General features: G+C 34.9%; 3 protein-coding genes across 4 annotated transcripts; all 3 read left to right on the forward strand.

Annotated features, from left to right (window-relative positions):
• The first annotated feature begins 26,201 nt into the window (after positions 1-26,201).
• On the forward strand, positions 26,202-29,118 carry LOC106297591. The gene is made up of 6 exons (XM_013733800.1): positions 26,202-26,652; positions 26,744-26,949; positions 27,045-27,189; positions 27,445-27,832; positions 27,903-28,488; positions 28,960-29,118. Exons 1-6 carry the CDS (start codon positions 26,202-26,204, stop codon positions 29,116-29,118), a joined length of 1,935 nt encoding a protein of 644 aa, XP_013589254.1.
• An 8,080-nt stretch (positions 29,119-37,198) lies between these two features.
• Positions 37,199-38,902, forward strand: LOC106298602 (NAC domain-containing protein 92-like). Its single transcript, XM_013734737.1, has 3 exons — positions 37,199-37,743; positions 37,987-38,264; positions 38,354-38,902. Exons 1-3 carry the CDS (start codon positions 37,545-37,547, stop codon positions 38,741-38,743), a joined length of 867 nt encoding a protein of 288 aa, XP_013590191.1. The 5' UTR covers positions 37,199-37,544; the 3' UTR covers positions 38,744-38,902.
• Positions 38,903-51,051: 12,149 nt separating this feature from the next.
• Positions 51,052-53,955, forward strand: LOC106299020 (peroxidase 62). Of its 2 annotated transcripts, none has more exons than XM_013735151.1 (3): positions 51,052-51,550; positions 51,989-52,151; positions 53,353-53,801. In XM_013735151.1, exons 1-3 carry the CDS (start codon positions 51,161-51,163, stop codon positions 53,553-53,555), a joined length of 756 nt encoding a protein of 251 aa, XP_013590605.1. In that variant the 5' UTR covers positions 51,052-51,160; the 3' UTR covers positions 53,556-53,801. The 2 variants fall into 2 exon arrangements, with proteins under 2 accessions (XP_013590605.1, XP_013590604.1); XM_013735150.1 differs by having other exon boundaries at positions 51,061-51,550; positions 53,372-53,955.
• The last annotated feature ends 2,367 nt before the right edge of the window (positions 53,956-56,322 follow it).

Consider the following 56,322-nt stretch of genomic DNA (forward strand, 5'->3'; position numbering starts at 1 on the left):
TATGTGACCCTTAGCTAGAAGCTCCTCGACCTGGCGACGCAACTCATCATGTTCTTGAGGGCTCATCCGATAATGAGGTCGATTTGGAAGCGTAGCATTGGGCATGAGATCAATGTGGTGTTGAATATCGCGCAAAGGAGGGAGACCGGTGGGAAGATCACTCGGAAAGACATCGGCAAAGCTGTCTAGCAAAGAGTCAAATGCCTTAGGGACCACGCTACTCGGGTCCGATATCACAGGAGAAGCGACCAGTGCCCATACCACGTCAGTCTCGCGTAAGTGTTTTTCGAATTCCGCCTTGGGAAGAGTGAGAAGAGTGCGAGCTGGTGTTGCAGATGTCGGTGATGAAGTACTTGTTGCCGGTAACTCGTCCACTGCCGACGGTTCCAGAGATGGAAGCAACGTAATTGTGCGACCCTTAAATTCAAAACTATAGCTATTAGTTTTGCCACGGTGAGTCGCGTCCTTGTCATATTGCCAAGGTCGACCAAGAAGAATATGACATGCGTCCATCGGGACAACGTCACAACAAACAGAGTCAAGATAACCGCCAATGGAAAAGGAGATCATCACTTGACGTGATACAGTTATTTACGTTCCCTTGTTGAGCCATGCAAGTTTATACGGTGACGGGTGAACCATGGTCTTGAGGACTAGCTTCTTGACCGCAACTGTAGAGATTACATTTGTGAAACTCCCTGAATCAATGATGAGTTTGCATATTTTACCGTTAATAGTGCAAGTGGAGCGAAACAGAGTTGTTCGTAACCATGATTCTTGAGTAGAGCGCGGAAGCAAGCAGTTTTGTCGTACTATCAAGGCATGTGCTCCTGTGTCCCCTGCAATATACTCGATCTCGTCCTCCGCCAGAGTGTCCGAGTCATATTGATCATACTTAGGTTCTTCATCAAGGTTGGTGTCTTGGTTCAGCAACCCTCATTTGTGTTGATTTGGACACGCCGTTTGCCTATGTCATGTCTCACCGCAAGTAAAACAACGAAGAGCACCTGTTCGTGCAGGACGAGTTTGAACAATCCCGTCTGTTGGTGTATTAGTACCAGTACGAGCTACTGCCGGCCGAGATGGAGATGCATCCGAAGTAGTCGTTGTGTTGGAGTCGACGGCTTGAGTCGTCGATCGATTCCTCGAGTTTCCTGTGTTCCAAGTTGAACGGTATTGAATTTCCATCGCCAATGCACGTTGGTGAGCTTCAGAGACTGTGAGAGGATTGAACTGCTGTAAGGCGATTTGAATTTGATAGCGAAGACCCCCTATAAAACGTGAGACGAGTTGTTCCTCTGTTTCAACAAGTGCTATTCGGGACACCATGTGGAAGAAGTCTATTGCATACTCGTCCACTGTCCGACCACCCTGACGCAGAGCTTGGAGTTTGTTGTAGAGAGTGCGCTCGTAGTTGTAAGGGAGAAAAGCCCTTCGCATATGCTTTTTGAGACGCTCCCAAGTATCAATGCGAGGTTTTCCCGCTCGTCGTCGCGATTCTTTAATCTGTTGCCACCATGCCATTGCTCTGTTTTTGAAACGGGAAGCGATTAAAGGAACACACTGGTCTTCTGGAATGCGTTTGAACTCTAGAATTTCCTCGATCGCACTAAGCCAATCCAAAAATTCTTCTGTGCTAAGATTGCCGTTAAATTCTGGAATCTCAATCCGAAACCCTCTTTCCCATTGTCTTTCTTCAGGCTGAACTTCGCGTCTGTTGATTTGGTGATCAGCTGGAGCGGCGATACGATCGTGGTTACGTTGTTCCTGTTGGTTGCCATCGGCAAAAAGATTTTCTGCCAAATCTTCATCTGAATCGTCGGCACGAGGATGACGATGAGCAATGTTGGCCTGTGGGTTGTTTTGTTGACGTTGAAGCACTGTCGTCAGAGCAGTTTCAACGGCCTGTATGAGAGTATCGTGAAGCGAAGCCGTGAAGGTTTCAAGAGTATTGCGAAGCTCCTCTTGTAATTCTTCGGGTGTTTGCTTACGTGGGGGCATGATAATGACAAGGTAAAGAGTAACCGGAGATAGGTGGATAGCAAAGATCGTAAGAAGTCTTGATTAAGAAATCAAAACTGTAGGTCTCTGATGCCAACTGGTGTAACCTGAGGTTACTTATAACGCAAGTAGCCTATTGATTCTGAGAATACCTAGGAAACGTGCCTTCTTGAGATCGTTGAGAGTCAAGCTCTATCCGAGAACAAGGTTTAGAGTTTATAAAAGCTCTGTTTATTAATCAAATAAGTCGTGCCCTTACAACACCTAAGGCATCGATATATATAGTAAATAATAAGTAAAACCCTAAAGAATAAGGATCATAAGTTTTCCTTATCTTCTATGACAAGAAAAGGAGATAAAGCTCGAAACAAATAAGTAAACTTTAAGAAAAGGAAAATAGAGTAAACACCAAAGCCAAGAAGAAGTAGGATGACGCTGCATCAGTCGGCGAGCGTTGGTTTGTGCCTCTGTTCTCTCCGTCCCGGTCGTCGCCGTGGTTATTGAGTTGACGTCTGGAGTATGGTGGGGAGTGATAGGTATGTTCTCTCTGATCCGACGGGCGTTGCAATATTTCCCGAGCTGCTGTTTGTTGAGAGTGATGTACGGCATGGGCTATCTTATTCATTGGTCCCTTGGGGAGCAAGCCAGCTTTAGAGACTCTATTTCCGAAAGGTCTACCATGCCGGTCGACTCTTTGTTGGAAAGATCGCTCGTGAAGAGCAGAATTTCTCTCAGGGTCCCGTGGGGTGGTTCGAGGATTCACTACCGCGTCCGTTCGTTTAGTAGAACTGAAACGGAGGCTATCGTGAGGTTTTGCCCAGTCATATGGTTTCTCGGGGCATTGGGATTGTAGGTGTGACAGTCTGAAGCAGTATGAGCAATGATTTCCCAATCTCTCATATTCAAGAGTGATCGTGCTTTCTTCGCCCGAATCAAAGTCCAGAGTGGGTTCCATAGGAAGTGGTTTTAACCCATCCACAATGAGTCTGATACGAGCTGAAGAGCGAGTAACCACATACGTCTCGAGCTCACCTTGCTCAAGGCCGATGTTGCGGACCACCTTCTCATGCCAGTAATGAAGTGGTAATCCCCTGATAGTTATCCAGAAGGGTATCTGTGATGGAAAACTCGGGGAGATGAGAGGTTCCCATCTCTGGACTATGATCATCCAGCGACCAAACTGATAAGGCCTGTTGCGGAGCACTTCCTGGACCTCTTCCTCCTTGTCAAGGCGGAACTGAAAGCAGTCTCTTCCGAGTTCAGAACCCGCAGCTGGGTCTACATTCCATTTCTTTGCGAGATAAGGTAGAACGGAACTCATCTTCTGTTCCCTAGAGTTTGTAAGCCGTCCCACCAGCGTGAAGCAGTTATCCTTAATGAGTTCCCACGGATCGAAGTTAGGAGCGCGAATCCTAATTCGAGGAGGGGCTGTGGGGTTTCTTGCAATGGATTTTCCCTTTTCTTCAGCTGAGAAGCGCCTAGCCATTGTTGTGGAGAGAGTTATGTCACTATTCTGGTCTTAATTAGAGGGATAGTGAAGATTTGTGGCCGTTCAAAACTAAGAAACTGAAATACGAAGAAGATGCAGGTGAGAAGATTGCGGGATTGAGCACCAACGAGAGGGGGCCAGAGGAGTAGCAGTCGACTCTGCTCCCTTTTCAAGGCTCACAAAGGGCGGTTTGCACGCTTGTAGACATGGGGAGAATCACGGAGGGAGTCTTTGATGGGAGATGAGCAGAGACGGCGGCCCTCACGGCCATTACCGGCGGCGAAGAACGGTTACAACCCTCAGAAGCGGTATGGCGGTTTTGAAACTTTCCTCAAAAGGGTGGAAAACCGGGTTGGTGAAATGTCAGAAGAGGGAAAGATTTGAAACCATAACCGAAAGAGAAAATAAAGGGTAGATGTAAATCGTGGGTGCCAAAACCAGAAATCACAGAGTCCGTCTGGGGAAAAGCGCCTGAGAGCGTCTTAATGATTCGAAACTTTATTATTCGATGATCATACTTAAAAATTATAAATAAAACTAAGTCCAGGAGTTTCACTTAAAAATTATAAATTAATAGTTTATTTAAGTTATTCAAGGTTCTGAAATCTGAACATATAAAACTGCAATATATATACGATGCTATTGGAAGACGACCCGATGGAACGAAACAAAAACATTAATGAGTTGCACCAAAAGAAAAAAAACATTAATGAGCAATTCAATTTAGAAGAAAAATCTATAAATAAGAAACACCTTGAAATATGTTATATTTACTTCAAATGAGCAAAGACAATACGACTTACAAAGCCGACAAAAAAAAAAACGACTTAAAAACTTGAAAGACCTTTTCATCTTTTCTCCGATTGCTTTCTCTCTGTTTATATTCTCATTACTTTGCTTTTTTTTTCTTTCCCACAATTCTTGGAAATTCACAAAAGAGATCGCAGCTAAGTGTTTATATACCTTCTCGTTGGTTCGAATTATTTCACACACAGTCTTCTGCATGAAGTTGTGAATGGATTGTCTCATCTTAGGCTTTAAATGTGGGAAAATTGCCATTGTGTTGTTTAGCCAAGGATGACTTGCCGGCAGCTTTGAGTTTAAACTCTTAGCATTCAATATTATATAGTTGTAGCTACTTTGTATAATCAACGTGAAAATTATTTTGCTACTTTGTATAATCAACATGAAAGTATTTTCTTGTGTATATGTGTTTTAGTGGGATGTTACAAAGCTAGCCCGGCAAGTCATTTGTGGTTATGCAACTGCCACTTTCTCTCATTCTAGGCCTACGTTGATACATAGAAAATGTTCATAGAACACTCTGTGATGATGAGTATGGTGGATGAGTGATTATGATGATGTAAATTACAGGTGTGTGCCTATTTTTCAAAAAAAGATTTCTTCACAAATCTAAATTACATGTCAATTTGAAATTCTAGAATTTCCTGAAAATATTGATAATGTAGTGGTTAAATGCATTTAGTTTGTTGGTCAAGGTAGAGAGTTCACTCAATATCTTTTTTGTTCATCTACTTATCTCTTGTATATTTATTATCCTCATCACAAAACTAATTCTAATGAAAAAGGTCTTGGAACTTCGTAACTATACATCTCCGGTAGAGATCACTAAATGCATTTAGCACGACTCTAGTTTAATATACATTTATATACTATACAAATATATATGCATATAATTATTTGAATTTTGAGGCCACGGTTCTCTCTTTCTCTCTTCTTTCTCTTCTACCTTTCAGAAAGAGAAGCGAGTGGCCTTCTTTTCTCCGGCGTCTCTCCAACGCTATGACTCCCGATCATCGGACACCTGGCTCTAGCAAGAGGTGGTTTCCGTAGCACTGTCTTGGTCGGCTCATCTTCACATGGTGATGATTCGTTAGGGTGTTCACAGTTTTTCTTTTGGACCTTTCTTTACTTTTTTTGTTGTTGTAAATTTACTCTTTTATGCTTTGTTAATAATATCAGGCACATATTGAAAGAGTTTGATGATTTTAAATTTACATGTTTCGATTTAAACTTTTGTATTTCTTTATTGAAAGCTAATAATATATAGTATAGTACAAACTCAAAAAATAAATTTCCACTCAACATGTAGAAGAGTACTTCTTATGTCGGTTCATATTTAGAATACTTATTTATTTTGAAGTACTTATATTCACATTAATATGGTGCACCGGCCATCTCGTCTGGTTCTTCATTGGCAAGAGTTTAACATTGTACTATATACACAATTTATTTACTACGTATAGAAAAATAAAAATAAAAATCACAACCCTATTTTCTTTTTGATAAAATGCATTCACACAACCGTATTTTTTTTTTCTCGAATTACCCAGTTCTATATATATTGCTAGTTTAAATATAGCTTCCAAAAAGCTGATGCGATATTTCTACCCACTTATCTTTCTTTTTTTTCTTTTCTTTTCCACAATGTGTTTACCTTACTTTGAATGTATATCAAACATTTAACGACAATAATATGCGCTAAAGTTTGATACGTGAATCCGCACAGATTTTTTTTTAATAGTGTAGACATGAAACTTTTCACGACATAGTGGTTCCACAAACATGCTTACGATTTCTAATATATAACATTATGATAGATTGACGGGTTTTTATTGTCTGTAATTTGGTAATTGCTACAACCAATCAAAATAACCATTTTTGATGTATTTATTTATAAATAAAACACCAATTATTATGTTTACGTATATTAATAAAGCTATCTTTTTTAACAAAACAAATATATCTTTCCAAAATAAAATGTTTAATTTTTCCAAATAAATTTTAATTCTATGATTAATTTTGAGAAAAATATTAAACTGAATTTTTTTGTTGTATTCTTATAATTCAAATATATATGTGTGAATTGTATTAACCATCAAGTGAGAGGAAAAACCAGAAAGGATTACCCGTAGGTCCAAATACTTGCTTGAGTTGATTTCATATGTCCTTTGATTGATACTCCCAAGATATAGCCTACAAATTTATCTTTATGCAGAAATGATGTCAGTAGAGGGGTATGTCAGGCGCTATCAGTTGAATTGTGCGACTATATGGTAATGGTGACTAAGATAGAGTGTAATACATTGAATCATCTGAGGTTATATTGACTCATTACCACCTATCATATCTGCAGAAGTGAAAGTAGGGATTTTAAATTAAGTGAGTCTCTGCTGTTTTCAAAAACCTCTTTCATTAGGACTTCTCTTGTTTTGTTTGAGGACAAGCAAAATGGTAAGTCTGAGGGAATTGATAAACCATGAATTTTACCAGCTTTTAGCCATGTTATATAAGTATTTTAGAGTCTGTTTACTATGTTTTGAAGTTTTTTTAAAGTATTTATTGGTCCATGAGTGTCTTGGAGCAATGTGGTGATTTTGGAGCATTTTGAAGATAAAGTTAGAAGAAACTCGTAGATCGAACCAGCCGAGAGTCGACATCAGAGTCAAACGTCGATCGACAAACATCACATGTCATCGATCCACAGTGTGGCGCAAGAAGCATGCCACATGTCATGACCATCTTATAGTCCAAATTCCAAAACAATTACAGAACTACCCCTGACCAACTTTAACCTAATATTAATGTGCTCTGCAATTGTCTTGGGCAACACAAGCTTTTCCATACGTTCATATTTTAGTAGTCTGGAGAGAAGATCCGAGACTCCTTTAGAGCTTTGGATTGGAACTCCAGTTTTTCTACTCTATTCTATTCTATGCTTTTTATTCAGATTCACAGTGTAAGTTGGAATACTTTCTCATAAGAATTTGAGTTCTATGGCTGACAACCTAAGTATTATATATCACTATAATCATGATTACCCGAAACCCTAGATTTAACGCTTTCTCATAATTGTTTACAACCTCAAACCAATCAACTGAACAAGTACCTTGTTCACCTTGCTATTTACTGCTTTCACATATTTACCTAGCTTAATCACGACTGATTAGGATCTATTGTGCGTCCTTGCTCCTTGTGGATTTGATCTCTAAGTACTATGAATGAACCTCTTATTTGAGAGAGAAAAAGTTACTCCTTGAGGGTAATTTGAGTAATATCAATGGTAAAAACGCATTAGTCGTAAAACGGTCTGAAACGGCCTAAGACATGACAAAATCCTACTTCTGATTTAAAATGAGAACAAACCCAGATGCAATGACGGTTTACTCGACTTGGGTAAAGAAAATTGGAAGAAGAGGATAAGTATGAAGTTTCCAAGATAAACACATGGACTTGGAGAACATAAGGAAAGATCTCTGCAAAGGATAAACTCAAATTAGGGGCCGGAAACGAAAGACTGTCGACCTTGGGTGCATATATATATAGAGGATCAAGGCGAGGAGCACAAAAGAAATAATATATATTTTAGCAACTTATCACTTAGAAAGATGTTTAGCAATTTATGTTATCGAGCTGCGACTCAACTAGGTTTAAGGCTTAGGTGGTTAGAACTAGAGAACTTTCTCACAGCTCTTATGGCCGTGGCTTTTACAACCTGTTATACCAATGGCTGAGCTCTTACGCCGATTTGAAATAAGAATATATTTCTATTTACTCGCGAATTTGTATTTGGTTATTTCGTGTTTGTTACTCATAATTTGATCACTTATCGTAGGCTAAACAGAAATCCTGGTCCTCAAGGAAAGTAAGGAATTTTTTTACTTTCCAACGTTTACTAAAATCAATGGTGAGAATTTCGGTTCCCACATGAACCCAACCTGATATGTAAAAAATCCGAACGGATTCTAGACCCTTGTGAACGGATTCTAGACCCCTGTACCAAAATATCCAAAAACCTAAAATTCCCGACCCAAACCCAAACGGTTACCCTAACTCCCATGCCTAATAGCGCATGACATGGTTCATGGTTTAGGCACCAACTTGGCTATGAAAGAGTTCATGGCAGTCAAGATATACATGTCGAAAGCATATGATCGAGTTGAGTGGTGTTTCATTAGAATTTGGATAAACTGAATAATGGCGTGCGGCACCACTTTTTCATACTCTGTGATAGCTCTCATGGATCCATCAAACATGAAAGAGGTATCAAGCAAAGAGACCCAGACTCGCCTTTTCTATTCATAATGTGTGCAGAAGCTCTGGTCAATTAGCTTAACCAGTATGAAGCTAATGGTTTTCTCCACGGCATACAGATTTTGGACAGAGGCCCGTCAGTGCACCATTTTTTGTTTGCTGACAACAGTCTTCTGATGTGTAAGACGAACATCTCAGAGGCATCAAATTGATGAAATGTCTGAAGAAATACAGTGATGTTTTAGGTTAGGTGATAAACATGCAGAAATCATCAATTATCTTTGGCGCAAAGGTTCCACCGGATATAGAACATCTAAACATTGAAAAAGAAGGTAGTGAAGATTCTTATCTTCAGCTTCTAGAATGCTTTAGTGGTTTAAAGAGGAAGCTACTTATTTTTCAACTAGAGAAATTGGAAGGGCCATTGAAAGGATGGTTTTCCGAAGCATAATCATAGTGTGGGAAGGAGATACTTTAGAAATCAATATGTCTTTCCCTCCCGGTATTTGCGATGTCTTGTATTAAGCTCCCTGAAGACCTACACGACAAACTCACGAGTTTTATGGCAGATTTTTGGTATAGTAGTGGTGAGAACAGGAAGAAGATCTCATGGATCGCTTAGAAAAAACTATTCAAATGTAAAGACAATGGTGGTTTAGGCTTCCACGACACTGCAAAGTTCAATCAATCCCTCCTCGGAAAGCAGGTCTGGCGAATTCGGAGTAAACTCAACTCTCTGATTGTACAAATTTTCAGAACATGTACTTTGGGAATGGCCCATTCATTGATTGTGGTACCGGAAAGCGTCTTTCCTCAGCTTGGGAAATCATCATACCTGGATATGACCTCTTTGGCAGGGTATGGTGGTGGCAGTGGATATTGATATCACTCAAATTATCCTAAGGAGTGATTTATACTCTCTCAAATAAGAGGTCGAGTTGTAGTACTTAGGGATCGAATTCACAGGGAGCTAGGGCACACAAAAGATCTAATAGTTATATGATAAAGCTAGGCCAATAGTTTATTAAAGCAGTAGATATAGTAAATTTGCAGGGGCGAACAAGGTAGTTGTTCTTATGGGACTGAGAGTTTGTTTGATGGAATGATGGTTGCTAGATCTAGGGTTTCTATTCTGGAAATCAGGATTATAATCCTACAGATGCCTAAGAAGTTGTATGCATGATATTATAGAGCTCAACACTTATAAACAAATCATTAGGCTCTCGCTTTCTAGGTTTGTCTATTGACCTTATATTAGTGTCGATCGATGATTCTATAGGAATATCGATCGATACACTTGTTGAAACGTCGACCGATTATTCGATTAGATAATCGATCGATGCTTTTGGTCAAGCGTTAACGCGCGGATTGAATTGTGCTCACTAAGCTTCCTAGATAAGCTCTCACCATACTCTAGCAATTTTAGCTCAGTTAGGATGGATTCAGGGTGAGATGCAAGCTATCGCTTATGTCTACAACTCCTAGGGCAAGTTCTAGGTAGCTAATCTAGAAACAAGCATTAATGACAATCCTAAATATGAATATCACAACTTAGCAATCTATAGTTGGGGATAATCCCTCATAACCTATTTGAACCCTAAACCTAACAGGTGGATCTATTCAAGCATGAAGTTTGTCACAGAAATCATAGATCATGAATAGAATAGATAAAAGCAATGATAAAACCAAAGGAGTTCCAGGAGGAATCTAAAGGAGTTCATCCTTTCTCTCCTAACCTATAAATATGAATAAAATAAAGCTTAGCAGTCAACAATAGCTTAGAAATAACATAAATAGGGTTTTAGGTCGTCCAAGGGTATTCTGGTAATTTGTGGTTTCTTCTTGGCCTCAGTCAGTCATAAAATATGCTCAGCCCATATTCTGGCATCTCCGTCAATCGATAGCAAGTCGATCGACAGTCCTTAATCTTCTCGACAGATTCCTCTCGCGAGGCAGACTGACCACTCTTCAGTAAAATATGCATAACTTCTGCTACATGATGCTGATTGACTTACATGATGCTGATTGACCTCAACCCGGTGGCATTGGAAAGATAACTCAAATCTATATCGTTTTTAAAAATATGGCCTCAATCAAACGGTGGTAAGGTCTCCATCCATAGCTAAACATCTGACGCGTCTGTGCAGCTATGCACTCAAAAGGCTCCAAAAGACACCAAAGTCACCATATTCCTCCAAATCGTCCTTGAACCTGTAAATACTCTAAATAGTCTCTATATCCTAGTAAATATATACTAAAACACTTATTAACCATGGCTAAAAGTGGGTAAAATCCATGGCCTCTCAACTCCCCCAGACTTAACCTTAAACACACAGTGCAGTCTTATGAAAGAGGTTTGAAAACAGCAGGGAGTCACATAATTTATAATCACTACTCTCACTTCTGCAAATATGATAGGTGGAAGTGAATCATTACTAACCGTGGATGCTTTCAATATACTACACACTAGCTTAGTCACCATACCATACAATCACACAACACTACTGATAGCGCCTGACGTACCCCTCTGCTGACCTCATTTCTGCATAAATATAGATGCGTAGGCTACGTCTTGGGAGTATCGATCAAGGGACATGGAATCTTACTCAAGCAAGTTTCTGAACACACATGTTGTCTTCTCTGATCTCTTTCTTCCCTCTTTCTCTCTTCTCTGAATCTCTATAGTTTCAATTTCAATGAATGTTGATGCTGATACAGTCCATCTTGTTCATCTCATTGACTTGTTTACTTTTGTAGCTTTTTTTTGACAAATTGTAGCGAATACCGGGGTCAGAGGGGACACTCCTACCCCTCGTTTCCACAATGTGTAATCATTCCCTTCAGACTTAGAATAATGGGTTCACAAAAGACACTCCTACCCCTCTACCTCTTCCAGGAAATCATTTCAATCTTTTGTATCATAAGATGCCGAAGAGAGAGAGAGAGAGAGAGAGAGAGAGAGAGAGAGAGGGGAACCAGAAGCACACAGACTTTTACCTTCCAGACTTGCAGGAGGACTCCGATCCAATGTATACCAAGCCCCAAAACAAGCAAGTAGAGTAGATTAAGGTTGGAAGTCAGCTTTAGTTTCTCCAGACATTCTCAGCAGGTGTGGATGTTAGCATTACGTGATACACTGCGGTGTTTCTATCTAATACATTCTACAATTAGTAAATCTAGAGAGTGATTAGAGTAGCAATCAAATTGTATTTGATAATAATCCCATTCTTGACTCGATAAAAACTTTTTTTTTTAACATTTGATAAGACTCACAATAAATTAGATATCAGTAAACATCCCCCCAGACTTAAATTACACTGTCCCTAGTCTATATCCAGTCGGAGTTATGGTGAGAACTAATCATAAGTACACAATTTAGCAAGTTAGAACGCTATACCTGACCGGGTTAAGTGTCGATCGATGGAAAGGAGTTACCATCGGTCGCTGCAGGTGATGTACTGTCGATCGATATCGACATGCTCTCATCGGTCGATTTTATAATCGTCTACTCGGATCTCTTTTTTTAAAAAAAAATACCTAACTAAGACACAATATTAGTAGAACCTCCCCTAGACCTAAACAACACCGTGACCAGTGTTATACAGTCTAAGATTGGTGGAAAAATAAATCATAAGGACAATATTAACAAGGTTTTGCGAGGATACATGCCATTGATGTGAGTATCGATCAACACAGTTAAGTGGCGATCAATACTCTTGAAGCTCTGTCGATCGACACAGTTAAGTGGCGATCGATCGATGCTAGTGATGCTCTGTCGATTGATGCTGCGCAGCCATCGTCGATCCTCGTGCAAACTCGCCTTCCTCGGATCTTTTTTTTACCTAACATAAATAAAACACTAAAAGTCAGTAATAGATAACTAATAAAACCAATCCAATTTTTTTTTCGATGAACTGTGACTGCTACAGTAGCCCTGCTAGAGTATTGCAGCTACAGTAACTCCTATTTTTGGCTGCAGGATCGGTCAATGTTCTTGCTACAGTTTCGCTCGATTTTCTTGCTACAGTGTCGCTCGATGTTCTTGCTACAGTACCGTCGTTACTGTTCACCTTTTTTTTTGACCTGCATAAAAATAAAAACAAAAACCAGTAACAATCTAAAAATAAACTGAACGAAATTACCTAATAGTGGATTGCCTCCCACTTAACGCTTTGTTATACTCATTTAGCTTGAATCTGGAGATCTGATTTAGTCTGAATGAGAATGAGAACATGCTCCAAAACAAGTCTCAATGTCTGCTCTTTGAAGCTTTATCATTCTTGTGTGAAAGCCTCCACCATAGACACTTCTCCTTTGTCTATCATTTCAGCAATAAGGAGTGCTCGAACCCTTGCAAATGACATTGAGAAGCATTTGAGAAGCATCTGCTCAGCCCATATTCTGGCATCTTCGTCGATCGATGGCAAGGGTGCACCGTGATCGACAGTCCTTCATCTCCTCGACAGCTTCCTCTCGCGAGGTAGACTGACCACTCTTCAGTAAAACGGGCATAACGTTTTCTACATGATGTTTATTAAACTCAAACCCATGGCATTGGAAAGCTAATTCAAAGCTCTATCTCGGGTCAAAAAATGGGATCAATCTAACGGTGGAAAAGTCTCCATCCATAGCTAACTATCTGACGCGTCTGTGCAGCTCTGCACTCAAAAAGCTCCAAAAGACACTAAAATCACCACATTCTTCCAAATCATCCATGATCCTGTAAATACTATAAATAGACTCTATATCCTAGTAAATATATACTAAAACACTTATAAACCATCGCTAAAAGTGGGTAAAATCCATGGCCTATCAGATACTGATGCTGATACAAGCGAGTGGATGGATTACTGGATCATTGATGTTGTACCAAGAACAACCAAATATCGTGTTGATTGAGTCGTGGACCTGACAGAATCTTTGAGTGGAGGATCTGATAGATATCAACACTAACAAATGGAATCTTGAGGAATGTCACATTGCAGATGCAGATATACCCTTGGTATTGAACACTCGCATCTGCATAAAAATGAATTTATATAGGATTCACGAAGGACGGGTGTTATTGCTCTAAATCTTGTCTTAGGTTTCCTGATGAGGAACCGAACAAACCCCCCCAAGAAATAGTTTCTGTTTTGCAAGCTCCGGTCTGCACCAGATATGTTTGAACTCCAAAAAGAAGTCTCAGCTTGAGGAGGTTAAGCTAACTCAGGTGACTATGGCTGATGAGAACCCCAGATGATTACGCCCTCCCAACATCATCCGAAAATTAAACATAAGATCATCTTTGGTAAGTTAAAACTCCAACTTTGAAGCTTCATGGTTACTACAAAACAATTGTGGTTATCCTCTGTTCCACAGCCAACATTCCTACTCCCTTGTTGGCTCCAAAGTGGAGAGTGAGCTAATGAGCTTTGGTTGGGTATTGAATCACTACGAAATATGAGGATCATGAGAGTTATTTTTGAATAATGCTCAGAGGAATCAAGGGCAGCGTTACTATAATACACTGTAGATGTTGGCTAGCTTTAATTGCTGGAGCCTTGAACACGTCTCTACCTTATGGAACCAAGTGGCATCCCTGACCGCAAACAGGGTCACATGATATGCCAGGTGCCAATCGCACATTACTCTGAAAGTCTTAGCTTGTCTTTCTATTCTGATTGCAAAGCAAGCTCGACTTACAGCGTAATGAGACAAAGTCAACAAAGCTCATACAATGATTGTCGGGAACCAAATAATTTTTTTTTCTGTTATGGTACCTATTCGTATCCTAGTTCTTAGTTCTTATAATCCTTCGGTTTCGATTGTTACTTTCTTATACTTTTGTAAGAAATTTACACTACAAGGGTATGTAACGCAACGTGAAAGAAAATTCTAGAGAGTCTAAGAAAGAGCGAAGAACCCTCTTTCTCTCTCTTCTCTCCCTTTTATAGTCGGTTACATAAAGCTTCAACAACAAAAAGCTTGATTCTTATAGTTATTACAGATCATAACAAAACCTTGAACCTGCAAAAGCCTTAACAACAAAAAGCACACAGGTTCCTTAAACCTACACTTTATAAAGTGAACTACTACAAGGCTTGATTCTATTTAGGGTACGTAGACAACCCACCTTGGGTACAGCTATTAATAAAAAATAAAACATTTCAAAAGATTCGAGCTCTTTAGCTCACTTCTCGAGCTCTATAGCTTCGAGCTTGTAGCTCTCTTTATGAAGATCCATAGCTCCGAGCTTTGTAACTCCCTCTATTTACAAGCTCGTTAGCCCTTAATAGCTTTTTTCATCGATGCCTTGGCCAGTCAGCAACCAATCAAGCATCTCTCATAGTTGCCTTGGTGAAACGACACCCTCATCATGAGCAGCATCTTTTAAAGTTCAAAAGAAGCAACTCTTTTAGACAAAGACGTAAAAAGATGGGAAAAAAGGTTTTTATTGATTTAGGAATGGACCTTATGAAAAGCTACCTACGTACCCTTTTCGAGGATCAAGCCGAAGGTAGTTCTGTTTACAAGGTTTCAAAAAGAGATCGAACTGCCTTTGCAAGTTCGTCTAGTAATCGAGTGCAAACCATATAAAACTAAGCATGTCGAGAATAATGTGTAAGGTTTCTAAGTGCAAATAGTTCTAAGAACCTAAAATCCTCCTTTTATTCTCTGCCCCAGATGTGCTTATATATGCCTACAGAGTCCACCGTCTTTCCTTTTCCACCCTTGGCACGAGATTATCATTCTGCGGAGATCTTTCCTTATTTTCTGCAAGTCTATGTTTATCTTGGAAACATCACATTTATCCTCTTTTTCCATTTTTATTTTTCAAGTCAAGTAAACCTTCAATGCACCTGGGCCTGTTCTCGTTTTAAACCATAATTGGGCCTCTGTCGTGTTTCAGGCTGTTTTAAATCGTTTACGACTTATGCGTTTTAACGTTTTTCTCGGAAAAATCGTCGAATTGTCGGATGTATGTTTCTTTATGTCGTTGGTCTTATGAACTAATAAAATTAATTCATTTAGTAGAGGATACGATGGTGTTAGGTTAACCAGTATCGTCTTGATGTTTAATTTGAACTTTTACGAGAAAACATCGTCTTTCTTGTTTTCTTCGTAAAATCTCAACAGAGACGATGATTGCGAGGAAGCAAAAGATATTTCGATCTCGATTCATAGGATAACATAATGAGAGCCTCATTGGGCAATGAGGGAGCATGTTTGGAGACATGGAGGAGAGAGAAAGGCTGTGTGGTGCCATGGAGGAGAGAGAGGATCTGTGTGGCAGAATGGAAGAGAGAGAGAGGCTGTGTGGCGAGATGGATGAGGGAGAGGAGCTGTGTGGCGACATGGAGGACAGAGAAAGGCTGTGTGGCGCATGGAGGAGAGAGAGGATCTGTGTGACGACATGGAAAAGAGAGGCTTTGTGGCGAGATAGAGGAGAGAGAAAGGCTGTGTGGCGAGATTGAGGAGAGAGAAAGGCTGTGTGGCGAGATGGAGGAGAGAGAGGAGATGTGTGGCGACACAGAGGAGAGAGAATGGATGTGTGGCGACATGGAAAAGATAGAAGAGCTGTGTGGTGAGATGGAGGAGAGAGAGAGAGGCTGTTGGGTGACAGTGAGTTCATGAGGGGTGGTGAAGCCCTTCTTTTGTTCTCGTTCCCTCTATTGATGGCTTCGTGCACTTTCGCAACTATTTAGTTTGTTTTACGTATGTTTTTCCGCAAAAATTTCCCGAAAGTTTTTTTTTTGCGGAAGGTTATCTCACAAACTTTCCTATGAGGTTCTTCCGTGGAAACTTTCGGATCTTTCGCTCAGTGGAAGATTGTTTCGTAAAATTTGTCATTTATCGCAAAAACCTTTCGTAAGAACGTTTTCCCATCACTTCATGTTTGGATATAAATTCTTTTATTCGATGGCTTGGATGAAATATACGAAGTTTATTCTTTTATCCTTATACAAATAGGTTTGGCTTATGCCGTATAGTTTCTTCGACATTTCAGGCTCATATTTGCTTAAGGCACAATTTGTCGGAGGATTTTAGCCATTGATTTTTCCATGAATGATTTTGACCCCAACACATACCAAAATTTTGACCCTGAAAATTGGTTACACCGATAGAATCCACTTGCTCTTCATGTTCAAATGAGAAACTTTTATCCTTTTTGTCTGGTAGCAATCATTTCTGCCCCACTAGTAAGGCTTGAACCGATTCTAATGCCTTTTTTTTATTTCATCCAATTGGCTACCGTCAATAGATTTCGGTCGGTTTCCTTCTTCAACATCCCGTCTTTTGAAACCTTTTTCTGAGGTCATATTTCCGATCAGCCTTTTAGCATCGTCACGACTTCTAGTATTGAAATTTTCTTCACTAGCGTTGTCAAGAGTAATCTGGTAATCTAAGTCAAGACCCCTGAAGAAAGTGTTGATCAGCTGAGGTTCTGTAAAACCATGTGGTCATTCAAGTTGGTACTTCCTAAACCTTCCCCAAGTATCCTCGAAAGGTTTGCGGTTACCTTAAGAGAATGTTGAGATTTTGTTCCTCATCTCCCAATATCTTGCCTCGTCGTAGAAATTGTTGATGAACGCTTTTCGAATGTCTTTCCAGCAAGTCAAGGATCCAGGCTGCAACTGCCTTAGCCCCAGATCTTTGCTTCTCCATCAAGTGAGAATGGGAAGAGCCTGCAGTGTCAGTAGTCTCCGGACGTGAAATCCTCCAACATCTCGATGTGATCCATTAAATGTTCTGTAGGAAGACCATGGAATAGTTTCTGACCACCATGAATGAGGTATTTGGGATTCAGCCCAGTATTGATCCCCTGGGTTTCTGGTAGTTTGATAGAAGACTTGTTGGTATAGGACTGATAAGGCCTGAAGTAGACTTGAAGTGGCCTTTGAAGTTCCTTGTGAACGTTAATAGTAACAGTGATCTCATCAGGGATTCCCGCCCCCTGTTCTTCTATCATATGCCCCACAGCATCATGTGATTGATCCTCTGGGTCTCGTAAGACACCTTCCTTATCGTCTTCAAGAATTATCATAGACGTTCCTACTTTTTTCCGAATGGTGTCGATCGATAATAGCATGACATTTGTTGTCCAAAATTTGAATTCTTCCTCAAAGAGTACATGTTTGACAGGAAAAGAGAAAGAATCTATAAGTAAACAGAAACCAAATACTTCGAGACTTATTCTAAACAAAATCTAATGGCAATAACAAAGAGTCCCCAGATTTGATATCGCTCAAATTAACCTTAAGCTACTCTTCCAAATAAGAGGTTCAGTTGTAGCACTTAAGGATTTAATCCACAGAGACTCTAAGATTACACAATAGATTTGTTGTTTTCAAAGTAAAACTAGAAAGTAAATAGCAAAATGCAGTTAACGGAGAAATATGCAGTAGTGTTTGTAATCTATAAATATGAGAGTAAAGCTAAACTTAGGTGAACTCACAGGTACAACAGGAATGCAAAATAAATAGATTATCAGGGATTTATTATAGAACCGTTCTTGAACTCAAAACTGGATCAATAATCAATAAAATCTAAATGCGAATATTATCTAATGTCTAAACATAGGATTCCAACTCTCGTATCCGAATCTGAGGAGCATGTCGATCGTCACCTTTGAGTTTCGATTGATACTACCTTTAAACAAGCTTTAACGTACATGTTTGATATGTTCACTAACCACATATACCAACTCTCATATGCGCCTAGTCGAGTAGCTCATCTAAGTTTTAATTCAGGTAATAAACCATGTTCTCGCTTGCGTCAATCATCCTAAGATCTAGGTTGAAGGTGATCACTCCTAAACTAAGCAATAAGATCAACTAGATGACCCTAACAATATTATTTATTTTGCAGACCATTAAGTAACCTTTTGAAGAACCATAAATCTAACAATATAATTACTCAAACATAATCATAAAGAACATAATAATAGTCTGAATAAATTGCAAAGATAAAATAGAAAGAGTAGAGAAACAAATGAAGTTCAAAATCTTCTCTCTCAAGGGTTGTTAAAAAACCCTAATATATATTCTAATACTAGGTGATTGTCTAGTGCACATGCACATATATAAATCTTATTAAAGTTAATATATTATAATTAATTGATTTTTAATTTTTTTTTTAAATCAATTTATATTAATAGATTATATTATTTTAATTAAACTTATAATTTTGGATATGTTATATCTAGTCGGTTTGGTTGATTTTTGGGTCAACAATCGATTTTTTTAATACTTGGGTATATTGGATTGCATCTATTTCTCCAAATTCAACTATTATATTTTATTCTAAATATAGTTAATTTCGATCAAATTATTATTTGTATTGAAATTGGTTATTTTCTTAGATATGTAGGTACCTTTTAGTAAGATTATGTATAATCTAAATATATATAAATATGTTTGCCTCTCTCCTAAGCTATCCACGTGGAAAATCACTCTTTGACAGGCCGACACGTGTCCGTCTTATGGGTATTATTTCTTTTCACTCTCTGACAGGCCGACACGTGTCCATCTTATGGGTTTTATTTATTTGGCTGGACTTGAGTTTAACTTTGAGCTTATACTATGAACAATTGACAGAGATTTTTACTATTTAATATTATTGAATGTGTTAATTATTTCTTAATACATAGTAGATAAAAAAAACACACATTACGATATGGACGTTATATTATCATCAAAGCAATCTTTACCCTATGTACCTCATCCTGTGATAATTTATAAAGTAGCAACGAATCTATGAATTCAGCAAATTTGCAATTACCTACGTCAGAATTTTAAGTATATAAACAGTCAACAGTAGTGTGTTGAATATTATATTCATATGATTTAAAAGCCTTTACAAATTTTTATATTTAAACATACACCAAAAACTTTATGAAACTAAATATCCATTCAGGTTGTCAACCACTTCAAATACCACCAACGCCAAAAAAATTTAATTAAGTGCACAAAAACTATAATATATTTAAAACTACAATAAATACATTAGTTAATAAAAAATCCTTTTTAAAAAATATTATGGATGCATACATAAATATTAAGAGAAATGTATAAAAGAAAATAAAAGTAACAATAACTTGAAGAACAACTTGTATAAGACTGAGAATATTTATGATTTGTGGTCTAAGATATATTCAACTTATTGTCCTAATCAAGGTGGAATAAACATTGAATAATATTTTCAAAATAATTATATATACATAGAAATATTTTTAGTGGTAGGGTATATTTATAATTTCCAATATTTGGTCAAATAAAGAAAAAGAAAACCTGCATGTATATAACCATGAAAAGAAAACTACTTTAAATAACTTAATCAAAACAACAACCACATACAACTAAACCCGGTGAATGTCCCAACCTTAAAAGAAAGATGGTATAAGAGTTTTTTTGCAAAAAACGATGGTATAAGAGCAAAAATCCCAAGACATGACATATAGTTTTGTACTAACAGTTTACCAACCAATTTAATTTACATAGTTCATTCAACAGTAATCAAAGCAAGGAAATATCTCTAATCAAAGCAAATATTGGTAGCTTCATAGTCTATTTAGTATTCAAATACATTAACATGTACAATATTTAACTAATACGTATATTTTTATATGATACAAATTTATATTAAACATTCATTCTAACTGTTTTAATTGTTTTTAAATTTCTATCCCACCCGTAGGGCGGGCCGACCCTAGTATAATATATATTGGGATTTTTTCAAATATGACTAAAAAAAGGTAAATACAAAACTAACCCATGATTTTTGTTTGGAACTTTCAGTTTCCCTATTCATCCCAGAAGTTCGGATTATTCACAAAATACCATTACTTTTTTCCGAAAATGAGTGTTTTACTCTATCATCCTTATCTTCATCATGTATTTACAATATTGCCATTGCCATCAATACACCAACCCACCATGAACAACCAATTTGAAGCTCTTAAAGCACCAAAGTTTCGATTTTTACTTTTCATATCTCATTACTTATGCACACAAACTACATTTCTTTCACTTTTTTCTTTATATTCATCAAAAGAAAACCAAGATTTTGGTTCTAAACTTTGTAAGGTTCAAACTCATGATTCTTGGTCATTAACAACTGGGTCTGTTTCGTGGTGAAGTTATATGTGATAGGAGAAGCTAATCAAGTTATCTCACTGGTTGAAAGTATGAAATTGATTTTTTTTTGTCCAGATCTGTTCATCAGAAGACTTCCGTGTAAGTCTTCTGGTCGTAGAATACTTATACGGAAGTCTTCTGGTCAGTACAAAGGTTAGTTTTGCAACTGACTTTATGTGTGTTTTTAGAGACGACTTCTTTGGAATTTTTCCAACTTTTCTTTGTTAACAAAAAAGTGACGAAAATACCAGAGAAGACTTCATGATAAGTTGTTTAGGATACACATGTTAGTTTTGCAATTGACCGGATTGTATCAGAAGTTTTACTTTCTCTAAATGACTTACACGGAAGTTTTCCGCCGGAAGAATTCCCTGTAAGTCTCCGGCCGGAAGAATTTCCTGTAAGTCTTTCGAACCCTCAGTTGAAGTATTTTCAATGTTGGTGAAAGTCGTCTCGTGTTACTTTTGCAGTTGAAAATAAAAGTTAAATATTCAATTTTAATTAGATGGCTTCCATATATGTCTTTCGAAAGACGGCTTACGCAGAAGTCTTCCAGAATTTTATTTCGAGATTCTGGTCAAACCTTGGTTAAAATTAAATATTTAACCTGAGACGACTTACATGGAAGTAGTCTAGTAAAATGCAATATTTAAGTTTTATTTTTCTGGTGGAAGACTTCCATGTAAGTCTTCTAAAAAAAGTCAAATTTTTGACACAATTCGGTCAATTGCAAAACTAACATGTTTATCATAGAAGACTTACCGATAAGTCTTCACTGGTATTTTCGAGATTTTTTCAAAAACAAAAGTAAGCCGATATTTACATAAGAAGACTTCCAAAGAAGCATGTTGTGGAGTAGAGTTCTATGGAAGTCTTCCTTTGTAAATTTTCAATTGCAAAAATGACATAAATGGAAGACTTCCAGAAGACCCATTTATGTCATTTTGGCGGACGACTTCTATGGAAGTCTTCTACGTCAATGTTTAATAAATTTTTATTTTCTCTACAACTATAAAGGCTTTTGAACATTTTCTTGTTAATTCATGTATATTAATCGATATTTGTGGTCCTAAATGAAATTCATAACTTAATTGATTTTAATTATGAGGTTAGCAACATTATGAGGTTAGCAACATTCATGTTTATTAATGTTTCTAGCTAATTCGAGAAGATTTATGTGCGTCTTCTACGTTAGTTTTTGTAAACTTGTTAAGTAACTTTAATATATTTTTTATTAATTTTTAAAATTGTTAAGTAACTTCAAGATTATCAAGTTATATGGTTTAATATGTCTTCTTATATTATAAGATATACTTTTCAATTTTCATGAGATTTAAAAATTTCAATTTTCACTTACAATTAAATTTCCCGCCAAAATTTTAATTTCCCGCTTAAATTTCCAACTTATATTTTATTTTTCCGCTTAAAATTTAAGTCTTCTGAGAAGACTTCCTGGAAGACTTCCGAAGACTTCCGAAAAGACTTCTAGTGAAAGTGTTATATGTTTGATATTTTATGAATTTGACTTAGTTTTCTTAGAAGTCTTATCTCTTAGTTTTAGTAAATTTGATTAAACTTTTGTGTTATTTTGTTTTGCTATTGAAATTGTATCAATAATTTCAATCCCCCCCCCCATCAAAATAAAAAGAGTTCATGTAAGTTTTCTCCCAGATGACGTACAAAGCCCCTAGAAGATAAAAGTACATTCTGTTTTTTTTTTGTCATAAGGAGCTACTTGTAATTTCACTAATCTTTTGGGTTAGTTTTGCATTTGATTCAAGTTGGGATATACTTTTGTGTTTAAAATCAAGTAATGAGTCATATTTTCCAATTTTCACTATATATTGCTTAGAATTAAATAAAAAATAATTGCGGTGTTTGATTCAAAATTATATAAATGAATATAACGATAATATTCTGAAGTCTCTTACATATATATAAAATTATATTGTAAAAGTTAGTTAATATTTTATTTTTTATTATTAATATGTTTTGAGTCATAATTAATTTATATATTAATAAATAAATAGATTCTTATTATAAAATTATAAGTTGTCATAGTAGAGTCACTCATGTTGTGAGTATATGAGTTACATACATTCTTTCGAATTCAAACTCAAGTGTAATTAGTTTTTATTCTAATTAAGTCAAATAAAATTATTTTTATTTCTCACTTAAATATTCATTTATTTTCATAATATTTATCAAAATTATATGTTGATGTTTTAAAAATATTAGAAAATAAAGAAATGATCAACATGAAATTACATACATAAGGATAGCTGATCAATATTAGTAAACTCATGAACGAATATCAATATGTACAATAATTAAATGTTTTATAACTTCTAAATAATTTTGTGCCTAACATTTATTGAAAGTTAAGCGGAAAATTATTTTAAATAATCTTAAAAAATACAATTCAAATTTGCTTGGGTATTTTGATTATGGGTATATTAAGTTCCACAAACATAAAGAAAACATAAAATTAAAAAGAAACTAAATATTAAGAAAAATATTTTTTGATAATGATAAAATATAATATATACCTCATTAAAACTATATGCTATTTACAAATATTTTGAAGTTAATTGATCAAAATATGTCTTAAAATCAGCACTAAAATTGTGATTTTTGTGAAATGATACTATATAAGTAGAATATAATTTATAGGTACTTTTCTGTAATTGTAAGATATTATAGTCATCTAAATATTACGAAAAAATATTTCAATAATAATAATTATAAACTATTTTTATTCAATTAAACATATATCGGTTTATGTTATTTATTTATTTTATGTAATCATCTAAGAAAATAGACATATATAAAGAAAATATTTATTACTTTGAAAATATATTATCTTATATTGTATAAAGTATGTTTTAAAGGAATAATATTTATTTTTTTATTATCAAGATTATCTCTGTGAACTTTTTGTTATGAAATCACATTATATAAACATATATATTTTCTCATCTAAGAAAAAATAGAGATAGAAATTAAGTATTTTTATTACTTTGAACATATTTTTATGTAAAAAATATGTTTTAAACGGAATATTACTATTTTGTGAAATTTTATTTTTAATGAAATTATAATATATATATATATACTAGTATTACCACCTGTGCTACGCATAGGTCAATTAACTGTTTTAAAATTGTTTGATCTTCGAAAGAATTTCAATCAAAGTGAATATTGTTTAAAATATTTATATAAACAGTATGGCATAATATCAGAAGTACATGCATTGAAACGAAGCAGTTGAAGGGATGAAGGAATAACTTTGATATCATTATAAACTGGATACATGTTTGTAGAATTTTTCAAAAATAAATAAAATATATACCAAAATACAAAACATATTTGAAATACAATATTTGATGATTTTGTACAGAATAAAGAATACTTAATGTAGTTTAGTGCAAATTTTAGATAAGATAAATACAGTAAATTTACTATTTTAAGTTTTATAGTTTAATATTGACATTTTATGTTAATTTACCTAACATCTTCAGTAAAAAACACACATTTAAACAAATTTAACCCACGTTACTTATTTTGATAGTTTGTTCAGTTTATTTATAAGATTAAAATTTACAACTATATTTTGCCTTTTGTAAATTAAAAAGATTGTTTAGCAATGATTAAGTAAAGTAAATTTACCTTTGAATTCTGAAATGCAAGCTCCCTGATACGTTCAACAATGGCTATAGCATCCCCAGTTGCAGTAATGAATACTGAAAAGTAATTGATTCAACAAATGAAACATTTGTCAACAAATCCAAGAAAAATATTAAAGAATGAAAAACAGACAAACCTTCTTTGTCAGACCAAAAATTTATGCTTTCTTTGATTCAACTGAAAGATCACTGCACGAGAGTATAGTCATGGGTTTCCCACAAGAATAAATATTTCATGCTCCATCCTGTCTCTCCAAACTGTGACCTCCAGGGGCTGTAGTGATCTAAAATCAAATCTCCTCGAAATTATTGTACTTGTATATCAATTGCTTCCCATCAATCTAATTTTTTGTCCACGATAGACTTTTAAGTATTAATCTAGACTGAAGATTAGGTGCAGAAAAAAAAGAAAGAATATACTAAGAAGCGCGAATTCAAAATTGAAAATGTAACAGAGATAAAAAGATTTGTTGTTTGTTGGAGAAGATAAAGAAGGAGAAAAAGAAACAGAGAGTAAACTATTAGGCCAAAGTTATATAAAGAGGAAAACATTTGAGATCATGGTAAAGTGGCGTTGATCATGGTAAAGTGGCGTTCAATATAATTGCTAAAAAATAGGAACCGAAGAGATATTCTTTTCCAGTCAATTGTTTTAAATTTTTCTAAATTATTTTCCATTTGTCAAAATTTGATTTGTCAATTGACTTGTGCTTTAGTATATAAAAAATATATACACATTTTAGTGTTTAAATTCGTTTGTAAACTTTATAAATGTTTCTTGTTATTATATATGTTATATGGAAAAGGTAAAAATGAAACTAAATAAAAAATTATAATAGTGTTTAAATTCAATATTTTTAATTCATTAATGGTACCTCTGTAAATAACCGTCGTAAGAATTAACTTGAACGCGATACATAGCAAACTGACTTCCCAAAAAATATAAAGATATCCGGCCACGGACTTGTTGTGCAATTCCTGAAACTTCTGGACAAAAATGGTAATTTCTTTCAATAGTTATTAAACTCGCGAAATAGTGGGGTGTCGATCGATAAAATCAAGAGTATCGATCGACGCTTCTTGTAAGAACAGATTCTGACTTCAAGTTTTGAGGAGAGCTTTCCTCAAAGCTTCAAAATGATCCAAAAGCTCAAATCAAGTCCAATAAGTACCTAGACGTGAAAAGACTCTAAAATAACTCCAAATGCATATTAAAAGACTCTGAAAACGGACTTATATCATTGCTAAAAACAGGTAAAAACAATGATATATCAAGAAGGAAAGGTGGACCAAACAAGACAAACTAACATGGACAAACGAAACGCATGTAAGAAGAGAAACGTACTTTAAGAAAACTTAAAGCAAGGGATAACTCAAGAAAAGACAGTATCGAGACAAAAGTTCACGAAATACACTATATAGAAGAAACAAACAAAAACGGAAAAATTAAGTAGCCAGAAATCAACCAAACACAATCATCTGCCAGAATCCGATCTATAATATAAAACCCTAACTGCAAAACCATCGGGATACTGAGCCCTAACGAAAAGGCCAAGAATGATTCTTTCAACCGGAAACACCACCAGAATGGAGCAACACGAAAAATAGAATAAATAAGAAAGGGAAAAAAAACTAGAGACAAAGAAGAATCAAATAGAATGACATCAAAAACTAAAAGAACAACCAATTCACACAAACAGTGCAGACGAAAAAATACATAGAGTTCAGTATCTGATCTCACCAGCGGGTGAGCGTATTGATACTCAGTCAGGCATCATCGATCACTGCGTTCAGTATTACACGTCACTTTTGAGTGGGGCTGAGGATGCACAATCACATTCGCAAGCTGATATGAATCTTCTTCTGCGGTACCGCTGCTCCACAGAACAGAAGGATAGATTATCTAAACAGTTCACGTTTGAAGATATCAGAGCTGCTTTCTTTTCACTGCCAAGAAACAAAACTAGTGGGCCTGATGGATATTCCGCGGAATTCTTCACCGGTTGTTGGTCTGTCATCGGGCCAGAAGTTTGTGATGCTGTTGGTGAATTTTTTAGGTCAGGGAAGCTGCTAAAGCAGTGGAATGAAACGACATTGATCCTTATTCCTAAGATCACTAACGCATCTTCTGCAAAGGATTTCAGACCAATATCATGCCTCAACACGGTTTATAAGGTAATCTCCAAGCTTCTTGCCTCAAGACTGCAGGAATTTTTGCCACAGGTTATCGCTCCTCATCAATCTGCGTTCTTATCTGGTCGTACTCTTGGCGAGAATGTTTTGGCTACAGAAATTATTCAAGGTTATAACAGGAAATATTGAGCCTCGGGCCATGCTTAAAGTTGACTTGTGTAAAGCTTTCGATTCTGTTCGTTGGAGCTTTGTCTTATCAGCATTGCGTGCCCTGGACATTCCAGATATTTTTGTGGGTTGGATATCTGAATGCATTACAACTGCCTCCTTCACAGTGGCAATTAATGGCAGTTCAGGTGGTCACTTTCGAAATACCAAGGGGTTAAGACAAGGTGATCCCCTATCACCTTATCTCTTTGTCTTATCCATGGAAGTTCTTTCGCAGCTACTGCATTCGAGGTTTCAGGCAGGGGAAATTCATTATCACCCACAGACCTCTCTGCTTCATATTTCCCACTTGATGTTTGCGGATGACATAATGATCTTCTTCGATGGGGGTAGCTACTCTTGCACGGTATTACTGAAGCGCTTGATGATTGTGCGTCTTGGTCTGGGCTCCGAATGAATCAACAAAAGACACAGCTGTTTCATGCAGGAGTAAACCTTACTGAATCTCAGGCTTTAGCAAGGTACGGATTTAGCAAAGGTACATTGCCTGTAAGATATTTGGGCCTACCTTTAATGCACCGCAAGCTTCGGGTTTCTGAGTACGAGCCGTTGCTGGATAAAATTACAAAATTGTGTAGAGCATGGTCAGTGAAAACTCTATCTTTCTCTGGTAGAAGACAGCTTATTGGATCAGTTATCACAGGTCTGGTAAATTTCTGGATTTCCACCTTTCTCTTGCCAAAATCTTGCATAAAACGGATTGAATCGCTCTGCTCTAGATTCCTTTGGTCAGGTAATGTGGACAGCTGGAGAGGTACAAAAGTATCATGGGCATCAGTTTGTCTACCGAAAGAGGAAGGAGGGTTAGGCTTACGTAAGCTGTCCATTTGGAATAAAACATTGTGTATGCGCTTCATCTGGTTGCTCTTCTCGGACAATAATTCACTGTGGGCGAAATGGCAGAAGCATTATATTATTGGGACTAAAAGCTTTTCGGAGATTGAGGTTTCAACGATTCACTCTTCGCTATGGAAGTCCATCCTCCAGCTAAGACCTTTGGCGGCAATCTTCTTGAGAACTAACGTGGCGGATGGTAGGAATACCCAGTTCTGGTGGGACTCTTGGACGCCGTTCGGGCCCCTCATTCAGTACCTAGGATACTCAGGTCCAAGCAGACTCAGGCATCCCCTAAATGCATCAGTTGCAGCTGGTTGGTTGCTCCTCAGCTGGTTGGTTGCTCCCATGTCCAAGGTCTGATCAGGAGCTACAGCTGCATGTTTTCTTAACAACCATTGAGTTACCATCACATTCAACTAGTAACGACACTCACTGTTGGGTGGTTGATGGGAAAGAATATAATTCCTTCTCCTCTGCTCATACTTGGGAGGTTCTCAGGCCTCGTGCAGAGAAGAAACACTGGTCTAAAGTTGTATGGTTCAAAGGGTGTGTTCCAAATCATGCGTTCAATATGTGGATAGCTCAACTGAACCGGCTTCCTACAAGGGTGAGACTAGCTTCTTGGGGTTTAAACATAACCACTTTGTGTTGTCTGTGCGCTGTGGCAAATGAAACGAGAGAGCATGTTTTGCTATCTTGTGTATACAGCAGAGAGATTTGGAAACTTATCCTCTTACGCCTTGATCCGGTTCGCAATCTATTTTCTTCATGGGCAGAGCTCTTATCATGGTTGAGGCAAGGCTCATCAGCTGCTCCTAGAACGCTGAGGTCTGTGGTGGCTCAGGCTGCAATTTTTCACCTATGGCGTCAACGTAACAACGTTCTTCATAATCAGCAGTCAGTACCGGTGATAACTTTGTTCAAAGCCATCGATCGAGAAGTGCGTAACATCATTTTGGGAAGAAAGCATAGACGGCAATTTCACAATTTATTATCTATCTGGATAAGATAATCTCTTAAGAACAATGCTCTGTTTTGTACTGGCTCTCTGTTTTTTTTTTTTTTTGCCACGGAGTTCAGTTAGATTAGGTTCTTACATTTGTATTTTCCTATTTCACTTTTCAATGGTATTAACATATTTTAGCAAAAAAAAAAAAAATACATAGAGAAAGAAAGCACGAAGCCAACCTTTTGCTTTTCAAATGGCAATAATCAGAAATAAAAAGAGGAAGATAAGGAATGTGTATATTAAAACTTGGAAACCACAAAATGAAATGATTGACGTGTCAAGATGATCCATTTCCTAAAGAGGAAAAATCAAATCCCTTGATTTACATCAATAAAATTTGGGATCGAATTGGCAACTACGAAACCGGAATCCCAAACGGGTTTTGAAACTCATAAATCACAGGTCGGAAATACATCACCCATGTCGGGATCAACCCTTGATCTTGCTGACGACCCGAGATACGTTGGACTCCCAGGGGGAGGGAGACTACTGTTGGAGGTGGGTTTCATCCCACTCCAAACCCGGTACAGAATTCGCCCCAATGGTACGAAGGCCTCTTAATAGGATAATACGGCCCAAGAAAAACGAGAACCCATCCCGAGATCCGAATAGAGTCAATGCTGACCTAACCCAGTGAAAATAAAACGCAAAGAATACCAAAGCATTTAAGGTGGTATTAATGGCACAAGGTATACGCCGAAGATCACGTTGCTGTTACAATCCCCACCCCAGACAGCTATAAAAGGACGTCGGAGGAAATAAGAGGGGGATCCAAGCTCCTTACATCTAAACTATACCTATTTTACACTCGAATTATCTTGTATTCATATACATTTTATTCATCATCACTGTATTAGATTCAAAGATCAATAACAACCACATTTCAACCTCCAAACCAGTCTCAACAAGTCATTTTTTACATGGCTTGCTTGTTAAGTCGACTAAACCATAACTATACATTTTGAATGGATGTTTTTGTCCATCAATGTGAACTCTTAAAATTGTGTATGCTCCCTATGTTTTGGCCTGGTTTATGTGGTTTACAAAAATGATGATTTTTTCTTATTAGGCTTTTATCAAGTTGCCATATTCTCAAACATTTGCATGTAAAGTGACCACCAAGACGATATGATAATTTTGTGTAGAAGTACCATTTCTAGAGACCTTAGAATATATTCATGAGACTCCAGCAGTACCCAATCAAGAAACATAGGCAAAATCTTTTTAGAGTATGAACTATATAACACTGTTAAAAGCAATATGAAATATTTAGGCTCCCAAAGAATACACAGACTATTAAAAGTCTTTTTGATATATAGAAACTGTAAAATAAAAATTGAACAAAAATAAAATAAACTCTAAAATAAAATAAAATAAAACTTAATCACCCAATATAGATTCGATGAAATGACGTTTAGTTTTAACAAGTAAATAATAAAATCTAAAAACTGAATGTTACCATTATATCTTTTTTTTTTGAACACCTGTTACCATTATATCTTCTAATCCAAAACTACGGCCAGAAAATGCGAATGGAATTTTTTAGCTACTGCAGCAAACCAACGATTACGTTGAAACCATAGATATGTGATATGAGAAGAATTTCTTTACAAATGTGATGCACATCTGTTCTTCAAATGTATTTACTGATAAAAGTTACATGGAAAGCCTTTTATCAAAAAATTTGCATGGGTAACAAAAGGTCTTTGAAAAATAAAAAAAATAACAAACACTGCGGATGTTGCGGAAGTACTATAGCCTAGTGGTTAACGTTAAAAAGATTTTACATCCAGATTTGAGGTATGAATCTTAGACAATTAAACTTTTTGTAGATTATAGAATGCCTAATTTAACAGAGTTTCCAGAGTACTACAGTCAAAGTTTTGTGTTGTGAAGAAAGTTTGTTCATCGAAGAAGCTTCATCATGAAATTATTATCCGTGGAGTTGTTCATCAATATTGCATATGTTACATGTATCCGTGAAGTTGTTCATCAAAATTTTGACAACATTATATAAATAAATTAAAAATAATATGATAATTTAATTGGTGATTTAACCAATATTAAAAAAGAGTGTCGGCCCTTAGACTTCCGGCCGTTTCATTTATAAAATAATTTCGGCACATAACCCAAATATTCCCTCTAGTCTAGTTGTAGAGTCTATGTCTATAAACATTAACACAAGTGTTCCAATCTCATCTTTACCATTTTAGATATTTTTTATTTTTTATGTGACTATTTTGTTTTCTTTTTACTTTCAGTCAGTGAATATCTAGGACAGGCTCTGATAACAAAACGTTGAGTTTATTGAATGCTAGAGATTAGATTTGTCATCAAAATAAAGAAACTAAAATCTCCATTGCAACAAAGAATAAGCAATTATGAGCAGATCAATTGTTGAGGTAAAGAAACCAGTTTGTTGCTGTATCAGTCTTGTTATTACAGCCATTTTTCTAACAATGGTCTTAGATAAATAGGATCGAAGTTTGATTCTTGTTAACCCCATTGGTATTCAACAACGTGTCTATTGTGGAATTGGCTGTATTGGTGACGTGCCCAAGAGAATGGTTGGCGTTGGTGATACGCTTGAAACTCTTGCCGTTTCAAAGATAGAAGGAACACGTGTTAGGCTCACCACAAACTAAGATATTTATAGAATTCTTTATATTTCCTGAAAAGGAAAGGACTACTAAAGGATTAGCTTTAGAAGTATCAACTTCATAGCAAATGAAGCAACTCATCATCGTTAGTAGCCAAAAATATCTCAAGAGACTGTTTATATCTTTTTACTTAGTGGCAATTCTATAAGGGTCACATGATTTTAAAAGAGTGTTTTTCCATTGATTATATATATACCATTAGGTTATTTTTAGTTTCAAATTAATACTTCAGTACAAGCTATTGCTAGAAGTGTTCTAGCGAAAGACGTTTTCAGTCTTATTTAGAATTTTATTATTGAGAAAAAAGAACACTCTTATTTAGCATTAGAATGTTTGGTTATACAGATGTTCTAAAATACATCCGACGCTGCTGTTCAGGCACCATCAATGTTTGTTTATTTAGACGGCATAATCTGTTTTGGAATTTTTGATTTGTATTAAACAAGATAACAGCAACAAGTGAAGATCCAGTTCTCTGAAGAAAGCATAACTTTTTCACTTTTTCTGAAGATCCAGTTATCTGTGAAACCAGCAACAAGTGATCAAATTACGAATGAAAAACAAAATAAAACATTACGAATTTGTGAGAAAAGAGAAAAATGTTCTTATTTCGAATTTGCGTAAGAGTGTTGGTATAGTTACAACATTTTGTAAAATCTATGACCGCAAGAGTTGTGAGTTATCTAGTTCTAAACCTCTAAAGTTTTAAACTTAGTTGAGTCGAAGCTCGATAACAAAAATGAAATTGCCTAAAATTTCTTTAAATACTAAGTTTCTATGTGAATTTTTCAGTCTTGCTTCCGCTCAGCCTAGGATACCTTCGTATATGCCTCCGAAATCGGCCGTCTTTCCTTTTTCATCTTGATTTGAGGAAGGCAAGTTCCATACGTCAATGAGAAATTTCAATCCATTCAACTCGCATCGACGCTTGCACAAACGATGGTCAGACACTGGAGCACTTCACCACATACCAATAGAAATCTATTCAAAACTTATTTTCTTGAATTTATAGTTTATTTTGTTAAGTAATAAAAATAAATAAAAACCAAAAAATATTATTTTAAAATAATATTTTATAGAACACATATCTTTCTAAACTGAAATGATTGTATATATATATATATATAGGTAGATATATATATAACCTGAAAATTATTGTACCTAGCACATGTGCTGTGAGCCTATCTAGCCATTGACTGCATGCTTCTGGCCTTTTAGATCCAATATTCCTTTTGTACTATGAATTTTATCATTAGCTTTTTGAGTCAAAACAGATATATCTTTTTCTGGAAACTAGTTTCAAACTTGTGTATCTTTCTCCTTTAATACAGGAAAATTAGTTTAAAAGAGAAAAGGAGTATGTAAATATATATTTTATATCTAATATGGATTAAAATTGAAGTTGCATTTCATAAATAACTTGGTTAAAAATACATAGTGTATATATATCCCCTATATATTAATCCTGAAACTTTACAACATGTTTTCGTAGCCGCGTGTCATCATGAAACTGATTTTAAGAATTTTTATAAAAGTTACTTGGTCCATATAAATATATATTATATTTTTTTATTAAACTAACTATCAAATTGATTAGTAGTTTACAAAAGAATACTCTTTTAAAAAAAAAAGTTACGGAACTACCTAATATGATTAACATATATATGACAATTAACGATTATGAATAATACATATTTGATAACAATTTTGTTATCCTTTTTTTAATTTTATATTATTAAAAGAAATTAAACAATCACGTTAAACTTATAATAATAAAATTATTTTTTCTTATATGTTATATTTTGAATTTTTTAAAACGACTATAAATTACTAAAAGGTAAAAAAACCCACATTGAAAATTTTGTGATCAATGGTTTAATTTTTTTTTTGTTCAAGCAAGATACAAGTGATCATGAATCGTATGAATATGAAGTCTCATTAATAGATATTCATATCATTTAAATTAAATTATATACTATATAAAAATATGTTAATTTCAAAATTTGCAGTGAAAAATCATTGAGATTTTAATATTTTAATTTTGAAATTTGTATTAAAAAATCTCATATTAAAATTTTTGTAATTAACAGTTTAAATTTTTGTTAGAGAAAATATACAAATATTAATAGAATCGTATGAGTAAGAAGTGTCAATAATAAATATTTATATTTACATATACTATATATATCTAAGTCACTATCGGTAAAGTTTAATTATGTACCGTACAAAGTAAATAAAGTGATTTTTTTATTTATTTACCAAAACGTGATTGTAAATTAACAAAAGCTATTGGTTTTGATTTATGTGCTTACACTAATGTATATACTTTTATGTATATACATTTGTTGTAATAGGTGGTTTCTAATAGGTTATTTAATCCTGACAATCGCAGAAATATACTTTTTCAAATCGAAGTAATTTTTAATATTGTAAGCACAATATATATATATATATATATATATATATATATTATTTCATTCAGATTAAATTTAGGTATGATTTTTATTATTAAAAAGCTTTTAATGAAATATCATGACAAGATTCCAATCACCTCTTGATACACTAAAATTGTGTCTTTTCTACTGCAAGCAAACAATGTTGTTGTAATATTTGAGATTCAATTCCAGAGGAGCAGTTTACACTTTATTTCTATGGGATCAATATTAAGCTAAAACAATATGGGAGTTTTAAGATTAAGGTATCCTAACAAGCAAGTGACATGTTTTGATTTGGGTTTCAGATTAAAGAGAATGATAGCCTAGGGTGGTTTGATTGGGTGTTAAACAAGTGTGAGCCAAACAATTATTCAAGTTCAATTTAGTACTAGTCTAAAACTCGGATCACTTAAGATAGATCAGCCCACTGTCGTGGTGCTTCACCTTTTGTCAATCGATCTCATACCTAAACTGTCGTTTGTGCTGAGACGCGATGACAAACATTGAGATCAAATCTGATATGTTCACAAAACACCCAAACATCCACTTTCGCTGGTTAGGGATGTAAAGCTAATTCATATCATGTCAAACTATCTACTACACGGTTAATGAGTAGAATAAACCTAAGTTCAGACATTAATCTATCAGATTAAAGCAAGCAGTAAGCACATTTATGAATGAAGACAATCTAACACCCTAACACCCCAGACTAAGAAAGCTGACTACTCATCCATGAAACAAGAAAACATAGAGATAATAGATGCATGAAGAAAACATGTCTAAATCAATAATAAAAAGCAAGAGGGTTTAGAAATTTTCTCTAAAGGATGTAGAGATTTTTCTCCCTCAACAAGGTTACAAGTTTTCTCTCTCCAAAAATCGCCTTAAAAAGTAACGTAGTCTGTCTAGAATAATAATAAAATATATATTTAGAGGTCCTTAAAAATCTCTGCCGCAGGAGTATGCACTCGGGTTGCTCCGCACGTTCAGGAACAGCCTACAAGGTTGCTCCGCTCATGAAAATCTCCAATTCGGATTCTTTCTGACTATTTTGCTCCAGATGATCTTACTTCTCTCATATGCAACTCCAGACCTGTAATGACTCAAAAAAGATTAAAAAGACTCGAAAAAGACTTGAAAACCAATTAGAAAACATATATACAAGATGTCAAAAATATCATATATCACCTCCGTTTGAGTTTGCTCGAAGAATGAGAGATTTGATCATTCGTCTAATATTTGTTTCTCTTTAATACTCTATTTAGCTATTATAATTGTAAAAATGATAGATTTGAATTATTTATTATAAGTTTTCTGGTTTATCATTTAATAAATCAAACAGTTCTTAGTTTATATACACACTTTACATATACTAGAATGGTAAAGTATTATATTTTTTTTTATCGGTATACTCTTAAGTAACCAAATTTCAAAAGCCTAAGTTAATAAAATAAGAATTTTGTTTAGTTGTTCTAGAATTAGATGGTTTTTAGACCAAACATGTGAATATACACTAGACCTACATTTATATTTCGAGTCTGCACTTATATTTTATAACAGTTTGATATATTAGATTTGAACACTAACCTATGAATAGAGTTTGCTAGTGATTTTTTTCAAAAATTTGATTCTTAGATATGTATATGGAGTAGAACTAATTTTTACAGATGTCCATCTTTTTAAACTGACACCTATGTAATACACCGAATTCATAGAAGAAGTTAAAAAAAAAACTAAATTCATATCAATGAAACAGAAACGAGAACGAATGCACAATTTTATAGAGGTAGAAAATGAAATCACTTATGAAGAGTCAATAGTAAACAAATCGAGAGTAGAAAACCTAATCTCCTTTCGTCATTTTACAATCGATATTACCTATCTTATTTCGGTGATTTGTGTGAGCCGCAAAACTTAATTTCAATTTGTGCATATGAAATCATAAAAATAATTAAAATAAGTTGTAATACGTTAACTCTTCAACACCGATGATACATTTAAGAGACCAACATTTGTTTTCATCATTTTACAATCGATAAAGATTATAGTGTTGCAAAATGTTAAAACCATTTAATGAATAAACATTAGTATAAAAAAATTATTTCGCGCATGCGCCTTTATTATCATCTAGTACATATATTATATAAAGATTTATATTATTAATTTTGTGAAGGATTTATATAGAAAGGCCATATATCAAAATAAGGATAAATGTTTCTAGAGAATAATGAAGTGCACATGTTGTAGAAGTGACAAATGAGTATGACAATGCACAAACGCGTGATTCGATCGTAATAAAATAAGCAAATAATTCATATATGATATGGTTAAGGTTGTTCAAAATGTCTTCACATCCTAACAAATTTTCATCATCATTATTCATCTTCACAAGGGAAACGTTATTCTTTCAATTTTTTTTCACGGAAATTCTAAATAGATTTTAGATATAATATTATAATTTATTATAACGGTAGACATTGTAATAGTACAAAATAAACAGTTCGTTTTTTTTGTCAAGCAAATAAACAGTTCCTTTATTATTAAAAATCAGCTTTCCAAAGGTTCATGCATGCAGCATGCATACTATTTTCATGAGATGGATAGCATTTGTTAAACAAAAAAAACAAATTATATCTAACCATCGGAATTTTTTTTGTTATAGTTATCCTAAACACCAACACCAATAATAGTGAACCGTACCGTAAGAGTTTAAAGGTCATTCTTCAACCATTCAGATCAAGTTATTATAATATGTAAAATATAGATAAATGTATCATGTATACTTAAGCTTGTATATTAATACCAAATTTATTATTCTAAACTCTATAATACTTAGTTTAATTAACTTATTCATGTTTGTAAACCACTAATCATAGGAGGTGATCGGTAGTTGTCGTAGGTGCTGTCTACAGCCCTATTTATTTCTACATCACCAAATTCAGAGCAATGAAGCTTTAAATTTTCTTTAGAAATCACAGTTCTTGAAATAACCTACAGCTGTACAAATGCTCTGCATAGCCAAATATTCAAAGCAATTTTTTAGTGTTTTTCATAAAATTCTACAGCAATAAAATTTAAAGCCACAACAAAAAGTCTACAGATTTTTTTCTACAACAAAATTTTTAAAGCTACGGCTATTACCAATCGGACCCATATTAATACTAATATCTTTTCTAACAACTAATAATTAGTTACAGAATGGACAAACGTCATGATTTAATGTGATAAGAATGTGATAAGATTGTTCTTATCACATGAACCAACAAAAGGGATAGGGAGCCACAGGTGAAGTGTTCCTGGTCAAATTAAAGCTTGGAAATATTAAAGTTCTTGAAATAGAAAGGTTTATTTTTTAATGAAAAAGATTCTTGAAAATTACACATCTCAAGTTGCCTAACAATCTACGCATCTTCTTATTTTTCTATCCAACTAAAAACTAGTTATAGTATGTGTGGAGACCATGTTTATTTATAGTATGATTCGATTGTTGTACGAGATTTAAATCTGACGCCCCATATATATATACATAATAAACCTTTTAGATAGAATATAGTGTTTTTTCTTTATCGTAGGTAAAAAATCTTGAATTTCAATACGACCATTTGTTTGAAAGAACTTGTTTTTTTTTGGGCAAAAAAATAACTTGATAAACAAAAGAATTGACTAATTGTTGGTCAATATTACCAATAAGAATATTTTTCTTCGTATTTCTCTAATGGAAAATTAGTATATAGAGGAGAGCTTCGTTGCTCAAACCCTTTCGTCTTCTTTCTTTAAACCTCAGCTTTCTTCTCTTTCTTTCTCTTCGAAAACCCTTTTCTTCATCTCCAAAAAAAAAATTCTAACAAAAGAGATAATAACTTTGATTGTTTCTGAGAACCATTAAGATAAAATGGATTGTGATGCATCAATAATAGTTGAAATGGTAGAAGATGAAGAACACATTGATCTACCACCTGGATTCAGATTTCACCCTACTGATGAAGAACTCATATCTCACTACCTTAAACAAAAGGTCTTCAACACTTTATTCTCTGCCACTGCCATTGGTGAAGTTGATCTCAATAAGATTGAGCCTTGGGACTTACCCAGTAAGTTTCTCAATCTTTCCATATTCAGTTTTTTTTTTTACAATAAGAGAATTCTAAATATGAATATAACCTCTTCTTTTTTGGTAAAATATGAATATAACTTCTCAGGACCTCTTATCCTTAATAAAAATTTGCACAAACAGTACAAATTTTATTTTTGTTCTATTTGTTTTAAGACCATTATTTTTGTTCTGTAATTAATTAAGTTCACAAATTTTATTGGTATGGCTTTTGGTGGAATAGGGAAGGCTAAGATGGGGGAGAAAGAATGGTATTTCTTTTGTGTACGAGATCGGAAATACCCAACCGGTTTAAGGACAAACCGGGCAACGGAAGCCGGTTATTGGAAAGCCACAGGCAAAGACAAAGAGATTTTCAAGGGAAACTCACTAGTGGGTATGAAGAAAACTCTGGTTTTCTACAAAGGAAGAGCTCCTAAAGGGATTAAAACCAATTGGGTACTGCATGAATATCGATTAGAAGGCATATTTTTACTCCAAAATCTTCCCCAAACAGCTAAGGTAATAGAGTTTATGTTTTTCTTTCTTTTTTTTTTGGTGGACTTGAGTTTGATCTTTTGTGTGTTTGGTTTTTTTGTCTGTGAATGTAGAACGAATGGGTTATTTGTCGTGTTTTCCAGAAACTTGCTGATGGTACAAAGGTTGATATGTCCGATTTAATGTTTCTTGATTCACATTTTAACCGTACTGAACCGACAAGATTACCTTCATTGATGGATTGTTCTCAAAGAGATTCCTTCCTTGGTTCGTCGACTCACGTGACCTGCTTCTCCGACCAAGAAACCAAAGACAAAAGACTCATGCATCACGAGTCCAAAGACCGTTCTGGTTCTCTGTTTTACTCCGATCCTTTGTTTCTTCAAGACAATTATTCGCTAATGAAGACGTTTCTTAACGATCAAGAAACCTTATTTCCCGGTCCTGACTCCACCGGTTTAGCCGCCGGTACGGGAGAATTGGATTGCTTTTGGAATCCTTGAGGTTTAGTTTCTGCTGTAGACTAGAAAGTCAATTTCTTTTGCAATGTGGAATTAATATTTTAATATACTTGATAGACTTGTTAATCAATTAAGCCATGTACAATACTAGACCTAACTCAATACACATAAATAAAAATTTATTAATTCTTTTTAACATTATTATTATCTTGAAACTAGAGTAGTTAGAAACAAAATTGTTTACTGTTCTTCGCAACGACGAAAGACATGTATTAGGCCACCAACCAAAGAGTTAATACTACGACTTATGAGTATTTTAAATAAAATTTGAAAGCTTTTATCAATAATATATTGTCACGTCAAACTTTAACATGTTTCTGAAAAGAAAAGAAAAACATGTTTTGGTGATCATCTTGTTTTCATACTACCTAAATTTTATGTTTTCCCAATTTCTAAGTTGGACATTTTTCGTTTAGCAAAACCATAACCGGCTTTTTCAAAAAAAAAGAAGAAGATAAACCATAACCGGCCGCCCCAAAATAAATCCTGAGATCGATAACCTGTTTCTGAAATAAAATGCTTATGTCAACGTGAACATGTGTGAGTTAATTATTTAATACTACCTAAACTAACAACAATAAACTACTAGACACGTTTAAATATATTGAACTCAACTCCAAACCCGATCCAAGAATCCGATCCAATAAAAAGACAATAGGTCCACGAAAGATATGATGTCCACTCCGAACTGCAAGAAGAGTCAGCGCAAAATGTAAAGGAGAATGAAGTAATAAATACGATCTTGAAGGCACATGATGGTCGCCCGAGATTACGTCGCCTCAACGTGAAGGAGAAGGGATACAAGTTTTCACATATCAAATTTATACTCAAATTACTCATATCAAATTTATACTCAAATTACTCTTGTATTCACTTATTCTCTTAAACCCCTTGTTCATCACAGTTGTATACGCTTATAAAATTTTAGTAACATAGACATTACATAGAAAGATCATCAGTAGACATTCTTTTTATAAGTTACTTTTTCGATATGTTAGTGTAAATCCTAACCCTAATTTCTGTGTGAATTTTGAAATCCATCATTTGACTCTAGAAGGAGGAGGAATTCACCATAAAAAGAACAATGAATCCGACGTAAAACACACATCGCAATGACTAGGATGGATCCAACGAGGAACAACTCAAGAATCACTCCACAACTACGAAATCGGTTCAACCCTGATGGAATTCCCATCACCCTGCCATTAACTAATCACTGAGCTAGATGCAACATCATTTCAAATACAAACTGCTCTATAAATTTTTCCTGAATATGCAAATTACTACATTACCGGGGTCACCTCCAAAGATTTACCCCTGTGCGACAAGTGAACGAGATCAAGCTTCTGAAACAGACATTTGCTCAGACCTCAACCAACCTTGAGCTCATGAAGTCGCAACTCCATCAAGCTACCAGCTCGGCCCCAGAAACCGATGAAATCTTTGAAGAGGCTCAGAGGACGCCATTCACAAACCGCATCGCTAACATTTTTGTTCCGGACTTCAAACAAAGAATCCATTGTTATGAGGGAGATTCGGATCACCTAGCTCACGTGACCACCTTTCTGCACTGCACTGGGACACACTTACTTTAGCGACGGGAAATGAGATGCCAGATATTCTGATTCTTTGCCAAGATCTTTGCAAGAGCGGCTGTGAACTGGTTCTCTCGATTAGAGATCTCTGTCGACAACTTTAATTAGCTGTCCATTTTTATTAAACAATATTTAATGTTCCCAATAAGATGAACCATCGTACATACCTCAGAAATATATTCCAACTTTGATCATTCATCGGAAGGTTTAGATATGTAGTTTCTGATCTTGATTTAAGCGACAGCTTGGGAATAGCTCTCAAAAGCGCATTATCATCGGAGCCACGCTTCCGCGATGACGGAGGTCAATGTAACAAACACAAACCAAGGAGGCACATCAATCCATGGGAACCAAAAAGTCCCGCTACCGTGACATATATTCTCCAATATAAATCAGGATTGGAACTTCTATAAAACTGATGGACATTCGACAGAAAAGTGTCGTGATATTCATATTTACATCCTAACCAAGTATAAAGAATAGAACCTATCCCGTAGCAATAATATGCCCACAAAGAATCCCAGTATCTATAACCCAACGAAACGAGATCAGAAAGCAACAAGCTCAGAAGTTCCAAGAGCTCATGTAACCCAAAAAACAATCGACATGATAATGGGACCAAACCTGTTTCATGATAATGCAGATCGGGGAATCAATGACCTCAGTGCACAAGAGAGCCATTAACCTCTCGAGACGCAACTGAAGTACTCAACACCAATAAGACGAGCATGAGATTCACGAAAAAAATGCAAGGGATCGAACCCCATAACGACGCGCTAGTACTAGAGATAATACTGGCTGAATCGAAGGTAATTTAATTAAGGTGGTGGTTAAAACGGAGAGTTCCGTTAATATCATCTACAGAAAATATTCTAGAATGCCTAAACATTTCCGACCTACAACTAAAGGCGGCAATACAACCTTTGACAGCCATCGACGGTACGATAATGGACTCCGTAAGAGTTGCTGATTCCCAACTCGTGTCGGCTAAGTCACAGAAGACACTAAGATTTCTGTAGTAGACTCCCCGAATGTTTATGAAGTAATCATCATCACGCCTTGGATTCACGCTATGTGAGTGGTACCATCCACATATCACTAATGCATCAAATTTTCAACTACTCAGGGAGTCATGACAATCCCGGGGAGCCAAAGAATGTTAAGAGAGAGCTAAATAAAAGAAAACTAGATACGTCGAGCTGCCAAAAATCAGCTACATCACGACTTCATCAAACACGAAAACAAGAGGAAAAGAATGTGGAAGCCAATGGTCCTCACCTAACATACAACAAATATACTTAGATCTAGCAAACCCGGATAACAGCATATGAGTCCGGGCGAAACTATAAGTCTGAGATTTTTTTTGAAAATGGTGACAAGTCATTATAAATTTTGATCTCCTCGCTAGTCAATGGTGCGCCAAAGTTGATGGCCGTCGGTTGCAGTGTAAGAGATGGAGAAGCTGGGGGGATTTTATGTATTGACTAGGAGATTGTCTGGGTAAGGTGAATAGCCTGTTGAACTTACTGTGCTCATCTGTAATACCATCGAAGACGTTTGCAACCTCTTGGGTCTTTTATTACGCTTGAGATCTTCGGGAATGTTGGAGCGAACTAATTTGCGCACAGAAAAAGGCTGGGTTCTCTGATGCTGGTTAATTGGGACCAGGTCTTTGACCTAATTTCTTGGAAATGTGAGTTTTGGGTTCTAATTTTTGCGAATATTATCATTGGGAAGGGGCGGCTGGGCTCGAGCTCGAGCTGCCTGCGTACCCTCCTCTAGGTATCAAGCTTTAAGGCAGGTTAGGTTGATGGGGGCTTGATGTCTTCGAAGCTTGCCTGATAGCAGGTTATCAAGATCTTTTGACTTCCGCATAGTCTCGATTCCTTTTGGGGTGTGGAATTTTAGGCATTGATGATAAGTTGACGGTACCACACCTTCATGCTCTAGAGCCAAGTTCTCCCAAGTATTGCGTTGAATGGGGGAGGTCGATCTATGACGGCAAATTCAACAATTTTTCGGATATATCATGTCGTGACTGCGTGTTCGATCGATCCGAGGAAATAGGTAGTCTCTTCGGTGAAGCCGATTGGCATGTAAACTCTTGATTGAGGAGGGCTTTGGTGAAGCCCATTATTTGAAGGCGTAGAAGAGGACATCAACGGATTCTATTTTTCTTTGGAAGTCTTTTTTGGAAAAGTCAAATATCTACAAAACTTCGGTCAATTTAAAAACTAACCTACTTATCGGAGGAAACTTCTTTAGAAGTCTTCTCCGGTATTATCGAGAATTTTTCAAAAACCAAAGTATTCCAGTATTTACAAACGAAGACTTCTCTAGAAATCTGCATTAGAAGAAGTTTGTATTAGAAGAAGTCTTCCATCGTAAATTTTCAATTGCAAAAATGACCAAAATGGAATACTTCTATAACTTCTCGTGGAAGACTTCTACGTCATTGTTTATTAAACTTTCATTTTCTCATAATTTAAAATGATTTTTTAAGATTTTCCTGTTATTTCATGTGTATTTAGTCAATATTGAGGCTTCTGAATGAAATTCAGAACATAATTGGTGATAATTACGAGGTTACAACATTCATGTTTATTAATGTTTCTAACTAATGAGAGAAGACTTTTTAAGAAGACTGCTAGGAAAAGACTTCGGGAGAATTCTTCTCCATTAGTTTTTGTAACAATTGTTTTTTCAAGAGTGTTAAGTTACTTCAAAATGTGTTTTTAACTTTCAAAATTGTTAATTAACTTCAAGAATAACAAGTAATGTGGTTTAATGTGTCGTTTTAGATCATAAAATATATATTTTTATTTCCTAACATAAGTTATTCCGTAAAAATATATATAAACCAACACAATACTTATTACACTTCAATAAAAAATAAAATAAAATTTTAAATTATTATAGTTTACTGTAGCATGGTTTAGTTTATTGAATATATTTTTGTAATTTATATTAAAATTACTCTTCATAACTATAAAATATGAATATATTATCATCTCAAATTAACGCTTTAGCATTATTTCACAAATTTTAAAGTTATATCTAAACTTATACACATGTAACAAAACTAAAAATTATATTTCTCATAATTTGTTTTTAGGGAAATTGCCAAAAATACCATTTTTTATGTTTACCTTAACCACTTTAACACTCACTTTCAAAGAGGAAAAAAGACATTTATAACCCTAAGGTTAACTAATCTAGACTTAGGGTGGAGTAGGTTTTTGGAATATGGATTTTAGGGTTTTAATACATAAATAAATAAATACTTAAAAAAATTAAAAAATATTCGAAAAAGATCAAAAAGAAAAAATTATAAAAAGTTTGAATTTGAAGAAGTATAATTAGAAAACTTTAAAAAAATTAATTTTTTTAACTTTTTATTTATTAAAGGAACAATGGGTGTAGTATACCCAACGAAGACCCAAATTGACCAAATGCCCATGGCTGTGGATAACCCAAAAAGAAGTGACACTGTGCAGAGGAAAATGCCCTCACTTTGTCGAGAACAGATTCGGCGGTAGTACGAGACATGTGTCAGACTGCAGAGATGGACGGCGGGGCAGACGATTGACTGTTGGATAAAGCAGTGAAGATCAAATCGAGATTATGTTACTGATAAGATATTCTGTAGCAGCTAATATGTTGTGTTACATATCCAATATATATTAATGATTAACTTTGTTGTTGCCAAACGTTACCAGGCTTACAAAGCGTGTAACTATAGAATTTATCGGGTACACATTATGTTAGTTGAAAACTAATTTGTGGTCAAATTATAATTAATGTAATGTGTAACCTCTAAGGCATAGTAGTTTATATCATCTAACATGTATGGGCTAACATATCAAAATATGTATATATAAAAATAGTATTAGACGCTAACGACGAAAAATACACCATATACTTTGATAGTTTGCATAAAGTGATGTAAATATATTTATGTCTACTTCAATTTTTAGATGTCTAAATATATGTTTATTGTGTTGGAGTATTGAAAGTTACTATACAATGTTAATTGTTGTATAAAATGTTAGCATATAAAGTTTTCGGTAAATGATAACAATAATAAGTATCGTTAAATATAGAGTGTAAGCAGATGAGTCATACGTAGTTGAAAGTAGAATGCTAACTGTTAATATTAGAAGTTATAAATTATATTAACGTCTAAACTAACTAATTAACTATAACATTAGTATGTAAATGGCATTGTAATCAGTACATCTGTTCAAATTTACTGATAAAAAATATTAGAGAAATTTTATAATTAATGATTATCTATATTGTTAAACAAATACTAAAAAGTTAGAGGCGAAATTTTATAAATAAAAATTTGTAAACAAATACATAAACTGCAAAAAAAAATCTGAATAACAATCAATCTGATAAAAACTTGGTTCCTCTACATAAAGACGTCGTCGTCAATCTTCTTTCACAATCTTTCAACCGTCACCAATTACGGTTCCGGAAAATTATGAAACACCTAACAAAACTTGTACCAGATAACAAAAATGTATCAGATAACAACTTATTAATCCACACCATGTATCAACTCATTTGTCAGCCAACAAACTAAGTATCAAAAATGTACAAGTTCACAAGCTATTTATTCAACCATTTATCATATACACAAACCATGTATCAATGAACGTCAACTCTCTTGTAATGTCATACAAACCAATTATTAATTCTTTGGTATCATATTATGTATCAGCTAACAACACAAGTACCAAGTAACAAATCGTTTATCGGATAACAACTAACTTATCCTGTAACGTATTAATTCAAAGACATATATCAATCCATTTGTCAGCTAATAAACCAAGTATCAAACGATGTACTAGCTAGCAAACCATTTATCAGCTAAACAAATCATGTACCCATTAACCTCAAGTATTTTGTAACATTACGTTAAACAATTATGAATTCTTCGGTATCAAATTATGTATCAGTTAACAAAACATGTAACATGTAAGAAATCATTTATCATATAAAATATAATTTGTTGATAAAACTGAAGATCCTCAAGAACATATTGAAATTAATCCGAAGAAAGTGTTGAAATTAATAATCTCAAGCTCACCAAAAATCTGTTTTGTTTGAGCTCTAGATTCAACATAACTTTCACCTACACCACCAAACAAATCTCTTTAGGCAGAACAATCAAACAAATTCAATAAATTCAATAGAACAAGAAAAACAAGTTAGAATCTAACTTGGTAAAAATTATTTTAAATTGTCAGATGCAGAAAATAATAAGAAATAATGGTGTAAGAAAGATTCAAAATCAAGGTAAAAATTATTCTTCGTTGTCACAAGCTTTTCTTCGGATTCATTTTTGTCAAACTCTTGTGTATTTGAAGATGAATGAGAGAAAAATGATTAATCAATGTAATGTGAAACTGGTTCATTTGAAGTGAGAGGAGAGAAGAGAAGAGAGAAGCTGATACGCAATTGGTGTTGTTTTGATTGTTTTTGGAAAATCGTCAAAACATTGCATTGTCCAATGAGTCGATCGGTGTCTTCTGCCAGAATACATATACTCTATGCAATGTAGGGGGAGGTAGCTCATAGGGGTAAAACAGTCATAAAAATGAACTCATTATTTGAGGGTTATACAACAAATATGATATAAATTTGGATGTATTCACGCTAATTTCTGTTTTTGAAAATGTCTCTTCAGTGATGGTAAACATGAATAATGGTACCAACAAAATTGTAAACATGAAAATTATCCTTGTTTTTATCTAATTTTAAAATATTTAAAGGTAGATAATCTATATAGAATAGTGTTTATAATTTTTCTTAGAATTCAAAAATTAAATTTCAGAAAGCTAATTAAAATGAATAATATACATAAATTTAAAAAAAAGTTATATAAAACTTAAATCATAAATTATGGATGCAATTATATTTCTACTAAATAAAATTTTGTAAACAACAGTAATTTCATGTTTTGAAATTGTAGATCAAAATCTAGCTAACGGTTAAGCCCAATCTCAGCTGCATAATGTTTTTTTGCTAAAGCAAGTGAGGATCATATATATATATTGTTAATAATATTGTTGGAGAAAATCAAACAGGAATAATAGGAGCTAAAGTTTCACGTTCAATATCTTAGATAAATTTGTTGGATTTCGAATAAGCACCAAGTCTTATGGTGAGACTAGTTAGCACTATGTTTTAAGAGTCTGTATGAAATTTCAGTTATTATGAAGGCTACATAAGTCATCCTTCTATCATTAATAAATATGCACAATTCAGATTCTAAAATACGGAGCATTAGATCCTTTCAAAATGGTAGTAGACGAAGAGATCACAGAGAAGCCGCAGCTTCTAAGTGAGAATAGATAAGAGATGAGAAGATGAAACTATCTCAATTCAACGGGAATCGAAACCATTGGAGTGAGGTCATGGAGAAATTTTTCCAAATCAGGTGATGGTGGAGTTTGATTGAGAATGGATTCGAGGAGTTAAAACAACTCCAATCGTAACACTGGAGTAAATACAACAACTCGAAAATGTCAAAACCAACAACCACAAGGTCAAATATTACATGTATCAATCCATTGATAGGGTACCCTAACGTTTGAACAAATTCACGACCAAAGTTTAGAGGCAAGGCTTGTGTGAAGAAGCCATTGCTTCATAAACTCATGAGAGGTTATCAGCTGGTGGAGATGAACGAACCTGAGAAAGTGGAGAATACTCAGTGTGTCTTGGCCATCACAAATCAGATGAGAATTAATGAATAAGTGATGTGTGACACAGAAGTGGTGGATATGATTATCATACTTCTAGTGAAAAGTTCATGTGTGTGGACTAAGTGATCAATGAAGTTAATGCATAATGACCAATCCAGGTGAAGAACTCCAATGGCTTGTGTGAAGAAGCCATTGCTTCATAAACTCATGAGAGGTTTTCAGCTGGTGGAGATGAACGAACCTGAGAAAGTGGAGAATACTCCGTGTGTCTTGGCCATCACAAATCAGATGAGAAGTAATGGAGAAGTGATGGGTGACACAGAAGTGGTGGATATGATTCTCATACTTCAAGTGAAAAGTTCATGTTTGTGGACTAAGTGATCAATGAAGTTAATGCATAATGACCAATTCCGGTGAAGAACTCCAATGTAAATTCCTAATATATCAATCCTAAACATTCAATCTCTTCAATTCCATTGAAAACCTTTAACATAACAGTGGATCTACTCAGACATAGAAGCAGAAATACAAATCATCATAGAAAACATAATTGGATTAAAGAGAATCAACTAGGGTTAGAAGAATAATCACTTGTCTCTCCTCAACTCAAAAACCTAATAATCCGCTGCAAAAATAAAGTTTTTTCTTCTAATTTACGTCCTAATAGGTATTTATAGACAAGGGGCACTTTTGGGAAAAAAGCCAAACCAAAACAAGAAAAAAGAAATTTCAGGTCATCACGTGCGAGTCCCATCGATTGATCCGGGTTTTGGATCGATGGATATGTTTACGTCCGTAAGATGCTTTGGTCGTAAGTTTGGCCCATTGATCAATTGGACTTAATCGATCGATGCATATGTCCAATCGGTCGACCACATTGTTCGGAGTGTTCCAAATGATCGATTCAGTTGTGTGCTGATTCCAATCGATCGATGTAATCTTGTTGCTCGATGGCTTTGCTTCTTCATGGGATTGACCGATCCGTATTTGCCATGGAATGTGATCGATCGATCCCCAGCTACAATGCACTCGTATTGCTTCAAATCGTCACGAAGATCCCTTAAAATCCCTGCAAAGTTTCACTAAAGTTTCCCAAACCATCCAAGCACATATAAATACATGAAAACATAGATAAAAACTCCAAAAAGCCTAGAAAACTACTAAAAACCATATTAATAAGTACAAAAATCTAGGATATATCACACCTTAACATAATGGCATTGTAGAGAGAAAGAACTACATAATGATGAATATGGTTAGGTCCATGCTTTCAACAAGAAAGGTAGCCAAGAGTTTTTGGCCAGAAGCAGTGATCTAGACATTATATTTCCTCAATACATGTCTAGTGAATGATGTGAAGAATGTTACACCACAAGAGGCATGGAACAAGGTTAAGCCTAATGTGAAGGATTTTTGTGTATGGTGAAGCTTTGAATATGTCAATATTCCAGATGTAAACTTTAGTAAGCTTAAAGACAAAATTTTACTGTGTTTGTTATTTTCTTTCTCAGAAAAACCAAAGGGTTACCGACGATTGTACAATTCAATCACTAAGAAGCTTATTACAAGAATAGATGTGTCGATGTGGTGTTTGAGGAAACAAAAGGCTGGAAGTACGAAGGAGAACAAAATCACCATTCTGATGTTGAGTGGACATGTAATGATGAAGACAAGACTTGTGAAGAAATAAATGATGAGGACAATGATGGGGCAGATTCAGGTGATGAATTTAACAATGAAACTCAAGCTGAATAACAAGCATGTATTGAAGAAGGAACTCAGAACGAGCTACCCCTCAAAATTAGGGAGGGAAGAAAAACAATCGGACCTTCACGCTATTTGAATGACTATATATGCCACAAGAAGTGAAATCACAAGAGAAGAGGATGAAGTCAACATGGTGGAGTTTAACTCTTGTGATTCTGCAACATGTGAAGAAGCATAAAGAAGTTCGAAAAGGAGGGAAGCTATGGATGAAAAATTAAAATCCATTGTCAAGAATCAAACATTGGAACGTTAAACTTTACCAAGTGAAGAGAAATACATAGGAATAAAGTGGATTTACAAAATTAATCTCAATTAGCTTGGATAAGTAACAAAACACGAAGCTCGATTGGTAGCTAAAGTCTACACTCAGGATCAACGCATTAATTATACAAAGATATATTCACTGGTTGCTCGGATGGATAGATTGATACTAGCTACTATAGAACAAAAAGCTTGCAACATCTACCAACTAGATGTAAAGTCATCCTTTCTTCATGGAGTTCTCTTGGAAGATGTATACATACAATAAACAAAGAGATGCATGATTAAAGGGAGTGAAGACAAAAATCTTCAACTTCACAAGGCATTATCTGGGTTAAAGCAGACTCCAAGGGTTTGGTTCAACATAATTGAGGAATACTTCCAGGGCCGGCTCAACACTGTTAAGGGTCCTAGAGCGAATATTTTTTTTTACCTTGTAAAATTTATATGTAGATAACGCTTAAAATATTTTTAAAATTTAATCAGTAATATTTTGTAATGAAAATAAAACTATATACATATCAAATAATTTGGACCATTTTCAATTTTATTTATTATATTTATAATTTTTTATATATAAAAATACAGATTTATAAAAAAATTGGGCTCCTTAATTAGTATTATACGGAGGGACACGGGCTTGGGCCCGGGGCGGTCGCACCGCTTGTCCCCCTAATAAGCCGGCCCTGAATACTTCATCAAAGATGATTTCCTGAAGTTACAAAATGAAAAGACCTTGTTCTTCAAAGTGAATAAACAAGGTAACTTATGCTTGTGAGTGTTTATGTGGGTGGTCTTATCTACAGAGAAAACAATGTGCCATTGATGGAAGTATTCGAGTTTTCAATACATAGGGAGTTTGACATCACTGATCTTGGAAAAATGAATTTCTTTCTAGGAGTTGAAGTACTACAAACGTCACATGGAATACACATGTCTCAACCAAAGTTTACATTGTAAGTTATGAAATGGTTTGAGATGGACACCTGTAACAATTAATGTGTACAATTTGATGGCGCATGGAAACAAACTTGACATAAATGAGCGAAGAGAACAAGTTCATGAGATCTCTTACAAGCATATCATATATAGAGAGTCTTATGTATATCACATCAAAAAGTCCTGATATGCAATTTGATGTATGTCTTCTCAGAAAATACATGTCTAAACCCACATTGTTACATTTGCATGAAACTAAAAGAGTTAACAGATATCAAAGAGGTACTACGGAATCTGAAATTTAGTATGAGAACGGAGGAACTGGAGATTTTCTGGTATATACTGATAATGATTTCACTGGGGATATTGATATTAATTAGAAACAATATTTCAAGGTGTGTCTTTCTCATGGATGAAGATTTAGTGATCATCAAAGTAGTAGTCCATCATCACTCTTTCAATGACTGAAGCGGAATATGTGTCAACATCAACTTATGCGTGTCAAGCTCAGGCTATTTGGTTACTTAAACATTACATGTTCTTACTGAAAGGAACATGGTATATTTGTAAGTAAACGTATCTCACTCGGTAGATATCTGTGAACCTTTTTTTAACTTTATGCTACATTGGTATCATAAAAAAATGCTACATTGGTATCATAAATATCGGATAATATATCCTTTATTCTATCAACCAATCCAAAGACGGTGCATTTTAAAATTAAAATCATCCTGAAGTACAAAAAAATCATCCTCCAGTGTACGCGAGTTTCCATGATCAAAACTTAACTTTTACGAGAGGAATATTCTATGGTCACATTCAATGTAAATGATTACATAATCAATTTACAGAAACAAACAAAAGAAAGAAACAAACCCAACATGCTCTGCAGTCGTCAACGCGCGGAGCCAGCTTAGAAACGCGCTTTTCTGTTTCGAATTGTTAAAAGGTCATCCTTTATACAAACAGTGTAGCCGATTACATTGACTTCCACGTTATCCTTCGACTTCTCTAGTTCTCTCAATATCTTTATAAGTTGCTCACGTTCTGGTATCACTTCACATGCATCTAAGCAAACTCAAACACACACTTGAGATTTTTTCTAAACACAGAAAAATATGGGTTTGGTCGGATCATTATTCTCGTTCATAGTCTTCCTTAGCTGTATCACTGCGGTTTGTGGCCAAGGTACGAGGATCGGGTTCTACTCAACCACATGCCCTAACGCCGAGACCATTGTTCGGACCACTGTGACAACTCATTTTGGTTCAGATCCAAAGATTGCACCTGGTTTACTAAGAATGCACTTCCACGATTGCTTTGTCCAGGGTTGTGATGGTTCAGTGCTTATATCAGGACCTAACACCGAAAGAACCGCTGGTGCAAACTTTAACCTACGTGGTTTTGAAGTAATTGACGATGCCAAGACGCAGCTTGAGGCCGCTTGTCCTGGTGTTGTCTCTTGTGCCGATATTTTAACCTTAGCCGCTCGTGATTCAATCGCCCTCGTAAGTATACAAAAGAATGAAGGGAGAATTATGCCTCAAATTATTTTAGATGCCAACTTTGCGTTTTCTGTTTTAATGTGAAATTATATTTATGTTACTATAGTAAAACATTTTTTTTGGCAAATTGCAAACAGAAAGAAAGGGTTTGTTTATTTTGTATATGCGTTTGGCGTTTACGTTTAGAATTAAAAATTGGTCTATTGGTTAAAACGCTAATGTTTTTTTTTTTGATAAGTATGTGGAACGCTAAAATTTGTAGAATCCTTTGAAGGGAAATACATAGTGCATGCAAGTTAACAGCATCTGAAAAGATATGATATGTAACAATAGAGATCTTAGTTAACAGATGTATATGAGATACTTATTAATTATAAAGTTTATATGACGTTTTTACCAAAAAAAAAGAAGTTCATATGACGTTTGCATGGGTGCATGTAGACGAAAGGACAAAGCTGGCAAGTCCCAACAGGACGCAGAGATGGACGAGTTTCATTGGCAACGAACGTTAACAATCTTCCTTCTCCAAGTGACTCCGTGGTTGTTCAACAAAGGAAGTTCGCGGCCTTCCGCCTCAACACTCGCGATCTTGTCGCTCTCGTCGGTCAGTAACTTTTACCAAATTCAAGATTCTGGTCCCAAACAAGTGTTTCACTCTTTTCACGCGTACTTAGATTAGACTCATAATCTTAAAATTAACTTCATCTTATAAATTAGTTAACTGAATATCGATTTTTTAAAAATTAAATTAAAATTAGCCTGAACAATATACCAAGCCTATAAAATATTCTCTAGACATTATTTAAAAAGGGATTTAACACATGTATTATCTACAATCACTTTCACAAAATGTGACATGGCTATTAAAATTGATGACATGGCTTATGGTTAAATATAACATTGACAATTACATTTAATGTGGGTTAATACTTTTGGTAAAAAATTTAATATATGGTAATAACTCATACATTACATATATTGTTGATTTATACTTTTGGTAAAAAAAAATTAGAGTATGGTAATTAAAAATACATCATCAATAAAATAAATATATTCAAATATAACATTAAAAAATTCGAAATATTAATTAATTCTATTTTTATAATTATACAATTTTATTACTAAAATTTTCAAAATATTCTATAATTTTTAGTCGTAAAATCATTAGTTTCTTACATATCTATGAATTTTATAATTTTATAAATACTATTTAGTTTTAATTTTTGATAATTATGCAATTTTTATATTAATTTTATTAACTTTATACAAGTTGATTTAATATATTTAAAGAAATTATTTATCTAAGATTATAATTTTAAATATTTACATATATACTCTTAAATATAATTTAAAATATTTTTTTAATTTTTTTTGTTCAATTAAATATAATTTATATTAAAATATCAGTAAGAAAATAATAAAATCGACAAAACTAATAAATTTTATTTTTAATATAATTTAAATTTTTAACAAAAAATTACAACACATGGTACAGGAAAACACCTAGTATATATATATACCAAGTCTATCATATGATCAAACATACTATTTCGTTGTATGTTTCGTTGACATTTTTTTTCCGGAAGTTCATTGACACTTTTCATGTCGGGGTATTGTGATATGTGGAAGCTAGGTGGATAAACAAATATCATTTTGGTTCATTTTCAGCTTGAATTTTATGTTTTTAAAATTTCATTACCAAACTAAAGAGGAGTATGGATCGGTTGATACAATTCTGATCCGATTTTGTAAATGACTATTCTCGGTTACATTTACATATATATTTGTAATTAAAGTGAGTATAGGGATGTATGATTTTAATAGGAGGACACACGATTGGAACAGCAGCATGCGGGTTTTTCACAAACAGAATATTCAACACGACCAGAAACAGAGCAGATCCAACCATGGACCAAACATTCGTACCAGACCTCCAAAGACTTTGTCCTCTAAACGGAGATGCATCAACCCGCGTGGATCTCGACTTCGGAAGTGGCAATACTTTTGACACTTCATTCTTCAACAATCTTAGTCGCGGCAGGGGAATTCTTCAATCCGATCACCTTCTTTGGACTAATCCAACGACTAGAACTATAGTGCAAGAGTTTATGGCTTCTAGAGACAGCTTCAATGCTCAGTTTGCGAGGTCGATGGTGAAGATGAGTAATATTGGTGTGAAGACAGGGGTGAATGGGGAAATTCGTAGAGTTTGTTCGACTGTTAATTGAATTGTTTGATTAGGCAAACCCGCACCCACCCCGCGGCGGGTCAAACGGGGCGGGGCCCGCGGGCAATGATTAAAATTTCCAGCTCTAGGCAAACTTATTGCCTCGAGTGTGTATTAATTTGTTTAGAGTGTGCCTTTTAATCTCAGTACTATGTGATTACCCGCAATAAAAAATTTATTGAATGATCATTGAATTCAGTCTTTTCAAATTATAACAAAATGACTCGTCTAATCTTTTTATCATAATGTAATATCGCATTGAAATAATTTATAGAAGCAAACATTTTTAAAATTTATATGGTGACGAAGTATAAATTTGCATTCTACATTTATAAGAGATATTATAGCGAAAGTTATAATGGGCATGATTTAATAAGTATAGAAAGTCTATTTTACCTCACTTTAGAAATAATAAAGTAGCACATATGTTTGTAATATATATGACAAAATGATTAACTGTATCTTTACTTCTTGCCAAAAAACATTCGATACGTTACATAATTGGAATTATTATGCATTTGAAACTATCCAAAAGCATTCTAACTACACAAACATACATTAAAAAAAGTTATTCACAATAATGGTAACCAATAGAATATGACAGGAACACTGCATTCCTTAACATTCCTCGAAAATGTTACCATTCATGAGAAATATTTTTTCCTCTTCATTCCTTCTCATTTCTTTTTTTTTGTAGAGAATTATAATGCAAATTTGTACCTTGTTAATTTTGATAAGGAATCCTCATTCCTTATCATTCCCAAAATTTTATTCATATTCATTCTTTTCCTATTCATTCCTAATGTTCTTCGATGGTTACCAGTCACACCCCAAATGAATTTAATATGGGATTGAATTCATGTCATATGGGTTGTCTCTGTTCAACATTTTCAACCACTTATTTAATTTTCAAGCTTATCCGGAATTGACTATGGAGAAAATGTTTATATATGTCTCCTGTTATAAATCAAGTGATGAATGTCCATAACCGGCCCGGTCCATAACCGGCTCGGTCCATAACCGGCCCAAACCCTAGAAGAAAGAGACATAGCCGAAACCCTAGAGAGAGGAGAGAGAGGCGGCCGCATGCCTTAGAGGAGAGAGAGAGAGGCGGCCACAAGCTTTAGAGAAAAGGAAATCCTATTTCATTTTCCTTGTATATGTAATCTTTCCATTTATGTATTTAGTAGTTATCCTAAATCTAGTTGGATTAGAATTTGTACTCTTTCCTTTTATCTCTATCTTGTAAACCTTATATAAGGGATGCCTTATTCATTAATGAAAGACATAGAATTCCCATTCTTTTACAACACGTTATCAGCACGATTGTTCTCTGCAATCTAAGCTAAAATCGCCAATCCCTTAAATCTAATCTAGCCGGCGACTTTAACCTAATTCTGACGAACCCTAATTTGTCCTAGCTCGCGTTCCAGCTCGTCAGCAACCGATCAGCTCGATCCCTAAGGTGTTCCTGATCCTAGACGACCTCAGCTTCCGTTCGCATCACAGCCAGCTCGTGTTCTCGATCAACCAGCTCGCAATCCCGATCAGCCGCTTGCAAACCCGATAGGAAGCAGCTCGCGAACCCGATAGGAAGCAGACGCGTCCCGTCCCGTTCAACTCGCATCCGACGACAGCCAGCTCGCGTCCGTCCGTGTGCAGCTCGAGGTTCATCCGTTCTCTTTGGTGGTCCGGTTTCAACCCTACAAACAAAGGTATACCGATTAACCTAAGAACATAATGATCAAACCCTAAAACCCTAATCCATTATTATGGAAATCCAATGTTCTTGATAAACCCTAAAAACTGGTATAACCTAAAACTGATCATCTTATAATCACTAGATTGAAATCGATTCCATTAGAACATGTTGATTGATTGTTCTGATCTGAATTATGAAAACCCTAAATCTTGGAATCGAAAACCCTAAAACCCTAAAGCTTGAAATCGATTTTAAATTGTTCTTGCTTGATTGAATGATTGATGATCTGAGTTTTAAGATTAATAGATTGATTGAATCTCGAAACTAAAATCTTAAGGCCTTGAAACCCTTAACCTCATGTTGACAAAATCGGCCACTTAAATGTTTAAAACCCTAAATCTCGTTTTAAATTCCTAAAGGCCTTGAAACCTTAAATCTCATATTGCTTAAAATTTGAATGATTGATTTGAGGTTTAGGATTGATTACATATTGCATGAGAGTTAGGTTGCTAGATTACTCTGATTCTGAAACCCTAAAATCTAGCCGCATATTACCAACCTTGAAATTGGTAAACCCTAATTGATATGCAACTGAATGATAAGATTGAATGCATCTAAATTGATTATCCTTGTTTGCATTATATTCTGTTGTGGCCGTTTGATTTTTCTATGAACCATACCGAACGGCCATGTGGCCTAACCATTCCGATGCATCGTTCATACTCGCGGCCTTGTGCCCTTGATAGATCACATTGTTTGCATCATGTGATTGAAAGTCGTGTGGCTTAATGCATCATAGCTTGGCCGTGTGGCCTAGAGAGACACCATATCTGAATGGTCGTGTGA

The sequence above is a fragment of the Brassica oleracea genome, chromosome C6 (assembly GCF_000695525.1).
Source record: "Brassica oleracea var. oleracea cultivar TO1000 chromosome C6, BOL, whole genome shotgun sequence".
In the NCBI taxonomy this organism is placed as follows: domain Eukaryota; kingdom Viridiplantae; phylum Streptophyta; class Magnoliopsida; order Brassicales; family Brassicaceae; genus Brassica; species Brassica oleracea.

Coding starts and splice junctions, on each gene's coding strand:
- LOC106297591 (XM_013733800.1), top strand. CDS start 26,202: ATGAATCTTCTTCTGCGGTACCGCTGCTCCACAGAACAGAAGGATAGA. Junction 26,653..26,743: donor GGCTACAGAAATTATTCAAG/GTTATAACAGGA, acceptor TTGTCTTATCAG/CATTGCGTGCCCTGGACATT. Junction 28,489..28,959: donor TCAAAGCCATCGATCGAGAA/GTGCGTAACATC, acceptor CATAAATCACAG/GTCGGAAATACATCACCCAT.
- LOC106298602 (XM_013734737.1), top strand. CDS start 37,545: ATGGATTGTGATGCATCAATAATAGTTGAAATGGTAGAAGATGAAGAA. Junction 37,744..37,986: donor TGAGCCTTGGGACTTACCCA/GTAAGTTTCTCA, acceptor TTGGTGGAATAG/GGAAGGCTAAGATGGGGGAG. Junction 38,265..38,353: donor ATCTTCCCCAAACAGCTAAG/GTAATAGAGTTT, acceptor CTGTGAATGTAG/AACGAATGGGTTATTTGTCG.
- LOC106299020 (XM_013735150.1), top strand. CDS start 51,161: ATGGGTTTGGTCGGATCATTATTCTCGTTCATAGTCTTCCTTAGCTGT. Junction 51,551..51,988: donor CTCGTGATTCAATCGCCCTC/GTAAGTATACAA, acceptor GGGTGCATGTAG/ACGAAAGGACAAAGCTGGCA. Junction 52,152..53,371: donor CGATCTTGTCGCTCTCGTCG/GTCAGTAACTTT, acceptor TGATTTTAATAG/GAGGACACACGATTGGAACA.